We start from the raw sequence: 72,089 nt of genomic DNA, 5'->3' as shown, positions 1-72,089 counted from the left end.
TCATCCTTCCAACTCAAAAGATAGTGAAATAACAGTCCTTGCATTCAGGAGATCTCAAAGATCTATCTTAGCATCTTCCTTTCCACATAAATGTCCCTGCAAGAGACATCTTAGCCTCATCCCCTCCACAGAAATGCGCATTTATAGGCTATTTAAATAAGTGGGAGCTTTTCTACTTTCTGCAGTGATTTTTAAGTACACTCCCATTTATTTAGCCAGGAGGTACATATATACAACACCAAGAGCAGTGAACATCACACCTACTGTTCACTGAGAAAATTGAGGGGTTTTGCACTTACACCTAATCCTTCTTGTAAAGAGAGAGGGGAAGGATTAAATAGATTGTTCGCTAATTAGACAATCTCTTATTTTGAGGGCTCCAACTCACTGTATTGCTATACATCTTTACATTGAAAATGTCACATTTTTATCCAAGACTTTTAGAAGTTTTGATCAAACTTGGGTGTTCATTGAAACTTCATCTCTCTAGTAATTACACAAAAAAGGCACTTGAAGTTCATGTAATGTTTTTTACTGAGAAGGACCTCAGCTTAAAATTGCTTGAAACTTGCTTAAAATTGCTTTAACAATATTTTCAAACCCCTCCCCATTTCTGCTTAAGACCTTAATTTTTTTTCCTGGTCAGTCCTCTTTGTGTTACTATAGCTTATTAGCCTGATTTTCAAGTGGTTAAAGATGAAAGATTTGAACAAGAAGTTCAAATAAACACCCTTTCCTTTCATCTAATCTATAAAGTCAACACTGTTTGTACTGCCAAAATACTGAATCTCAGTTTCAACTACTCATCTTAAAATTAAAACATTACTTCTTCTATGGAATAATTTTTAGGTTTTTATAACTACATTTCAGTGTCTTTTTGGTTCACACAAAGGGAAAAAATGCAAATCTGAAGTTTGACAAATTTAAGTTATAAACAGCAGAACTTGATCTGCTTTAAAATCTTCTTCACTTTTAATTTTTTACTGCAATTTATCTCCTTGTTAGGTTCATACTGCTCTCAGGGCAGACAGTCCACCTGGCGGGTGAGATTTCTAAATACCACATCTAAGGAGATGAGACATTTTAGGAGGCAAGTATAGTCACATGCATAATGTGTTTCTAATAGTAATAGCATGAAAGTTATATAATAGACTACAATCTACTGTAGGAATGCCATGGGACTGCATCTGAAGCATCTACAAATCTTTATCTAAAGAGAAAGACAGGAAGAAAGTGAAAGAACTTGAAAGGGGAGATGAAGGCAGAAAGAGAGCAAGGAAGGAAGGGAGACAAAGAGAAAGACAGAAGGAGAAAGAGAAGGGAGGGGAGAGAGGAAGAGAAGGATAAGGAAAAGGAGAAATGGAGAAGGAGAAAGGGAAGGAGAAGGGGAAGGAGAAGGAGAAGGAGAAGGAGAAGGAGAAGGAGAAGGAGAAGGAGAAGGAGAAGGAGAAGGAGAAGGAGAAGGAGAAGGAGAAGGAGAAGGAGAAGGAGAAGGAGAAGGAGAAGGAGAAGGAGAAAGAAGGAGAAGGAGAAGGAGGAGAGAAAGAAAGAGGGAGAGGGTGGCAGAGGGCGAGAGGAAGAGAGAGAAGAAGAGAGTGAGACCAAGAGTGAAAGAAAGAAAGAAAGAAAAAAGAAAGGAAGAAAGAGGAAGGGAGGAAGGAAGGGAGGGAGGGAGGAAGGAAGGAAGGAAGGAAGGAAGGAGGGAGGGAGGGAGGCAGAGAGGAAAAAAGAAAGAGGAAAAGAAAGAAATAAGACACTGCAGTTTCTGGAAGATAGTAGAAACGCAACCTGGAAACATTACCATGTTTCAGTGTTAATGAAAAGTACTCGTAGGGAATGGACGGCTTAAAGGGCTAATAAAATACCACAGAGTTAATATCTGGATGCTCAGTGGTATTGGAGCAGTTACTGGCCGTAATTCAGTCTGACAACTTTTCAAGAGGCATGTATGAAATTCCCCTTTGTAGCTCAGGGTGTCCATCCTCATAGGAGCTAACATCCCCCTCGTCAGTGAGATCTGTACAGAGAAGCAGTAAATTGGTGTTACACAGCTCTTGCCCCTTCTTGTTAGTTACAGGAGGTGCTGCTGGGGAGCAGAGCTGTTAATTTTGCCTTCTAAGTACAAGCTATAATCAAATGGGGGTTGAGGGAGAGAGAAAGCGAACCAAAGAAATTCATTATTTTCCCTACATGATGCTTTCAGCCCCTCAGCTGGAGCAGAGCTGTACAAATATTTGATTTTAGTTTTGGGACAACAGAGGGGCATGAACGAATGCCTGCCTCCTGTGCAGATCTCCTGCTAAAGGCAAAAATGTCTTATGTTAGTGGTAGTTCTGCTTTAGGAAGATCCTTCCCCACCTCCTGCTGCTCTTTCTCTCCATTTCTTCACTTTCTCTCCCTCTTCTTCATCCCTACAGAGGGTCTGGCCCTTCAAAACATTTGGAAGTCTGAATCAGTTCTTCATCTGGCTGCGCTCTGTTGATGCTAAAGAAATGAATCAATTATCGCTCATGAAAATGATAGGGAAACTGGTCAACTTTACCAGTCCCACCAGCAACACACATTGGTGTCCAGCCCAGATACCAGTCCTCAGTCTCCTTTCTCCCACTGTCTTGTAAACTCCCCTTATTCCCCTCACAGTGCAAAGGATTTTGTTCAGGTGAACAAAGTGGTGTCTAATTACCTCTACTTGGGCTCTTATTACACTGGCAAATCCTGCAAAAGAAGGTAGAAAAGCCCACTGTTCACATTTTTTTTAACTGTTTTGCTCAAGGAAAAGCCTGCCTCTTGGTTGGTATTAGAAAGCACTTCAGAAGCTAGACGTCTTGGACAGGGCTCAGTTGCACAAACATAGCTGTCAAGAATCATTTTGGGCATTATAGGGGATCCTGCCGAGCCTCCAGCCACAGCAATGTTGGTCTTCCTTAATTGTATGCTGTAGATAGCAGTCTCATGGGGATGTCTCAGAGACCCTATAGTGTCTGAAGTTCACTCAGCACTTATGTCTATAGAATTTAATTAAGTGGGGCTTTTGCTGTGATATGAACATAACTGAGACCAGGTCTGGAAAATGAATGCAGCAGATGATTGGCCCAGGAAAGGCAGTTCCTCAAAGTGACAAGAATAGGAGGCAGTGAGACAGATGGTCTTAGGTCAGGCCTTGGAGTCACTGCAGTGTTTCAGAGGAAGAGAATCAAACATCATGTGTGTGCAAAGGGATAGGTGTCATGATCAGGCTGGCAAGCACACAGTAATTTGTATACTGGTACATGTATGTTGGAGGAACCTATGCATTACGTGCATGCAGGTGCATGTGTGCGTAAGTTTCAATGTCAAATCTTGAGTCATCTTGGGCTATGCCTAAACAGAGAAAACCTGAAGTCCTGGTTCTCTTGTGGCTGAATTTTCTGTGTCTTTCCTCTAGCTCACATGTTCAGGTTTTTCTTCTGTGAAAAAGAGCTATTATGTGTTATATGTCTTGTCCTTATATGGCTTTGGGAGGTAAACCCAGAGCAGATGGAATTGTCACACCAGCTTGCAGTCTGGTACCTACTCCAATTCTGTATTTGGTACAACCAGCACAGCTTATGTTCATTCAGTTACCACACCAGAAAACGTATTGTGAGGGTCAGAGCTCCACCACTTTTCAAGGATTCAGCCCAAAAATGCTCCACTGTTTTGTAGCTGCCTAGAATGCTGTCATGGTTATCTTCTTCAGTTCATAGTGAAAAAAGATGGTCCCCACCCTATAGAGTCACACTCTGTAAAATAAAAGGACACTCAGGATCGAAGTAAGTGAAGTACTGATAGTTTAAATAACTCTAGAATTATATGCTAGAAAAATATGGCTTCTAAACTTTTATATTAAATATGTGGTAGCTTTTTACTCTGATTTCATTGAAATTTTTTTCAAAATCCCAGAACACAAATGTTGTTTATGCCTGCCAACAGGACATGATTTTACAGAGCCACTACATTTCATGTCTCAATTGTAAAACAAATACATATAAAATAATAAATTATTTACATTCACTATAGTTCTGAACTATAATGTGCCAAAGCCATTTGGACTTGTGGGAGTATAGCATTTAAACAAGTTTCCTCTTGTTTTGAAAAGGCAATATGTAAATCTGTCTCTGTTGAAGCTACTAGTATTTCTGTTAATGGCTTCAAAAGTTTAGGGCTGGTTCTAGGGTAGTATAATTTATCCATGACAAAAATGGTTGTTGGCTATATACCAGTTACCAATAAGTTACATGAGGAATGACTAACTAAAGACCTGAAGACTGGATGTAATCTGCAAGGCACCTTTAGCATTTTGGCTGGTTAGCCAAACGGTACATCTTGTCCATCTGGATGACTACCTCTCAGAGTGCTGGTGCCATTTGGTGAGCAGCAAGCAAAAAATATAACCATAGAGGTAAGCGATACAGATCCAGCTCAGATCCACCAGATTTTATCAATGCATGTGCAGCACTGTCCAAATGTGTTTTCCTATGATTTGTGTTCAGAGTCATATTTATAGTCTTTAGCATTGTGCCTAAGGTCACAAGCCCTGAGTCAACTCAGTGACAAAGCACAAACTTGTGACTACTGAGGAAGATAGTATTACTCTGGGCCACTGTAGCACATCAGAGCCAGGTGGACTCAAGTAGATCCCCCATGTGCTCCTTCATCTTCCAGGCTACATCATTCAGCACAGCTCTGGTTCTGCTGAACCACGCTGGCTCCTTCTCAGAGCTTGGGCACTCTCTGTTACGCTCTACAGTGCACAGGTTATTTGCCTGAACTCTGTATAGAATGAAATTATCTCGAGTTTGGTGTTCTTCCTAAAGCAATAACCCTCACAGAATATGCAGCATAATTCAAAAGCATTTTCTACATTACCTTCCCCATGATTACAGGAACATGTGGCCATAGCATTTGGCTCCAGTCCACGGGGCTTATGAGATCTGATTCTGTGCCTTGCTGTAGTGCTTAACAGTACTTAACCTGAATTCACTCTGGAAGCATGCCACTTCATTTGCATTAATCAGCTTTGCCAGCCCAGACCTGTATCATCATTTTGCCTCTTCTTTCTTTTGTTATTGTGTCTCTCCACCTCTAGGTTTTCCACCTTTCCTTTCTCTACCTCACTTCCCCCACCCCCATGCCACCCCCTTTACCTCCCCCCTTTTCCTTTATATTATCCCTAAACTGTCTAGGAAGCAGGGACAGCCAGGCACTCTTGCTCTGACTGTGTTGTAGACACCTGAGTAGGTGTCACTACTGCCAGAGACAATAAGGCACCAGGTCAGGCATTTGGCTCTGTGCTTCCCAGGAAACAGAGGGGTGGAAGGGCCATTTGCATTATTTTCAGTGCTATCCATCCCTTTCCCCTCTCCTTCCTTTTCCTCGCTCTACCTTTAATCCTTCAAGAAAGCAGACTATGTAGCCACCCCATGGTACTGCTCTGGCCCCTGAACAAGTGACTGGTGAAAACCATAGCCCTGTAAGAGTAATTAAGATGTCATTTAGCATGGCACAAGTGTCAGCTCCATTACAGAGCAACTGGCTGGCTGACCCTCTTCTCGCTAGGCTTTTCTGCCCTTTCTAGTATCCTCGTATTACTCCTGATATTTCTGGTGATAATCAGTTTGCACAGCCCTGTAATTCAGCAAGTCTAATTCTATCCTTTTTCTCAATAGTTATGCACTATCATAAATCCAACTGTAGTTGTTGGATTATTTTCATTAAAGGAGTGCTGAAAGTAGCCTCAAGACTCCAGAGAGAACAGGTTACAGCATTTACAGCATTTCACAACTTCTAAGGATTTTTCTAAATGCATGGTATAAGGTTGTAATATTCCACCATTGATTTTTTAATAGATTCCCAATTGATCTCTCTAGGGAGGTGCTCTTGGGAAAAGAAAAAAAAAAAAAAAAAAAGGAAGCAGTTAGTTTGAGCTTGAAAATTCTTGGCAATAATGCAGTAGATCTTAAAGGTAACATTATGTGATCTCTGCATTGCATTGTGTTGTGTAAGATCTACAAACAGACTAATTCCCACTAGCTGTGCATCTGTAGTCGAGATGGTCTGGGGGTTGGGTATGCAAGAAGTAAACAGTTTAAAAGAATTGCAGTTTCACAACGTAGAATCATGTATAGTGTTGCTTCTGTTCCCAAAACTGATCTTAGTATCAAACATTTTCAATTTTCTGTCTCAGCACGAGGATTTCTAACTTCCAAGCTTTAATGGAACGCAGAAAACCTTGATATTAGCACCAATTTTCTGAAAGTATCTCTTGTAATTACATTGCTACACAGAACCTACCCAGAAGCGCAAAACAGGTCAGAAGTTCCACATTAACGTGCAGCATTTTCCACCTGTAGGCCAGCAGATCAAATAAGAAAAGGTCACTGTAATTTAAACTTGTGTTGTTACCACCTGTTCAGATGCCGGCACTTTGTTCAACTACATGCTACTGAGCATCAGTGGTGTCCTCTTTACTTAGTGGTGCTTTAAATCCAGTGTGTATTTACTATGCAAATGTGTAAGCAGTGATGCAAAACATAAAACAGTAGCGCTTCAGAGCCCTAGTTTCTGCCATGAATTCATGTTTGCTAATTTCTTCATAAGAAAACAGTCACCAGCCAGATCCTCAACCAGTGTTTTATATAAAATGAAGACATAATCCTTAGTGTGACAGAAAGTTATTTTTCCAGAGGATTTTTTTTTAATTATTTGGAGATGTTCCATGTGCTGCTCATGAAGATGAAACTGTGCTACCTACACCCCATTTTTCTTAGCTTTCTCTACCCCACCTCACCGATAAAAAAATCCTTTACATAAACAGTTTCAGTACTGTTTTATGTTTCAGAACCAATGCAATTTTGAAACTAATTATGACATTTGCTCTTTCAGGCTTGTCTGTTTTCCTTAAAAGCTGATCTTACAAATCACTTGGCCATTAGCCAAAAAATTTTGCAGCATTATGATTCTGTAGGTGTTTCACAAGCCTTTAAGTACATTTTTGAGGTTTGCTATTACGCTAATCTCTGAGTAAGAAGATGTGGAATATTAATGGAAGCATTTTGGAATTGTAAATAAACATGTTTGGAGCAATCTAGATGAAGAGCAGAATGATAAAAATGGTTATAAAAATCTAATTAACATTTTAACTGTAAAAAGCTTGCTGCTTTGATACCACAAGAGAATAGTCTCAGACAGTAGATAAAATTAAATATTCCCATGTGGGTTTCCAGCAGATGAAACACTGCTATCAATATTTAATGGAATGTGTCAGAATTTACCATCATTTGAAAGAATGCAAATAGAGGTTACCATAGAAATCACCTTGACAGAATACTGCACAAAATGCAACACAAACTACCTCTGAAGCATCCTCAAAGGAGTTCATAAGATCTTTGACTGCTACCCTTTCATGTGGTCTCTTGAAAGGAAGGAGAAAAGGCCTGCGTGTGTGTGAATGTGTGTAAATATACACTATGATAAGTTATTAACTAGTAATGTTAAATAAGAGAAACGAAATATATTACAAACACTTTCACATCACAGATACTTGGGATCAGTTCAGGGCAGCAGACCAAATAATAGCAGTGAATGGGTTGCTAAAATGTCTCCATATAGTTATTAAACACTTAATTGTGTAAGTCACATACCAAAATTCTCACGTCAATATTTATATCAGATGTTTGCAAATTTTTTCTCTCAAGAAAGAATTCCCCCTTACCACTTCCAACTAATCTTACATTGCCTAAATACATGTATGTCCACAAAATATAGAAATTTGGGTAGTTATCAAGATAAATTTGGTGGGTTTTGTGTTTTTCCTCTACAAGAACAATCCGTATATTCTTAAATGTCTATGTCCACAAAAAGCTATTTATAATCAACAAAATTTGGCAGGTCAAGAAGCAGCTATATGTCTAACTATCCTATCAATTTTACAATGCCTGTATCCAGAAGATACAATCCTTCCCAAACTACCACATTTTTCTTTTAAGACCTTTTCCTTGTAGCTCTTCCCAGGTAACTTGACCTGGAGCTACTGAGCATCTTTAGAATATGTATAGTTCCCCTCAGCTTCTTGGAAACAACAATATGTTGAAAGTAGTTAAGAAGTGTTCCTTGACTACTGAAGAACATATGTTGATCCAAACTTCTTTGTGGTCAAAAAACCCACATACATATAATTTCTTGTCTTTCAAGAGTGAGTGAGAGAGCCTGAAGGTAATTCGTGATAATAAAATCTGCCTCTTCTGTAACTTATTCTGAAATAATAGTTCAGAAAACACCAGTAACAGATGCAACTGGAATCTTATCTGCTATCACACCACAGAGCCTCATCTTGTATTCATTATTCACGTTTGAAGTAGACAGTGTATGTTACTACTCAGTACAGAGAGATATACAGATTTCGATTATGTGCAATATTCCTGCACTAAAACTGCCTGAAATCTGATGTTTTCTGCTCGCCTTTTGGAGGTTATATGTGAGTTCAGCTAATATAGTAAAGCACACTGTGTTATGGCATTACTTTTTTTTTAAAGGGATTTTTTAAGATGCAACAGTAACACATATGTAAAATTACATAATTTCTCTTCTATAAAAATGTCTGCACCAATATGTTGTTCACCTTTTCGTGATACCTCAGCCAAAGGAGAAGGTGGTTCAAACCTTCATATTGATGCCTTGAAGGATGTCCTTAGCACCAAGCTACACACTTGACTAAAGCAAGTGTGGACCATTGTGGCAAGGTCTGGAAATGTATGAAGCTAAGAAGAAAGGCAAGAAAAAGCCTGCATCTAAGAGGCATGAAACATTGGAAAGAGCCCCACTGAACCTTTGGTGTTTCAAAGCGTTCTCCAAGGCACAGACTACACTCACTTCAATTTCAACTGTGACAAGCATGATGCAAGTATCTAGGCAGAAGATTTTCCCATAAAAAATTTCTGAAAATATTCAGGATTCGTCCTTCAAGACAGTGGATCTTAGTGGAGCCTAATAGACTTTCTGCCTGAATATACTTCAGTGTTTTCTCCCCATATTCTGCTTCATAGCATGTGACACACTACAACAGGAGCCAAACAACTACTTCTTACTTTCCTCCTGCAGGTAGGAGGAAACCATACATGGTGTAAACTATACAACAGTATGTGGCAAGAATGGCAGTAGATCCTGGATTGTCACACATCTGAGCTTAATTATCTTATTGCTACTTTTGTTCTTCATGGCTCTCCTCTTTTTGAAGGAAAAAGGAATGTCTCCTCTTGACTTGACTGACTTAAATTGTCGGGCCTTGCTATATAAACTCTTCTAAAATCCTTGTGACTGGTTAAGAAGCATCCTGTGCCTACTACTGCACACCACTGAGGTACTCTGTGATGCTACTGACACAGTGTTATCTGAAAATACTGATGTTCTTTCAGTGTCAGAAATATGAGTCTTTTATAAAATACCTGACCAACATTAGAGTTTTGTGTAGCTCAGTTAAACAGAATTACTTGAATCTTTATACAGTCATGAAATCAGAATCCCTTCTGAACTTCCTAGAAGTTCACATACTGCTCCTCTGGTCACACTTGGTACTCAACCTGGCCTAAAGAGCAGAAGTGATGTATAAAACAAAACACCTTTCTTGCAGTGTCATTGCCCTGAGCAGGAAGCACTTGAAAATTCACAGGAAAGGTTATTCACAGGAGATCAGACCAATTTTGTACAATTAAGGGTGATTCAAAGACATTTCAGAATCTATTTTTTTTATGTGGGTGGTAGCTTTGAACTCAGGTTACGACAAGCAAATTTATCCTACCACGTAATGGACTGAATGCTTTGTACTTCTTCTAAGATGCCAAATGGATGAAAAGGTGTACATGAAAACTCTTATATCTGCTTTGGACTGGCATGTAGAACATATTGTCATACCAAGCTCTCTATACATTGTGAAAGAAAAACATTTTATTACATATTTTGCAATATTTTACCCATTGTTTTCTTTGTCTTGCTTAGGTAGATACTGCCACTCAGTAGTATTGCTACTTTTTTTAGCTGGAATGAAGGGCAAAAACCTCCAGGCTAGTTCTGCAATCAATGCTAATGCTGCTCTTTAGACAGCTTGAAATAAGACCAGTCTGCTCCTCTGGAGTCAAAGATCCTGGAGTCATAACACTAACATCTCCCAATACACATCACTCTGTTTTCTTAGCTAAACTTTTAGACTTGTAGAAAAAACTTTGGGGTTTTTTGGATAAATGTCCTTATATTTTCAGATGCAGTTACTTTCCAAGAAACACAGTTCAGCTGCAGCATGCTACAGCAGAGGCTGTATGTGTAGCTACCAAGCAAGTTATCTGGTGATTCAAGGAAGAAAATGTTTGCTTTGATTTTTGATCAAAATAAAAAAGAAAAACAGTAGTAAGTCTAGATTTTGTCCCTGGTGTCTGTTGCAGCTGAAGCAAAGCTGCAAACTCATCTAAACAAGAACAATCCAAAAGACATCTGGGGAGGTGGGAATGCAATCATTCTCTCCTCCTGTGGTAAACCCCACCAGCATATGGAACTAATGCAGACTTAAGGGCTAAATCCAAAGCATGTGGAAGTCGGAGTGCTCTTCAGTAATCTTCTCAGGAATACATCTATATTACAGCATAGAGACTTACCATCTACATACCAAAGAAACCCTTTCCATGACAAATATATGGCAAACACATGGCAAATATAGTCACAGTAACTGTTCATTATGTAATAATTTTATATCAATATTACATCAAAACAAGGTTGACAGATGTGGCTTAGGTTCCACGGGTGACCTGTGCACTTCTGGAGCAGAACCTAGACACCAGCAAGGGTTCTCAGGTGGGTATGGACACCTAATTTTAGGTAACTGAGTGAACTGGCTGTGACAGGTGGTCAGATACCTAACTCAAATGAGTAAATTCTTGTTCTAATCACTTAAGTTTAGGTGTCTCACTCTGTAGCTGCGACTGACCTTCATGTCTATGTAGCATTTTTTCAAACAGAAGCTTCCCTCCAACAGCAGGGAGCAGATGGCAAGTGCTGGAAATCCTGCCAGTTCCTTAAGCAACCAGAGCTCAGAGCAGAGCGGGTCCTTTCCTAATATTACTGTGTGATGGAAGACTGCACTCCCGTAAGGTGGATAAGGTTTCTGCCCCACTTGTTCAATCTTTGTCCTTTCAAATTTGCACAATAATTTGGTCTGGAAAGGACCACTAGTCCCAACAGCAGTCCCAACACCATACAGTCCCAACCACAGGACAAACACCATAATTAGAGCAGGTTCCTCAGGACAATATCCAGTCAAGCTGTGAACACCTCCATGGATGCAGATCTCAAAATCCCTCTGGGCAACCCATTCCAGTGCTTGAGCACACAAATGGTGATTTTATTTCTTCCACATATCTACTTGGAATTTCCTTTGCTGCAGCTTGTGACTTGCCTCTCACCATTTTGCTGGAAGAAAGGATCCTGGCTCTGTGCTCTGATCCCCTTTAGGTAGTCAAAGATGACAACCAGATCCTCCTTTAGCCTTCTCTTCTCCATGTTAAACAAATCTAGCTGTCTCAACTTCCCCTTAGACAACAGGAGATTTCATATTGTAAGAAACTTCTACTAAAACCTCCTCCCCTTCCTGAATACCTACTTCTCTGTGAGTGCTGCTGAACCTAAACAGCGATCGTATATAAACTATACATCAAAATGAGTGTGCAGTGACATGCAGGAAGTCAAAGAGCTGAATGTATGACATTCTTTTCTCAAGTAACAACGATCAGGATTTTCTGAGAGTCTTCATATTTTATGTTGCAAAGACAAAACTGTTCACTTCCATTTACTGAGAACAGCATTTTATAAGAATCAGTAAAACTAAAGTCTCTTCAAACTTCATAAAGCTTTGTATTTTAATAGTAAAAATTATCATTGCAAAAGCATTATTAAATGCATGCTTAGCAAAACAGCACTGTTATTTGTATGAAGTCAAACCCAATAACAGAGCTTCCTATATCTGCTGAAAGATTTATTTTCAGGCTCATTTACCCCTGGACTGATAGAAAAGCTTCACAGAATTCTCTGTCTAAAACAGCTTTGGAATATAAATGCAGACTCAAGGGAGTGAAGAAAGAAGAGCAAAAACAGGGCTGAACTGAACCTTCACTTGAGTAGGAGCAGACACCCGAATTAATGTCCTGCTGCTAAGCAAGACTATAAACTAAACTAATCAAGGAAGGATAAAAAGGTTGGGTTTGAAGTTGAACCTTAAATTCAGATTTAATCCAAACACTCTAAAGCCAAAGCAAAATGGATCACTTGAAATAAAACAGTGTTCTATGTGCACGAGTTATGAACTGCAGCTGGAAACAGTTGAAATTGCCTCCAAAACAGCATGAGAGAAGGGTAAGAAGAGAAAAATCATACTTAGGTATAAGAAGTAGTAAACAATCATATGCTGGGTCACCTAGTAATAAATGTCCCATGTCTGGCCAATATCATGAAGCAGGGTATATTTTTCTAAAAGTCTGGTCCATTGCTAGGTTTAATCTTCAAGCCCCTTCAAAGAGGATTACACTTCTGTATTTTTGGAGAAAGTTGTAGTGATTTTGGTCGTGATCAGAACTGCATGCCATTCTGCCTTGCAATCTGAACAGCTTCTGCTTTATCAGTCCTACTGACTGAACACAGAATACAGCTAAATAAAAGGAAGCCTGAAACCTAATCTGTATGGCAGGCTGCATCCATGTCTGGTTAAGGACATTTAGAGACAGAATTCTGCCCAGTTGCCATTACGTTTGCAATGCGGCTGACTTCTGGATTGCTGAATGGCACAACACCTTTGCTGGAAGAACAAATGTTTGATATCATCCATGTGGACACAGCTACTGCTTAACTCAGTTGTTAAAAGGACGTATTAGTATGTTTACACAAAAACAAGCTTGTGTTTGACACCAATAATGGAAGTGGATGTATAAATCATTGCTCTGATCTCCCATTGACTATGTTTAGTATTAGCCTCCCACATGCCTGTTTTTCATAGTCTTTACTAAAACTTTGCTCTGCTTGATAAGAACTGACGCACTATTGCCATAGGAAAGGACATTGTTTACATACAAAGAGGCGGCTCCTTGACCCTGCTACAATAACTTTCCATGCCACTGTCAAACTAAGCAGCAGAGTGAGAAGTCCCAGCATATAGGAATGGCTTGGGCAGCAGGCAGGCCATCATGGTCCCTGCCTTTGACACAACGAGCAGGGCCTGACCTCACCTCCAGGCTCTTGAGAGTCCAGCTTGCTGCATCAAGTCCTTTGTGCCTGTAATGACAGCACACCTGAAGCTGCCCAGTCCTCAGATAAGTCCTGTTAATGCAAAATAAATAATAGCACCTTTTGCTCCCTTGGAGTTCAGCAAAAAAGAGGTCCCACAGAGATTTTTCTCATGTGTTCTCTCCTCTAGGGTCTTTTTCTCTTATGCATTTTCTGATTGATGAGATTATCTTGTTGCACTTTGTAGGAAAGTTTCGGGGTTGCCCTGTATGAAATATTATTGCTAGAACAGTAGGGAATCTACCTTCCCAAAATTACCGTGATGAAAACTGAGTTTGATTGTTTCTGTTTTCCCAGGCACTCATCATGAATGGAAAAAAACTGCATTTTCTAATGCTAGAGGAAACTTATATTGAGTGTCATATGAGGATAAGATTGCCTTTATGACACTAAAACAGAAGGGGAGCATGAATCAGAAGAAAATTACTCCTTTTCTCAGCATGGCCCATGCTTGGTGCCAGTCCTTGTACCAAGTAGGGAGTACAGAAGCTGGCTTTGCCAGACAATGGTTGAAACCTTGGCTTTACCCCTACCTGGACTAAGCCGGTATCACTGGTGCAAGGAGAGGGGAAACAAAAAATAACAGAAAAAAATTAGGAAGTGGTCATATCTGCAGTCATAATTCAGTGCCTGGCTCATCCTGTGATACTACAGATGTGTCACTCTTCTTCCTAAGGGCTGTTGTCAAAGTAACTGAAAGAGTGAAAGCTGGTTGGGCTTCAGAGGGATCGGGTTTGATATGCAAACTAGAAAGGACCCCAAAAGAATCCAAGTGATTAGATCAGAAACTCTAAAGCTTCGCTCGGCATTTAAGCCTGGCTAAAAAGGACCTCTTTCCTGTAATTCTGTCTTTCTGCAGTACCGCTGAACGCTTATAAAAAAACTTTTGTAGAGTCACAGCCTACATCTCTGTTGGATTAAACTTTGAGAGCTGTGCTCTTCAAAACAGTAATTTCATGTGTTTTGACTCTTCTTTGTGTACAAATATTTTGTAACAAGAGCATTCACAGAACTTCCACATATCATATTTTTCTAAAATAGGCTAGAGACCACTGTTTAGCATCACTGTAAACAAATCTAGGATATAGAAACCATAATTCTGCCCCCATCTCCTCTCAGAATCTGTGGAAACACCCCATCAAGCTGACTCAAACATAAACAGTGAATGGAGGAGACTGGTCAACAACACCCACTTCAGAATATTATTTCAGTTTAGAAGTTTGTGTGCTATACATTTGCTTAATTATTAACTGCATGATGACTTACAACTTTTGGCAGATAAAAGAGTAAACAGTTCCAGCTTGTGGAGCCCGTGTCCTTCTGCCAAAGTCCCAGTGCTGCTGATTTATGTGGTTTAATGAAGTTCAGGCAGAACTTCTGAAAACCTTTTTTTTCTAATTTTGAAGCTTGAGTTCTAATTAATAAAAATATTTAAATAAACAGATGCATAGAGTAGGTGAATAGAAAGCCTCCATTTCATTAGGCTAAGCTTTTTTAATAGTGGAATCAGATAAAAAGCTAATGGACAAAAGCTATTATAGAAATCCCATTCTCAGGGGTTTAGCAAGATGAAATATGTTTTCAGGATTCAGTTCTTACAATGTAAACTATTACATGAATGCATTAAAAAACGTATGAGTTGATTTAAACACTAAGTAATCAATGAAGAGGTCTGTTTTTCTGTTCAAGCCAGTCTAGGAAGCTTTTAAACCCATTTCTCCTCCAACTACAGTCCAAATAAAAGCATTTTTCTTTATATATGTGTGCATTGGAAACAGAGAAGGGGTTTGTTCTTCTCATTTTCTTAGGAAGGAATATGAAAGCTGTTTAGTGTGAAAAGCACAGCTTTCCGCTCCAAATATGAAGTATTTGCCTATAAGAAAGTGTTGAACTTTTCAAACTAACTAGCATGATGTAAGATGCCCACAAATGTTTATATACCTGAAATAACATGATAACAAACTCATCAAAGGTCCCATCCTGCCTTAATTGTTCCCAGTTATGAACTTTTACCCCTTTGGAGATAAGCGTTTGCTAGTTTTCTCTCATGGTTTAGCCCCAGGTGGCAATCAAGCACCACACAGCTGCTCACTCACCCTCCCCCACAGTGGGATGGGGAAGAGAATGAAAATTTGAATTTCTTTTAATGAAAAATATATTCAGTCATGTACTGAAAACCCAAACCATTTCCTGCCTTTTGCAGAAAGCTTCTAACAATATTCATTTTTCAGAATTTTTTTTTCTACTCAGTTAGGGAAGGAGAGGAAGAAAAAAAAATTCCAGTGAGTTCTGAGGACATTCATTTCATATCTATCTAGTTTGTCATCAAATTTCTACGTACATTATGATGAGTCCTTGAAGGAAAATTATTTAATCCCACATGAAAAATGATGGGCATAGCAATTTTACACCTGGCAAGAGAGCCGGGAAGTAGATATCGTACTAAATAAAAAGGAAGTGTTGCAGGGAAAAGAGTCAGCATTGGTGACAGCTTCTTTATTTTATAACAATTAATTGCTGTTTGCATATAAATTTTTACTCACTCCTAGTCTGTTCCTACCCCAGCATAAAAACTAACCTAGAAGTAGATCATTGGTTAATTTGACATGTACTGAAAAACAGTTCAAACAAACTGAACATTGTTTTCCCTCAACATTTATGAAATTATTTTCTCATTTTTGCAGAGAATGTAAGTGTACAAAGCTACTGACTGAAAGAGCTTTGCCACATCACCTGGTCCACATGCAGGGGTACTGCAGAGAAGTCACTCTGTACAGGTGGAAACAGCAGTACTGGAAGGAGAGCTGTAATGATTAGTCCAGATGACTGACTGGAGCCACCATTTTGGAGGACAGAGGATTCCAGTTATTTTCCCATCAACCGTTGACAGTGGGCTATTATTCTCAACGTCTTATTGAAGAGATCTGTATCACTCACAGCACAGACTCTTAATTTCAGTGAGAATTGGTACAATAACATTATCTGAGCATATTTGAAGAAGAAACAGAAAAAGGCAAGGAAATGAAAGCAGCTCTACTTTTGGAAATGGTCTGCAATTAAAAACCATTAATGCAAAAGAAAAAGTCTAAGAACATTTATAATATTTATTAGGAAGAAAAGACCATTGTGGCTCTAGAAAACAGGTCTCGAGCCTTTGCATATATAAATCATTCTAAATGAAATTGTAGCTGCAAATGTGGGTCTGGTCTGCCAGTGAACTGTTAAGAAAATTTTTACTTCACTAGTTTTCTTCTATGCGAGAGAATACATCTTTGGACTCTGAGTTGAATAAAATATCAAATGGCTTTCAGAGAATGTTATACATTTCTGAAACAATTATGATTAACCATATTTAAAAAAAAAAAAAAAAAAAAAAAAAACTTCTTTTCCCTGGCTGGAGAATTAAGTTAATACTTCCAGAAACCAATAAAACAAAGTCTACTGCAGTCAGTGGGTGTCTTTCTGGGTGATTATAATGGGCTTTGTATCTTGTCTCTGGTTCAAAGATTCATATGCAGAAAGTTAGTATCGGAGACTGGCATATGTTTTCAATGAATGTTCATTGCAGGCAAATTGGCTGCATGACTGTTCATTGAAACTGAAGTCATGCAAGAGTCAAAATATATATATGTTCAAAATCTCAAATGCATATCAAAACTTTTTGACCTTCTGACCAGCTGCTGAAGGATAGAAAAACTTAGTTCTACAGTTTTAGAGAAAAAAGCAACTTTCCTTACTCAGTGCAGAAGATACTGTGTGTTTGCACTGATATTTCCTTACACTGAGGATAGATTAAATGAGCTCCAGAAGTTCTTTGCAACCTAAGCTTTTCTATGATTTTTAGGTAAATTTAGAATTCTTACCTCTGATAAATATGTGTAGATTTCGGATTCACACAGACATGACTGTAGGTCTGGAAGCAGCCTTTCACATGACAATACTGAAGCATACTGAATTCATATCAGCAAGATCTAACACCCAGATAAGTGAAGATACATGCAATTATTTTAAAATAAGTCTTAATTATAATTCAACAGATAAGAGAACATTACAGGCTGTTCTCAAATAAGTGATTATTAAAGATGAGCATAACTTAATCAAGTATTTATACAAGCTACTTACAGCCCACTTAAAGATACATTGTACCATGGACACTAGTGAGTACTTCTTTCCATCAATACTAGAAGTATGTCCCCTCAAGGAATTATAAAGAGCACGCAGAGAGATTTCTGTTCAACTAGATCTACTAGAAATAGATGTATCTGTTTAAATTTGTAGAGCTTCTGTAGGTCTGTACTGTATTAAGACTTAGCTCTTATTACTTATCTCAGAGTTGTGGAATTGCTCCAGCAACAGAGGTAAAAAACTTTGGTATCCTGAAAGGAGAAGACTGTGCAAGCCTGGCGAAAAGAGTGGGCACGGTGGCTGAGGGTGGGTCTTGCCTTTCAAATCTTCCAGCTAGTCATTGAATCTGAAGGAAGAGTGGCATTACGAGCATGCCCTCCCAAGTGGAGAATCTCTATTCAAGAGTAACAACTGCATTGTTTTTCATAAAAGGACAGGAGAATACATCTGGCCTTCAGAGTGCCATTAAATCAAATACATTTTGTTTTGTCTAGTAAGTCATTCTAGAGAAGGCAGCTAGCAGAAATTACTCTTTCATGAAGTTACTGTTTTGGTGAATAAATCAATGACTTTTTGAACAACACTTGGAACTGTCTTGGTGGCCTGACATCTTCCATTTAGAAGGAAGAACCTAGCTGCTAGTTAACTGTTTAAACACAGGGATCAATCTAACTCTGATGTCAGTCTCCATATAACAATGACAGCTATTGGTTAACAAAATAAGGCAGCGAAGTTCAGGATAGGTTTTGATAAAGTTTGATATGGCAACTTGTTGCCACAAATTGCAGACCAAAAAAATAGTTATAGGAATATTTAGGTTTTAAAAAATCAGAGCCATGTAAGCTTTTTTTAAAATGAAATGTTGTTTGTGCTGCTTTAGTATCAAACATTTGCTAGATGCAACTGGGACTGAAAAGTCAATAACTCATCAGAGAAAAAGTAAGAATAAAAATCTACTGGGACTTCAGATAGGACAACCAAGGCACTGTAATATATACAAATTATTGATTACAGTTTGCAGATTAGAAATCTTTCTTTTCTGAAGAGCCACTAAAGAACTTGCAGCAAGGATGTTATAAGTTGTCATACTTACACTCTTTTCCCTTTTCAGTACTTTACTTCTAGAGCATTTTTAGAAGAAATAGAAGTACTTTAGTACTAGAGCATTTTTAGAAGAAATATAAAAAAAATTTTAATTAAACTTCACAAAAATCTCTTTTCACTAAGGATGGACCATAAATGTGTGGCAAAAAAATACAGATATACAGATCTCTCCAGCTCTAATCTTCAGCTTCAACTACTAGACCATGCCTCCCACAGTCAGTCCAGTTTCAGCACTGTGAGATTCCAACAATGTCACAAATAGCGTGTCCTATTATTTTCCAGTCTGTTAAAGCTTATTTGTGAAGCCGAATGGGTAACATGCAAACTGCCCCAGCCTAGATAGAAAGAGCCAACATTAACAATGTGCACACTCCTAATATAAATGGAACTGTCTAGGGATTACATCAGCATTCAGATTCATGGCTTTAAAGTCTCCTAGATTTAGTGCAGCAAGACTAGTCAAGGATTAAACAATGTGTTACCAAGGAAATAGCCAACATATCCTGAAGAACCACTGAGAATCAGTGCAATCTGCATGTGGAGGAACTGGAAAGATAAATGGAAAGATTTGAAGCATAAACTGTACACAGAAAAACTAAATTAATACTAAAAACAAAAATGGAAAACATTCTGATGTTACTAAAATGCACATTAAAGACCTGAACATACAATTCTCTGCAATATTTGCTACAATGTTGTGCCTTGTCCCAGAGCACTAATAAAATCTTGAGTTAATTCACTAAAACGTAATACTGAGACAAAGGCTAGACTAGGAATCTTTTAAGGATAATTAACCTATTCAGAATAAGAACCAACACAAGCTTTCTCTGAAAATTTAAAATACACAGAAGCACTTCAAATGTTGTTATGAACAAAACCTGCAGATTAATAACCTTTTACTCTTTTTTTCCCCCCTTAACACAACCTTGTGCCAAAATAGAATAGAAGCAGAAAAGCTGCAACAGCAACTGAGAAATTAGCACCATATCCCCAGGACCAGGAAGCCAGCAAAGTTTCTAATAAGATGGCTTGGAAGTTTCAGCTCTGATCTGAAGTCCTGAGTACTACAAAACTTAAATTATTTATCTATTTGATAAATAGGTGTTCATATTTTGGGTATTAGTTTTAAAAGTCCCACTACTCTTTGCCCCCACTAAGTTAGCAGATGGCCAAAATGGTTCCAAATGTATTGAAAAAAAACCTTAAAATTATCTGACATCTACCAATTGTTAAGTAAATAAGTGACAGCTACCAAGCTAACCTGTCCAGGATCTAATACAATGGACTGTGATCTTTTTTGCTTCTTGTACCTTTGAAATACTCCTTATGTGAAGGAGTGGATAGGAGGTAAATCAGCTTTATTGCTATATCTCAGAAACCCTCAGCTGTGCCCTATAGAGTAGTTTTACAGCCACTTCATCCTGTAGGAAACATTTGAAGACTCTTCCTGATTTCTAAATTGTTTACTGGCAAAAACTTCAGAAATGTTATTTAAAAGGAAGTCACAGTGCTCATGTTTACTTTGAAGGGCGGAGAAAAACAAACATTACATTTCATGAGCAAGTGGAAGTATCTGGCATTGGCTTTGACAGAAAGAAATTAGTTCATCTGTAAGGGAAATGTAGGCAAGCCCACTTGATACAGAGCAATGGATGTGACATTTTGTGAGTAGATTCTCCCTGAGGTTATTTTGTCTTGATTGGGTTTGTCTTGATGTATTTGATATTACAGCTGTTTACAGTCCACTCATGGCACATGCCTAGAACATAGAAAAGCACAGAAAGTATTTACAGCAATTCAAAGAAGAAAAGAGTACTTCATTCATAGATTTCAGGTTAAAATATATTTAACAAACCTTTAAAAGTTACTCAAATTTTTTATTTAAAAAGATTGAGTTTTGAGGGAATAAGCTCCAGGTTTTTGTTTTGTACAAAACTGAGCAATATAATTTGGAGGAATAGATAAAAATGTAACAAAAATACTATCAAAAATATTTTTAGTTATCTCATAGGAGGCTTGAGTTCCAGTCTTTAGTCTGAATTTGCTGTAGGAAATCAGAACCTGCATCTTCACTGTCCCAGCTGAGATTTCAGAGATTTCAGAGATTGTATAAATTTCCTATTTCTGACTTCATTATGACTGTTTGAGAAAGAAATTAAGTTAGTTCTTCAGGGAAAATACTGTTTTCTTTCAACCTAAATGAATTTGTTTGCAATGATAGAAAACCCTGTAAATTTTTTACTTCAGATTAATCATACTTTTCTTGCTTCTCTACATTCTTCCTAAGGCATTCCTCAAATTTGGCATTTGATGGGTGGTTCAGAAACTTTCCATGTTCCTATAATGTAAGGTTGATGGCCTCTTACCCAGCTCTGCTTAATTGCTCTGAGGACCATCCTGTGGAGGAGACCCCCCATCTGCATCTTTAGTTCTTGTCCCTAAACCATTTTCAAACTATCTTTGCCCACTTTGCAGAGTATGAGCCCTCTTATTTACCAGCCAACATTAAAGCAGGACAGCTTGTGAGGAGTTTCTGGCAATGTCTTGTCATGCTGCTGCAGGAAACAGTGCCCTAATGCTCTTCCCAGGAAGACAACATAATTCAGGCTGTACAACTTCCACTGCCAACCCCCCACACCAGCATGTCTACAACACCACCAAGACCAGCAGAAACATAGCCAGGTATTGAAGGTCACCTTGACTGACCTCAGGCCTACAGTAGTCCGACAGCTACATTGCAAAACTGATTTTTTTCTGTATTGCTGAGAAACCTTGAGCTGACTTGTCCTTGTTGGTTTGCTCAAAACTTCTTTGTTTTTAAGTGGCTGGTATCAGATCTAACCAACATTATTTTAAAGTAACAGGATTTTACTTCTTTTATCCAACCAAAAAGTGATGAATGAAAAAGAACAACTTTTATAAAGCACAAGATGAAAATATAAGAATTTCACCAAACCAACCCTACTCTAGAGGCACTCCTCTGACAGCTGCCAATACAAGTTTTTCTAGAGGATGGTAGAAGAAACTCCACTAGGTTAGCATGGGATGAGGTGAGAAGTCAAATGAGGAAATTGACATAAAAGTCTTTTTATCATAAAATTTTCACAGCTTTAAACATCTAGTAATAAATCAGTTTGGGGAGGTCAGAAGAACAGGGCTTTTTTTGAGATTCCATCAACATAGTGTCTCATTGCCTTCAAACAGTCATCAAAGAACAGCAAAAACCTGGCAATAGCTCATGGCCAATGAAAAGATCTAAAAAATCCTGTTTGCTGCACTTGGCATTCATAATTATTCTGGGATAACTTATAGTATTCAAAACTGAACTTAAAATTCCTGTAAGATGGGGATCTTCAGCTTTTTTGGCTTTCAAGGGGTTAACTTATCTCAAGAAACCAAGCAGACACTGTGGTGCTAATGTTTACTGCCAAAGGTGGTTCAAGAGGACCACTGATTGCATATCCTTTTGCAAATCCCCCAAGTCAGTATCTCTGAAGTCTAAAGTGGAAACTATTTTTGTGCAGCTGATGGATTTAACTTCAATTTTTTCTTAGCATCCCTTTTCATGTGGGTAGTAGAAAACACATCAGACTCATTTGTCATCTGGATGAGACCTGTTTCTTCTTTTAGTTGAGACAATTGAGATTGAAAGTTGCTTTATAAGAGACAACAAACATCTTTTTTTTCTTTTTTTTTTTTTAATTTGAGAAGCTATTTCTACACATTAACACTTGACTAGAATAATCTTTGACAAAGAAACTATTCCAGATCCTAACAAACTCTCGTACAGAAAGCAAATATATGAGGAAATTAAATTGTCAACAAATGCAAAACCAAGGCAGAACATTTTTTTGTTTATTGGAGAAAAATATTGCCAAAAAATACGATAAAAACAAGCAACAGATTTAAGAGTTGTCAGCACAGCAATGTGTAAAAATTTTTATGCAAAAGACTCAAATTTCACATTTGATTACTGTAGTCAGATAAGACAAATATTGAGCTACAATGTATTTTCCCTTATTCCATGGTTAGTTCTCGGTGACTATACTTATAAACCTGTGCCGAGAAGTGAAACTCCTCATAGCTTCAGTGCCAGGTCTGTATGGAGCTATTCTGCTTACTGAAGAAGTAGCAAAGAGGTCCTGGGTTCCAGCCCTGTGCTTGCTGGCTAGTGTTGCCTGAGGGCTGGAACGGTATTTTTTAATTGGTAAAAAAGTAGTAACTGGGAAATTTTGACTTGTGCCTATATCACAACTCCTGATTTTTCACCCAGGGTGAGCTGTCAGGCATACGTACGCTCTCCTCTGGAGTAGGCTTACAGTGATATCTTAGAGCAACTAGCTACTGTCCTTATGTCCGCAGAAAAATTGTCCACATACCTTTGATGCCTCTGAATTTCTAAAGAATTTTCTCAGCTTTGCGGCAGATCTTTTCAGTTTGTTCACTGCCTGGAGGCAAACATACTTTGAGCTTTTATACCTCAGTCATTGTTAAGACAGAGAAGAGAGAGGGGATGAAGAAATTTTTCCAACCTGCGAAGAAGTTTATCAGCAGTTTTTGTACAGGACCGTCAAGAACCACAGATGCAGCTGCAATTCACTCACTCTTTGTTCCATTTATGTTTCAACAGTATTTTTAAAGTGAAGAAGATGGCTTTGACCACGTATCCTTTTTGAAGGTGGTGATAATTTTTCTACACAGAACAAAATAAAATAAAAGCAAACCATTGGAGGTAAAGGCTGAACTTCACCTATTTCTTTGCTAGATGTATTGGGTTTACGTGGCAAGGTTTTGGTAGTGGGGAAACTGCAGGGATGGATTCTCTTGAAAAGACACCAGGAGCTGCTTCTGTGTTGGGCAGAGACAGTTTTAGCTAGCTCCAAAATGACCTGCTAATGTCCAAACATACGCTGAGCCCATCAGCAACATTAGTGGTGCCTCTGTGAAAACATATTTAAGAAATGGTAAAAAACGCTGCACAGCAGCTGTGAGAGAGGAGTGAGAATATTTGAGAAACAACCCATGCTGGAGCAGTTCTTGAAGAACTGCAGCGCATGGGAAGGAGAAGTTCATGAAGGACTGTCTCCCGTGGGAGGGACACTACACTGGAGCAGGAGAAGAGTGTGAGGAGAAAGGAGCAGCAGAGACAAAGCATTATGGACAGACCACAAGCCCCATTCTTCGTCCACTTGCGCTGCTCAGAGGGAGGAGGTAGAAGAGTTGGGAGTGAAGTTGAGCCTGGGAAGAAGGGGAGGGAGAGGAGTAAGGTGGTTTTAGTTTTGTTTTTATTTCTCACTATCCTACTCTGTTATTAATTGGCAATAAATTAATTAAATTTGCCCATAACAGTAATTGGTGAGTGATCTTCCTGTCTCACCTTGACTCATGAGCTTTTTTCATTGTATTTTCTCCCCCTGTCCCGCTGAGGAGGGGGAATGATAGAGCAGCTTGAGGGCCACCTGGCAGCTAGTCAGGGTTAACCCACCACACCATGATACAATCATAAAGTATTTCTTTTTATACTCCTTTGACAATACATTTGTCAAATGCAAATACATTGCGCCTTCCTTCAGAAAGATATGCAATTGTTACATCAGTACCACTTTCAAACTATACTAAATCATGGCAGCATAACCATGTTCACATACTGAGTTAGAAGCTGAGAAACCCAGCTCCTATTTTGGTCTCTACTACTGCATCCTCATAAGATACATTATTCCTCTGGACTCCAAATTTCACATCTTCAAAAAGGAGCCAATGGCACCCACTTTATGGTAGTTCCCTGATAAGAAATCATTTAGAGGTGCCAAATATTTATTACTAGACATACAGCATCAATACTGAAGAAACTGCTAGTGTAAAGCAACATCCATGAAAATTTCTCACAACTTCACATTTTTTAAATAATGTCATATTAGGAATGACACTAAGATAATGGCGATTGAATAGGCACAAACCATAGTCAGACCAAAGCTGATAATCTTTAAACCTTCTTACAATAGAGTTCAGAGAGAGTACCATGACACCAGTAATTACTAAATTTGCACTAGCTGAGGACACCACTAACTGCAGTCTGTCATTGTATTCTGTCATTTATTATTTTGAAGAACCTTATAAACACTTCAACAAAGGTAACTTTATTTCTGATCTTTTCTCTAAGACATTGTGTTTCAGCTGTCACTTCATCCTGTGTGAGATGACATAACTCTTGCATGGTAAAAGGCAGCCCAAGGGTACATCCACCTGGGTAATAACCACAATTGCACATGCAGGTACATTGTAGGTCCCTACTGCCATCTCTTTTCTTGTAAAATCATAGCCAATGATTAATGTAAGAAACAAGCAGTCTCAACTGCTCATTATATTAAACTTCTTATTTTTAAAGGATTTCAGAGATAAAAAGTTACTTGGTTTTAGTACAGACTGGTATCTGCCAGTTTACCAATAAGTAACTTGGGGAATTTAAGTTTCTTCTGGACCCAGTGTCTGAAGGACTGGATAGTATAACCTCTCCCTTCGCTTCCCAGAAACACCTGCATCCTTTAAAAATCACTCAGTCTTTTTGGCCGATTAAGGTTAAAAGCACAACAAATTCTGTGACCACATGCTTTTCATTCCTCTCACGGGCCCAGTTGTAGCTATGTCTCAAAGTATTCATTATGTGCTTTAAACATCTACTGGTGGCTCAAGATGCAGCATGGCCACCTCTGCCAGATCTGCTGTGCCCAAAGAGCTGCGCTCAGCAAGAGCTGAGCTGCGCTGATGGGCTGAACGCGCTTGGCTGCCCCACGCCTTGATGTGGAGTTGGCTTGTTTGTGGGTGTGTGTTTGCACATGATTACTGGGCCTGGCAGACCCATTTGGGTTTGAGAGTGAGCTCAGCTCTCCACAAATATAGGAGTGTACACATATTTGTTGGCCACAACCCTGGTGCACATGATAATGTCACTTTTCAGCGTCCACAGACATATTTTACTCTGACAATAAAATAAGGCTTGCAGCATACTGGAGACTGGACCTAGGATGCTCAAAATTTGTTTTCCCTTCCATCTTACAGGGGTGCATTGGGATTTTCTTAGTTGGAAACTATTTGCTTTTTCCTAGTGATGATCTCCACTGAACCAGTACAATGTTACCTTTGAATAACTATTCCATTACCTGTTGCGTAGTTACAATCATCTGTCTTGAGAGACAGTAAGTGACATACAAATTTCACAGAACTACCACTGAGCAGGTAGGTTTGTCCAAAAAAATCACTGCCTAAACCTCAGGGGAAAGCCAGTTGTTCTGAACACAATTGCTCCTATAGAGGTTGCATATTTCCTAAATCAAACTTTCTACAAGAATTTTCAGTATTTTCCAGAAGTCTAAATAAATATGTTTTTAATCAAATCATGTCATTTTCAGAAAGTGTTCTGCTGTGGGAAGAAAATTCCGGACAGGATTTGCCTTGGAATAATTTGTATAGATGTAGTTGCCCTATGCGTATACAGATAACTCAGTTATACACTCTTTCAGAAAGATTCGGATCTGTCTTTGTTTAAGGTTTGTGTAGGCGAAGTATGAGGAATTGTGAAGACTATTTACTCTTCAACACAGCCAAGCCTGGGCAGATCCAAATTCATCTGGTGGCTATGCTCTGAGTGTGTAAGAGCTGGATGGAGATGGACTTCGTACTAAAGTATGAAGCAAACCACAGGTTTAAAAACTGAACCTGTCTCCATTTCTCCTTGATGTTAGGCCACTGTGCAGCCAAGAATCAGATGGCAATAGGGACAGCAACCTGACACCTGATGGTTAGAGACCGCAGTTAGAACTGGAGAAACATGAACCTTGCCACAACTCTCAAATTTCCCTCAGCAAATACCTCCAGTTCAGATGTGCTTTACTGTGCCAGAGAAAAACTGTAACTGACAAACCTGTGCTTTTAAAGAAAACAACAAAATATGAACAATTTATTAAAAAATAAAAAATATACTTAGGAAATGAGTGAAATGATCCCATTTTCATAAGAAAAAAGTATAAAAATACTTCATAGAATATTGTTTGCAAAATAATCTGTGCAAGTAGATCAGAAAAAAAAAGTACTAACTGCATATGGTAATTCCCATATTTTCGCAATTACCAGGGAAACAAATAAGTAAAGAAACAAGACAGATTAATTACGTAATTGATCTAATGCAACCTTCCATGGAATAATTGATATGCTATCATTACCACAACAACTAATTCACATGATAAAACTGATACACGACACCTTAGAAGCTGGTTAAAAATCATTACTAATCATGTCATTCTGCATTATGGCAATTAGAATGAATAAAAGCCTATTTGTAAAACATTTAGTATCATCATTTTTCATAGTTCTCTGAATGAAATACTAATGGTCATCACAGTTAAGAGTGAAATGTCTCTGAAAAAAAGAAAGAACTATGGACTCCTAACATAATACAAGATTCATAACTGTGAAAAATACAGGGTCTACAGTTACACCAGCATGATAGATTATTTTTTTTTTCTAAACTGGAAAGAGATTCATAATACCCATTAAAACTGGATACCAACAGGATTGCCATGCCATGGACGGACATTAGCCTGTTTTAAATGTGCATTTGAATAATTCTGTTTTCAGTGCTTTACATTTTCATATTTTGAGGTGATTAAACGCACTAAATTAATTCATTTAAGTGGGGCAAAAATATCATTCACTTCCCAGGAGGGAAGCTGCTTTTGCAATGTATTTTTTCCTTTTCACAATCATCCTGAGAAGTTCCTACAGCCATGGAAAGGGCAATAGCTTTTAAGAAGTCAGGACACAGAAAAATGCATTAGTTAGTTATCCTTAAGAGGGGGTAAAGAATGACATTTTAAAAGGTTAAATTTGGCAAATTAATTGGCAGCACCAGATGGAGAAATCAGTCCAATTGAACAGATAGCAACTTTTTCATACAGTTCCAATGCATTTTGTAACACTTTTCAATTGACCCTGGTAGCTGCTCCCAGGCTTAGAAGCCTCTCTTCTGTCAGGTGAGGAAAAAGGACATTTATATATTCAAATGAGATATGTCAAAATTATATCAACTTCTTAGTGTGTAGGAATGTCTGGAGGAACAAGGATGAGGACAGCCAACCTTTTTTTGAACAGAAGTTATAAGAGCTTTAGGATATTCAGAACAAAGTGTTGTGGGCTTTCATAAGATGACAGAAACAATTTTAAAATCTAATTTTGGCACAGCATGACTCAATGATATGCGTCCTGGGTTTTACACCATCATCTCCACTAAGCCCATTTTCTCTGCTTCTTATATTTTTTCAAGCAATTTGCCAGCCCTCTTTTTCCCTAGATGAAAGGCAACAAAGGGTAAAATTTTTATCCTGATATGCCAGAATGTATATATGTAATAGATTTAGTTTCTAAACTGTGTTTGAGCCTGAGACTCTGAACATGCAACTCACTTATTTTAAGGGAAAAGTTCCTACACTCATACTGTATGTTGTTTAGGTAACTAGAACTCCACTGACTTCAATGAAATTTTTCTAGGATAATAAAAATTCTACCCCTAATGCTGAGAAGAAAGCCTTTTTCCCCTTTTGAACAGTTTTATATGACAGACATAGGAAAAAGAAATTACCATGTACTATGATTATTCGTTTTTAGTATTAAGGGTTGTTCAGTTCAACAGTTCTCCAGAGAAAAGTAAAAAAAAAAGTCCTTACAAATATGCAACACTTAAAGAATATTGTAGTTTCCAGGCCAGATGGCAAGATCTGTCTCTCCCTCAAAGAAATTTCCACAGCAAAGAATTATATATGCTGTCACTGGAATCATCTAGGAAAAAATGCAACTTTGGGGAAAACCTAGAGAGCTGCAGAAAATGTCTTTAGAAATTCAGCCTTTCTCAGTGAGCCAATACTCACCCATCCCATGACCTGGTGCTTCTCAGAAGTAAAGCATTCCTGTCATAAGGATGTTAACGGCACAAAGAATTGCTTTGCTGGAATATTACATGAGTAAAAAATTATGGTATCCACTCACATGTGACTGCCACTGCTGACTTGTACATAAATGGCTGAAAGCATTCTCTGATGGTTCTGAATAAGAAAGATATATCAGTCATTATAAGAGCCGTGTAGAGATTACAGCTAGGAAAGATGCTGATACCCACCCTCAGCAGACTTCATTGCACTGAGTCCAGACCCCCTACAGCTGATTGGCAGGAAACCCCTCCACCATGTTGCAGTTCAAATGGGGTCAGTCACAGTGCAGCAAGTTTGATTTCTACACACGGTAAATAATCAAAAATTTTGGTTTTAAGTTTTTAAATTGGCAAAGGGCTAGGGGAGGAAGAGTCGGCTTCGTTGTCTGAAGTTTTTATACTGCCAAGTTTCAGTACTTTAGCAGAAAGGTTCAGCCAAGAGAGAGAAGGAGAAAACTCCAGGAAAAAGTAGTATGAGCTTTTAGATAGAGGGTCCACAGATATGTCACGAGGAAATACAGTAGAAGACTTCTGTGTAACTCTGAAAGGGATCTGAAAACTATATAAATGCATTCAGGCACAGTTACCACATTTTCCATTTCTTTCCGTACTTTATTTCACTTACGACAAACAACTTATGAAAACAAGTTTGGTTATTGTAATTCTATGTCCAAGCATTTTCATTGACATGCTATTGTATTCAGTGTTAAATAACTTTGATTTATGATGCTAGAGGGAGGTACCACCCTGAAGTCTAATTATCCCCCCCCTCCTTGCACTTTGTCTGCAAGCCAAAAATCTGCAATAAAACATGTGTGGCTTTCATTTGTTTGCAATGAGCAGGAGACACAGACGAAGCAGAGCTACATGGAAGCAGAAGTACTGTTTTGCTCGCCTTGTAGAAGCTGGTAGAAAGGTAGGACTGCCAACAGCCCTGAGTACCAGCCTGCTGAGGCCCCAGGAGAGCAACCTGGGAATCCAAATGGCTTCTTTTCCACAGTCCATTTCCAAAAGGAAAAATGCCTTCCCACCCAGCTTTTGCATGGCTAAGTGAGCCATGGGGAACTAACCAGAATTTTTATTTCAGTGGGAGCTGGATGGCAATTTAGTGGAGCTTCGGCAAGCAACTTTCTGTTTTGGATGCTTTAGCAAAGTGAACTTCTGATTCATCAGCAGTAAACTGAGGCTGAGCCCAAAGCTAAATCTAACCAACGTCATGCTGGAACACCGAATTTCACAGTTTCATGCATATCTGAGACACACAATAGGGCATCTGCAGGCAAATTGAGTTTGCAGGGGAATGAGGTATTGCAGCTGTTTGAAGTTACCCCAGAACTTTCAGGCAGCTTCAGAGTCTGCTCAGGCTGCTTTGTCAATGATTCAGTCTTTATTGTTATGTCTTGACAGATTTATATTCCTAGATTGGACAGAAAACTCACTTTGTTTGTGTAAACTAAGAATTAGCAAAATCAAGTAGTGCCAGTATTCAGACTCATGCATGCCTTAAAGGGGCTTTTCTAGACTTCAGCTTTAACCTAAAAAAATATGGAGAGTGACAGGTTCAGCTAATTCTCTGAGCTATCCAGAGGTTTCCGAACCTCCCTAAGCTAAAGATAGCCTTTGTGACTATAACACTACACTCGACTATATCATTGTGTCCTAAGTATAATTAGAATACGAATACATAGAAACACCGATTCGTTCATTATACTATAAACACAGGAACCAAGGTTTGCATAACCAAACAATTAGTTTACAGTAATCTTCACCATGTACTCCTGTTAGCAGAGATCTAGTAGCAGAATGCTGTGGTAGCATTTCAATTTAACCTATCCTATTCCCTTTAAAATATACATTGTCTTGGAAGTAGCATTAAGCTGTGAATACTTTCCAAAGGTAATAATCAATGGAGATCACTGAGAGTATTAAAATGAGACTAGTCAAAAAAACATCTGGGCAAAATCAAGGACAGTAAATTAAATGACCTTGTGCTCCATTTTCACTTCTGTGTCTTTGACCTCCAGTTCTTGGGCCCAGCTGTGAGCCAGACAACGTGTGACCTAAGAAAAAAGAAGAATCACTATATTGCCAAATGTTGCTACTTCAAATTACAATGAAATCATATTTGTCAAAATAAAGCATGTTATGCAAAGTTATTTATTTTTATGACCCATCAGTTATTGTTAGTATCAGGAATTTGTTCACTCATTTGCTGATTCAGAGTCCAGTAACTTTGCCTCTCACAAACAGCATGATGAACTGAGAATTATCTGTCATGAGAAGATTAAAAGTAGAGGTGCATCTTGGAAACAGAGTTTAAAAAATCCTTTAGATGTCTTTGAGCCACTCAGTAACCATCCACACTCTGCAAGGGAGCCCAATGGTCAGAGGTGTAGGTATACACGCTGTAGGTAAGAGATGAGAAACTCTGGAAGCTATCGAACAGTGAATTTTCACAGCAGATCAGCACAAACATATTTAGCACAGGGTTTTCTGTCACTATGAAGAGTCAAAAGAAATTTGAGAACGTTCAACAGTTTTCCTGCTCTGCGGTTTGCTTGTGCTCCTTTCTTCCCCTTAGTTTCTCTTTACTGATTTCTGACCTGCTGCATGGCATGAAAAGTACCCTTTTATTATACTGCAAGGAATTATCTAAAAGGACTTGACCAAAGAAGTTTTGCTGGCTGTAGTCTTTTACTCCCGTAGCCTTATAAAGAAGTGATTCAGAATAGCAGCACGAAAGAAGTAATGAATAAAATTTCCATTTAGGTAGCTAATCCCCCATGGAGCAGTGTGTCAGACTATAATGTATAAAGGGGTCATTGACCTATATCTTCAGCTATATTTCTCAGGATGATAAACACTACAGGAGAGTCAAAACAACAAAGTGTAATTAAACAAAATGCCTTATAACCAGCTGTTTTCTGAAGAGTCAGTACATATATGCCATTGAAAGTTCAGCATCAACCAAAAATTACAGCCCAGTGGTACATAACATATGGGCATAGTTTATTTTCTGGGTTAAGAGAAAAGCTTAAAAACACCTGTGATAACAGGTAGTAAATGTTGGCTTTACTATGATATCCACTAAAACTCCCATCATTTCTTTCTCGGGGTCCTGTAATAGTTGTTTTGGATTCATTCCCAGCAATATCAGCTATTGGGGAAGTCAATAAAATATCCAAAATACATTAAGTTTGGAACTGCTTTCACTTAACATTTTCTTATTATATAAAAGCAGATTAACAACTAAGACACCAGTCTTGCAAATGCACATCTGCCTAAAAAAAAAAAAAATGTTGCCTTTTTCTCTATAGGCATTGCATAAACCCCTATCCTTTAACCATCAAACAATAGAGTCTGGTCTTGCACCACTGATGTCAGTGGGAACATGGACAGGCAAATAGAAGGAAACCTATGAAGAACATTCATATACAATGCAGATGGTGATAGTCTATCAAAGACACTCTTAGAATGCTGCTAATTAATCAAGAATGAGAAATGCTGGTTTGGAAAGTGAAAAGAAACAAATCTAATTTAAAAATATCAAATCTTGAGCTTTTAAAATTGTGTTGCAATTATTTGACAGAGCTTTCATTTTTTTAAAAAAAGTGTCACAAAGACGTGTCTGTGATAAAAGCACACAGAGATAGTAATCATGTCTTTTGTCCGTGCTAATATGAAAGAGCACGGAAAATGAAAGACTTGTGTCTTTCTTGTCTAGTACTTGTCTAGTGCTGGATCTGGCTAGCTCTTTTTCATTTTGGAAGCCTTGTTTCTATTTTTGTTTTGTTTTCCCCATTTTGAAATTATTCATTGTGTTGTTCCTCACATGCTTAAAGCATGTCTGGACTGTTCCCAAACTAGCATTTAATGAAAGCAGGTTATTCTGACTGAAGGACAGTTAGCTGCTTCATCCTGCGGTTTGGGGCTTGCCTCCCTGACAGTTGTATTAAGGCATCTATTTTAGCCCTTTCATGAGGCCTTTGACATCATCTGGTATGGGACTGAGAATCAAACAGGCACTCTCTTCTCCAGGGTAAGGAAAAGCAAAGGGGCAATATCAGAAAAATCAGAGCAGAGGTAGGAGGCATGATTTATTCTGTCTCAGTGTGAGACTACCACAAAAGAATGTATATTTTATAATATGTCACAACTAGGTTTGTAACAACATAAACAAAATACACAGCAGCTGTGCCAGCAATGATCATAAATACATGTTTAGCATAGCAGCTATAATAACTTGCACATCATCATACAAGAACAAATTCTTGTCACACTCTTGTAGGTGGAAAAAAATATGCTCTCTAAAATGTTTCAAATGAAAATTCAATGCTCCCATTACCAGAGAGTGCAGTTCTCACAGGACAAATAAGACTGCAGCCTGAAAACTATTTTAATAAATCAAAACTAAATACACTGCTGTCTATATTCTCTTTAAAGGCTTATTTTAACTCTGGCTCAGGGTTTTGTAGAGCAGATGTGGCAGTGAACGTGTGCACACATTCTCTCTTCTTTCTCTTCCTGTCTTTTTAAACACAATAGAGAAAAAACCAAGTAGCACTTGCTCACAGCAGTCCCCAGTCCCAGAGGATCCTCAAAGCTCCTTCTAATCCTACGTTTGCTAATAAATGTAATATGAAGAATAACCAAGTGGAAAACCCATCCTTTAAAACAAGCAGTGGATATAATGTGAGCTGGGCTCTATTCCCACTTCTGTCCCAATGTTTTCTGGGACTACAAGCACAGAAGTCCTTTTGACTCTTTTAGACTCTATTTTCTTGTTTGTCTTCTGTCTTATCCTCTCATTTTAGACCACAATCTCTACAGCGCAGTGATTTTTGCACTATAAAGGTAACTTTAGGGAAGTCAAACTGGTGGAATCATACCTGTTCCAAATATTTGCCCTTTTACATCATTACATATATCAGACAGTTGTGCTTTCACCCTCAGCTTTCTTTTCTGCATACCCACACCTCTTGTGCTTAAGACTATCCCTTCTCACTCCGTCTGCCAGGAACTAGCGATTAAGAACAGTTATTTTAATTGCAGCCTCTGAATTTGGGATGCTCAAAAATGTACACCACTCCACCCTAGAAAAACTTGATCCAAAAATGGCTGTTTCAATAGCCCATATGCTTCATCATTTGATGACCTTTTGAGGTATCCATGGCAGAGCCCCATGAGATCCACCATTGCTGCCCTTAAGGCTGGAGCCTCAAACTCGGTCCTACTGAGGAGAATGCAACTTATTCTCCATGTGAGTAGTTTCTCCTTTCTCCTTACTAGTCTTAATCAGTAATTGCTTTCTATGGAAAGGTGTTTAAAATATTCCTAGCTACATGTCTTTATTGTTCCAACGTTACTTTCACATCTCACTTCTATTGAACATATATCTTACTTTTATAAAACTGTCTTTTAAGGAATTTTACTTTCCTAATATGGTTGGAATCAAGTAGGGAAATGTACTGTTCTTCTCTGTTTTCTTATACTGTCAGCATTTCAAATATTAAGCATTTATTCAACCTTGTATTTCTGATTGTTCACTCCAATCTATTTAGTCCTTCTCTTTTCTCTTGGTATCCAGGGAGTCAGGGCTACAGGCTTCTGAAGTCAGTTCAGATGGTTATCTGCAATTTCTCTTTGTAGTGCTCTTCGAGGTCAAATCCATTACAGCATGTGCTCAGACTGACTTTCCACACTTAACTCTGCCGGGCTTGCTGTGGCACACTCAGCAGTTCACCTCAGAACCTGTTATCCATAGATACAGCAGATGTTAAATTTGATATAGAAAAAGAACCTGTTTCCTGCCTCCTCTTCACCTTAAAAAGTCTTGTGAACAGAGTGACATTTTTGATGAAAAAGATAAACATCATACTAGATGCTAATTAGTACCACCACATCCAAAATTAAATATACCCACAAAAATTACATTTACATAATATACAGTACAGCCACAGTTGCAGTTTAATCACACTGACTGTAGTAAAGAGCTTAGAGATTGTGTTTTCTTTCTGTCATATCATATCAACTGGGAAAGAAATGTGCATCAGCAAATAAAGCTCCTTAAATATTTGCAGCTGATTTATAATGGAAATTACAGAGCCAGGATAACATTATTTTCTTATGTCCCACGGTCTTGGGCAAACTGGTATATATAAAGCTTTTTCAAAATACAGGAATAGATTTAAAATCCATCACAGACACAGTAATGCTGAAGCAGCCAGTCTCAGATACCCACAATTCACACTCCAGTTGCAGATTGATACATCAGCCTTTTGCGTCTGGAGGTGGGGGGCTCTTCATCCTCGATTTTCAGAGGGTTTTTTTTTCCTAATCTAATTAAAATGGAGATGATTGTAGTCATTAGGACAAAGACACCAATACGAAAGGAGTGAAGGAACATCAGTCCTTCAAGTGAAGTTAATGTTCTGAATTTGTTCGACATTTCCAGATTCCAGAGCCTAGCAGTGACCAGGATGGTTCTTTCCCAGTTTTTTATGGCAAGGAGACTGAGACAGCCCTTATAAGCAGAGATCGAAAATGGCTTATCCTTAGTTAAACTATTCCAGTATTCATCTGTCCCAAAAAATACAAAAGCAGAAACAGGGGAAAAAGGGAAAAAAAAAAAAAAAAAAAAAAAAAGCCTGATACACTCCATACCAATCAGGGGTATCTTGCCATGACTGTTTTGGAAACATCTAATTTAGAAACAGAACTGGCTACCCAAGACTTCCAATGACAGTTTTTGAATCATTATTCTCCAGGTATAGATCCTAAAACGGGGTTAAGGCTGCTTATCCTAAAGACATCCTGTGTCTCCCTGCTCCTCTAGACAAAGCTGTGATCATCACCCATAAGAGGTACAAATTTCGATACCCGCTCAGCATTCATCAGCCTGGTAATCCCTTTGATCTTAAAATGGAGGTTCCCTACCATTAGTCCAACAGATACTTTGTTAACGGTAAGGATGGATGGAAAAAGGGAGAGTTTGGGCTTACAGATAAGCTTATTTTTATCTCTTTCATTCATTTCACATCACAAGATTATCATTCAGAGCTGAGGTGGCCAGATGTGCCTCAGCTGGGCATGCTAAAAGTTTCCATACTAACTCTGCAGCTATTTTGCCAAAAGCCAGTAGACACATCCCAGAACATTTTGTGACAATAATAAGAGTACAAAAGCAGCTCTAAATGTTAGAAAAGCAAAAAGAAAAATATGTGGCCATATCATCACAGAACCATAAAGTTCTTCTCTTAACTATTCAGGAAAGTGCCTTTGATTTTCAGTAAAAGGTACTTTGTATCTCAGAGGTGCAGTACAGTAGCTTGATTGCTATCGTGTAGTGTGGCATTTGCTAAGATAATGACTTTTTTTTGTGAATGGTTGAGTCAATAAGCACATAAAATCCCTGTGTTTTGTCAGTGTCTGTGCTATTGCTGCCCTTTGGCTGAAGTAATTATACCTTTTTCCTTTTCAGAAAACTTACCCAGGGTTTTCTTTCTCTTTATTACAACTGCTCTACTTATATTTAATTACTAGAGGTTTGGTGATCTGCTTCTTATTGTTTGCACTCCCATGCTATGAAATGAGCTGCAATAGACTGGCTAATGTGCTTCGTTAGAAACACTGTATCAGGTACAATTACCTGAATGAATAAGCCAAAAAAATAATATTTCACTTTTTCTTTGAAATTCAAGTAGTACTATGCAAAAATACTTATTTCACAAGCATATTATACTCAAGTTTCTAAATAAATGTTAGGCCAGGAAGAAGATATATTCCCTGATCCTCAATAGATGAAGTATTAGCTAACTCTAACTCTGCTGTCCCTTCCACTTACTTAGGTGTTAGCAGAAGGTCTAAAGGAGGAGATAGGAGGGTTGGAATTTCTACAGGATATATACTAGAGGATTAAAATATAGAAAGCAGGACCTGGAAGACCAGGATCTGTTTCCTGGCTTTGCCACATACTACTTGTGTGGCCCTAAATAAGCCATTGGGTCCTTCAGCCTCAGTTTCCCACACTGATAAATGGGGGTAGTGTTACTAACTTACTCCCACCCTTGCTTTCTCTATTTACCTTTTACACTTTTCTAGGCACTGTGTTTGAAAACTGCATAGAGGCCACAATTCCAGACTCTAAAAATTAATAAAAAAAAGAATTTATTTTAGCTCATAAAAGAAAGTCTCAACTGAGCAAGCTACTGATACATATATAACTGAAGTCAATGGGGTTACTTAAAGTTAGGGATGGTCTTAAACACTTTACTGATTCAGGGCCTTAACCTCTCAGGAACATATTGATTCATAGCTTGAGGTAGTGGTTATTTTTCTCTTTCTTTCAATGCATGCTTATTTACAAAGATTTTCCTTCCTGAGCAGACCTTATGGCCTTTGCTGTGCTGGGTTTCCGCTCAGTAATCCCACCAGTTTATAAAGATTTCTAAATATGTAATTAAAAACTTTTACATCTGGAAATTGGACCTGTCAAGGGATTGAAATGGGAGGAACACAAATCTTTTTGCTGAGAGCTTAATGGCCTGAAGTACAGCTGCAATGTTTGGGAGAACCTGTTTGAGTGCCATTTATGAATCCTAGCGTAAATGTGGGGAGTGATTGCCTTCTTCCCGGTCTTTTGCTTCCACACTCAGATAAAAGGAGTAAGAAAAGTGAGAAGAAAAGGTTTCAGGTGGCATAGAAGGAACAGGAGCATAAGGAACAGAGCCTCCTTAAATGGAGCATCCCTCGTCATGGGGACAGCTCAAGTAAAACAGGTTTTCAGCTCTGCCCTTCAAGACTTTGAGGAACAAACCATCTGCTGTCATGTTCTAACAGTTCAGCAGACCTAATTAGACACTCACTTGACAAAGGGGTATGATATTTATATAAGATAGCAGTATCTCCCTGGCTGTATGAAAGCAAGAAGAGAAAAGGCCAGGAGGAGAAACAAGAAACATACTGCACTATATGGAGGGAGGAGACTTCTCAGTTTGGAGTAAAGGTCCATACATGTGGGCTGTTTTATTGTTTCAGGTAGATGTGCATTCTTCTTGCACAAGGCATAAGACATTTACATATCTCAACCTGACGCAACCTGCAAGTTTCTCCTGTTCCTAACTACCACGTTTGCCTCAAGAGGTGGTCTGAAAACTCAAAACAGGAGCCCTGTGGGGCTGAGTCTGATCTGCATTGGCTTGGAGACAGAGGACAGTGGGATGTAGGATGCTATGGCTGTGAATGACGAAGGGGGTTGGCAACAGGACGAGACGGGAGCATAAGGGAAGGGAAGAGTGCTGTGGCCTCCTCATGCGGCGTGGAGCATCTGGAGCAGCTGTGCTGGAACCCAAGCACAGGGACCCCGGGGTGCCCAGCAAGCAGGCAGCCAGCAGGCTGCCAGGGCTGCACAGCACAGGCCCCTTGGCCCTCTTTCACAAATGCCTAGCATTTTCTCATGAGATGAGAGCATTAACACCTTTGCAATATCCATGCTGAGGAGAATGGAAATGGACCCTGAGGTGCCTGTTATTCTTGCTTCCATCTAAAGAGAGTTGAGAAATATCTGTGTGGGTGCTGTGAGCATTGCCATTAGTCTCAAGCTGGCACCTTCTACAAGCATAAGCATCCTAGTTTAAAACAATGTTCATTCACCTGCTTTCAGAGCGTGCCAAACTGGTACATTACAGAGATGAGAGACACTGCATGCCTTTCCAAATGCAACTCCTGCCATCTGGGAGCAGAGCAATGGCTTTCAGCTTTCAGCAGGCCAGCAGGTTCATAAAGCAGCCCAGGAGTATGACAAGGTATTTCTACCTTCAGGAGCAACAGAATTTTGCTGGTCAGCTTTGAATGATCTTCTGCTGCTTTGTAACGCACCTGTCAAGAGGTTTAACTGATGTTATGTTTTCTGAGCACACTTGTATTGACTTTTCTGATAACCTTTACCTAGCAAATCATGCATGAAAACTCTCTGAACAGATGCTGAACTTTTTCCTAATAGCCATTCTGCTCCATTTCCTATATCCTACACATTGACGTTTGTTGCATATTTAGCAAAAATCTTTATAGCTGCACAGCAGATTTTGATAAATCCCCAGTGTCAGCATGAAACCCAAGTAAAAAAAGACCTAGTGTGGGGGTTGTCTGTGGGCTGAGGCACATGATATGATAACAGTGGCTTAACAAGTTACTGCGCATCAGTCTGAGGCATCCATTTGTGTGCACGCCTTTAACACAAGCATATATAAGATGATGAGGATGAGATCAGCACAGGGGTATCAAGAACTGCTCAGTTGACATGCCGCAGTTTGTTAAGCTGCCAAAGCCTGATTTTATGTCTGAGTCTGGCTGCATAACCTGTGCTAGGTTAATATCCAGAGGTTTTCCATTACCCATCTGTTTATATGGGTGTAAGGTAATGTTTTCAGGTACTAAACATCAGTCAGCAGCTCTAAGAGTCTTTTTATCAATTCTTCATATCACAGCTGCATGTAGGGACTCCATTTGCAATGATGACTTTGCCGTGTTAGACATACAGTAATGCCCATGGTGGTAGAAGACAGTCCTCGGCTTAAGGGCTGACAATTTTAACAAAAGAGGCAGATGCAGAAGGTAGAATTCCCTCACCTAAATTCAACCTTTTAAAAATCAGGTTGGAGCCTGAGCTAGTTACTTAGACTCCCTTCAAAGTAAGAGAAAAAGCCATGTACACAGAGGGGGCAATTTTCCCAGCTGTCTTAGACGCTTCTTCTACCTGAGATTAATCTCTCCCCCCTCCTATAAATATAGGGAGAGCCCAGATGATTAGCTAGATACCCAGCCCTTGCAGTACTAAGGGTTACGTGAGATACATCTCCCAACAAGAACATGAAACAGAGACATTACACCCATGCAGCTGATCAAGAGCTGGGGCACAGGGATGTTGCTGTTGGCTTCTCAGGAGCTATGTGCTAGTCCCAGATCTGAGCCCAGCTCCTTTCAGCAACAAAGACACAGGCCCTTCTTCTAGCTGTTACAGCACTGGATAAGAGGGCGGCTCCACAAAGCTGCAGGACAGGGCCCCCTCTCGCCGTGATATTTCATCTGCCATTCAGTCCCAAAGTGGAGTCACGAGAGTCCCTGCTGTGCCTGCAGTTCTCCGTGAAGGATTTCCTGTTTCACACACCAAACGCGTGATTGGTTCCCCACGAAGCAGAATAATTCATTATGTTTAGTAAACCAGGAGCTCAGATGCATAATGCTAACCACTATTAACCATGGATCAGTTGCTAAAAAACAAGAGTTGATTTTAAGGAAAGCAAAGAATAATGAGTGACTGCAACATTACCTACAATTAATTACTGTGATGGTCATTTACAAACAACTTCAAGCCATTTTTTGGTTTTAAGGCCATTGCTGATACTCACCTTCTGGCTAGCTGTGCTGGAATCTCCCTGAGCAGTGTGCTGCCTCATTCATTGCTTTGTGGGCTCACATTCAGAGAGCATTTGGCCTGCAAACTTGCTGGATTATCTGTAAACACAGTGAATGGAGACAGTTATTGCACGAAACCCAGAGAGTGCACCTGCATGCTAATGAGTTAAATGTCATGACAGAAACACAAGACCAATGCTCCATGCTGCCCTTCAGAAAGAAAGCGATTTACTTCTGCAACATTTCAAACAGAAAATTACTGTGTAACTTCTTGTGTCAATACATAATTTATTTTGTAATAAATAATTAAATGCTTATTTATTGCAACCCTAATTTAATCCACTGTTGTGCTTTTCGCAGATTCTTGCTGACTTAGAGGTACTGTTCAGATTCGTTATAATATTTTCTGTCTGAGGCTGCTGTACACTTAAATCTCTATTACAATGCAGGTGTTCAGACCAAGAAACAGCTTGCATTCCCCTCCAAATGCACCCGAGTTATTTATTTTGCTATTTTTGTTTTATTTTACCTTAAACTGAAGGGGTTTCTAGTGCCAATAAAGAACAAACTGAAGACAGCATTAACTATAAAGCGTATAGCTGGTTTGTGCTGTTGTTTGTTTTTTTTTTAAATCTGCATTGCAACTGTGATAAAAATCAACAATGCCAGTAAAGTCAGGGCTAAGGCTGCAGTCAAACTTTGATACTCCCAGTGTAGTTAGGAATTACAGCAGCACACAGCACACACATCAGTATAAACAGCTGTGGATTACAGCACATGACAATGCAGCGTATTTGCAAGCTGATTTCAGACTTCTGCAATGCAGACCCAAAGAAACTGAAGAGAAACTTCCTTTTTCTCCTATGGCTTGAGGCTGATTCACTTTGGCAGTGATTGAGAGTTATCATAAGATGGCTGTTTGACCATCCGTGTAAAATGAGATGGATTTACTTTATTTACATGGTGGGCCTATCCTTCTTCATAACTGACGAGTGCCTGCAGCACAGAATAACTTCTCACAGATGATACAAACCAGTAGTGATGGGTGAATTTCTAAGTTCTAATTTTTAGTTTTTCAAATACTATAAAAGACAGGACTGTGCTCCTCTAGCTCCATTCATGCATAGCCTCAGAGAACTTTAGTTACATCTTACCAGCAAATGCCATGGATGCATTACTGTGCCTATGAGAGTAACCTGTCCCACCAAGGCCACACACAAACTGGGGAGGGCAGAGCAGTGAAGAGGAACTATCTAATCTCCCAGCCAGCTTTGTGCTTAAGCCACCAAGCCATTCTTCAAACACAAAAATAAATGTAAGATCTTACCATAAATTATGCAGTTGAATTTCTAGCACTGGTAATGTTGAAAAACCACCTCCAGAATTAGGGGTTGACAAAAAGAGTATCCCATTTTAATGTAAATTATATATTACCTGTGCTGCATGTCTGCATGGCATCTGTCTCCTAATACAGGTTTCAGAAGGGCATATCCAAGTCAGACCTCATGGAGGCAGCAGAATCAGGGGACCTGAGCAGGTTTTTTTTTCTGCCCTTCAAACACCTTACGCTCTCTCCAACTCACCATTTGTCCTCCAGGACCACACCAAGCCCTGGATCTTACACAGAAGTGCAGATTTGCTAGATAGCTGAAGGGTCTTTATCCTATCCCATCTCCTCATTTTATACGGGACAAGACAAGGCACCCAGTGAGACCACCTTGCAGCCCTGCAGAGGCAGTGAGCCCGAAGTGCAGCCCAGGCAGAGCCAGAGCAGGGCCCATGCCAGCCCCATACGAGCACCATTTCAGAGGGCAGCACAGGGTTCCTGCAGCCCCCGTGGCCTGCCCCGCTCTGCTGCTGCTCTTGAGATGCTTGTGGGCAGAGGAGCCTCATGACCACTGGCCCAACAACAGCTGCTCCACAAGAGGTAGAGCCTCCAGAACAGGCCACTGTGCCTTTGTCTTGCAGACCCAACCATGCTGCTTCCCTTCCCTCCCTGCACAACAGGGGAAGGGGGGGGAGGGGGGGGGGGAATCTAAAAGTATTTTTTGTAAGTCATTTCACAGTACCTTCCATATGACTAATCCATGACACCCCCTACCCATCCTATGCCTCCATGCTGTCTGGAAAGAGAAAAGAAGGGGGAAAATTCTCCGATATTTCTGAGGTGCAGAGAGAACATGTGTCAGCACTTTTTCTGCTGCATTCATATTTCAGGGCACAAAGCATTTCCACCAACAGGGTCCCAGTTTTGCTCCCACTGCTCTGAGGGGGAAATTCTTGATGGAAACAAAACTGCGTCTCTGCTCCTGCAGTAAAGCTGAGAGGGTACTGACCTCCTCCTGGTGAGCAGTGCACATTTACAGGCCCTTTACAATGCAAACTGTCATACATAAATATGCACTGAAGGCTTTTAAGAGTGAACGTTATTGAACCACCAGGCTGATAACTCAAAGCAGCAATATTCTGTTGTGTAAACACATGCACAGGGACTGTTCCAGGTCCTCCTCCTTCAGCACTCTCAGCATGCAAAGAGACTGCTTCAGCACCCAGCATGAGATGATCATTTCTGATTCTTCCGTTTAGAGAATTCCCCAAAGGTGGCCCTGGGCCATCTATTTTTTGGAACAATGTCAGCAATATGCACATTATGTCTGTAAAGAATGATGCTGCTACTGAATCACAGAAACAAGAAAGCCATCTAACACACTCAGCCCAAAACTATTTTTACCAGCCAGAAATAAATCTCAAACACAGTAGCTTTATATATCTACTGAAAATGCAGACATTGTCTTTGATATGTAATAGCTGTGCAGATGGAGAATTCTCCGTAGTGGTTTTTACTGCTTCTCTGGAAAATGGGGCATGACTCTCCCTCAGCTGGGTGTGCTCGCAGGCAGCCCTTGCCTCCCTTCTCTCCCTCCTCTTGCGCACTGTAGTGGCTGGCAGCAGGCTCAGGAGGCACATGTTCTGCCGCTCCACTGCATTACCTAAACAAATCCTGGTACAAAAGCCCTGCAAGGAGCTGAGAACCTCAGTATTCCTCTTTGCCTCTGTTAACACCCCAAAAACAAGCATGCTAATTAGGCTTTGGGAAGGAGAATAATGCAAGCTGCACAGGATTGTAGCCCTAGACAGCTCTTATACTCCTGCTTCCTCACTGCCTAAAAGGATAGCCTAATTAATTGACGTTATTGAATCTCTTCCTGGGTGCAGGGTGTTGATGCATCAGCTAATAAAAACAGAAACGAAGCTAGCACTTACACAAAATGACAATATCAGGAGTAGGCAGGGTGCTTTGTGTTATGTGTCACAGTTCATAACGGAGTGCAGTGGTTGACATCTTTATTAGCTCCTAACTTGGTATATGGTCCTCTGAGTGTGTGCATGTGTGCACGTCTGCCTGCGTCGCAAGGAAAAGAAAGAAAAAGCAGATGTGTAGAAGGTAACTTTAACACCTCTATATAGTATGCAGTATTTCTGTGTACTATAGATTGAAAAACTACTGTAAAACAGGTATGGACAGTTTTAAAATATTTTACTATACATGGACAGAGGCAGTAAAAGGCCTTAAAAAGAATTATATTTTAACGCTGTTTTACTGAAATTCTTTTAAAAATTACATATTTGAAAGTGCTTGGCTTTAAAAAAGTTTTTACAGAGTCTGATGATATAATGAGGTCAAGGAGCAATCTTGCAGAGGAGTACAGTATAAATGAACTAAGGAAAACTAATTTCAATCATTTCCTGTAGAGCATAACTGGTAGAATACATCAATTCCAAATGCAAAAACAAAATGATCAGCAAAGACTTTATTCATTTAAGACCCACCACAGAGCTAAAGACAAGGGTACATGCTGCTTTTTTAAAATGTTAGAAATCCATTTCACAGTGTTAATGCTCTCTCAATGCCCACTTCATATTTAATCAGTGAGCTACTAACATTTTCTCAAAAAAATAACCTGTCTTTGATGTTGATCATATCCGTATGTTGTTCAGTTGGGTGAATCAAGTATAAATGAGAAAATTTTGAAAATCTAAACAATGTGACTACTCAAAGCTAAGCATACACAGAACTGTTCAGCAGGGGCAAAGCAAAACTGAGTATTCACTCCAGGGAGATTCTAGCCGTGTCATCTGCTCTGCTGCCATTTTAGCCTGTTATCCTGCAAAAATCTTCTACACATATATCTCCTCCCATTCTGAATTATCTTACTAAGGACCTTGGTCCTAACCTTCACTGATTCCCATAAGAGCAAATGGTCTACTTTTCAAAGGTTTTTCCTTCTGTTTTATCAATCTATTTGTTTCTGCAAGTGAAATATTGCAAGCCTAGACTAAAACCACACCTGCTTCAGCAGACACTGTGCAAGCATCTTCTTACAGCTCTGCAGATTTATTTCCATATTGACCTAATTAGCATTTCTTCTATTTAACTTCTAAGTGCCCGTAAACCAAGATGAAGTTAGCTAAATACCATGAAGCATCGATGGTATTTCAGCCAAGACCAGCAAACTCATTTAACCACTGACCTCAAGCAGCCATGAGCCCCAGATTTTAGAACAGAAAGACTTAAAGAATTTATGCTCTGCTTTTTTAAAGGCTGTGAGTTTACTTAACAGAAAGCAATTCAAGAATTAAATAAGACAGTCTTATAAAACCTAAGGTTCCTGATAAAATAGCATTCTTATTCATATTCTGTTCCCAGAAATGCAGTAGCTCTGATACTGTAAGTTTTAATAGCAGTTCATGATGCTTTTTTTCTCCTCTCTTTTTTTTTTTTTTTTTGGAACCTGTTTCAAAAGCTTAAGATTTAATCTGTGAATTATTTTTAAAAAGAATTGTGGTGATTGATGCAAATATTAGGGACTGCATGTTTTTTAGAGTTCTTCTTTTGTTAGACGTTGTCTTAGAGCAACATCTAGTGGCACACTAGTTGTGCATCCTCCCTCAAAATCACTTGTGATGCAAGAGAAGAGTTACGGTAATAACAATGACAGGTTTACATGCACACACATACACATACACTCTCAGTCAGTCAGTCAGTCGGTCACTCACTCACTCACTCACTCACTCACTTTCTGCAGGAGGCATCATCCCCAGCCAGTCTGGGGAACTCCTTACACACCTTTACAGCATTTTCTTTATACTCAGAGTGTAATCATTAAAAAGTCTGAACTTAGACACTCAAATTGATAAGAAGAACTGTTGAGTACCTTACCTTGTTTTTCACAGCTGCATCCACATTTAAAACTCTACTTTTTTGTCTTAGTTCATCCAAAAGAAGTGTATTTTCTGTACAAATTTCTGCATTCAAAAAGGAAAAATATACATGAACATTCTTTCCTGATACACTCAATTTCTCTATTTGTATGGCTAGGAACTATTTGCACAAGATTTGGCACCCTGACTCAAGCAGTTAATTCTTACTCTTTTCTGTAATCTCCTTGATTTCAATAGGAATCAATCCTATTCAACTGATTTCACATTAAATCAATTTCAATTATGTGCTTGAGGAATTGTGTTTGTACCTTAGACTATTGTGGCAAAATTGCTTTCGTCTCTTTGAGTTGCTTTTTGAACATCCTCTGCACAAAACCTACCTTGTAAGTTATTCAGGTTTGGTCTATACTCTCTGAAGAAGAATAAGAAGAAAATTATTATGATTTTAGACACATTCAGGTACTACTCAGGAACTAAAATCTGAGAGAATGTTATTTAAATAAAAGGATTGAAATAGCTAAAAAAGTAAATAAAGATTTCAGAAGTTAAATTTGCTATAATGAGTAAGGTTAGTCCTCTTACGATGTCGTAAAAACATTTTTACTTAGTTAAAAACAACATGCAAGTAGAACATTTTTGTAACTAAGCTTTTATGATAACTAAAACCAGCAAACTGATGGGGAACATCAGGTGAGATCATGTGTAAATCTCTGACCGACTTGTTACACTATTTTAGCAGTACTTTTTCAAGTGCTGAAAGATTTTTTCCCCCTTCATTCTGGTTTAGCAGTTTTGTACAGTATTTAGTTCATTCAAAGTATAAAAACTGAGTGGGATTAAAAGATGATAGTTTGTCTTCCTCATCCAATCTACAAACAAAAACAAGCCATGAAAGACTAAAAACTAATTATTTTAATGTCTTGGGGAAATTGTAACCATAAGCAACTTGTTTAATTCACTAGCGACAATAAATACTTTCTCATTAATAAATCAGTTAGCTCAAACTACAAAAAGTTTTAATTTAAAAATATGTCACCGGTCTGTTTAAAGTAATTTTATTTCATTAATAAAAGGTTTTAAAAGATGCATTTTCTGCAATTAAATAGAACTGCAATTTAATAAAATTTCCATTTCCATCCACAGTAGTTTGACACAAAGAATAAGTAAAAGTATCAGACAATAAACAAGAAATGTCATTTGACATTTTAATGATAAAACGTTAAATTAAGGAGTAGCAGTGTGTCGGTTTAATGTGTAGTTTACATTTAGTTGCAAATCAACATGTCTCTATAGTTAACAGCAAATAACAACTAAGTATTTCTGAAGAAAATAATTTGAAAATAAAACAATGATGCAAGACTAAAACCAGTAATTAGTTCAATCAAGATTTCTTGCCTTGTGATAGAAATCATGGCTGAAAACACTTGGTGTATTAATTCTTGCCTTCAAGTGCTATATAGACTATTTTTAAGCAACAGTATTGCATTTTTGTTGCTTTTCAAGTTTCTTCAGCTCAAATTGAGCCTACAAAGTCTTAACATTATGTCCATGTGTTTGCTGCAAACTAAATAACCCCTGACAAACATCACACCAACTCATTGGCTGAGAAACACTGGACAGTGTCTAATGGGAAAAAAAGTGAAAAATAGGTACCAAAACTACAGAAACCCTCAAAATAAAAAGAAGGCTCTAGAACTACTCCTCCACCATAGGATGTCAAGTGAGCAATGCAACCATAGGCGATATGATGAGGGAAGGAGAGTTGAGCTCCTTAGCTTCACTGGCAAGCCCAGCTCTGATGGGCACACCTCAACAATAAAGACATATTTACTCAGTAAATGTATCAGAACAGCTAACTAAACAACATTTTTAAACCATAATATATTGTTGAATCCAGTACAGTCTAAATGGGTCCTCCACATCATTCTGGCATGCTACATGGTTTCGGTGAAACCTTGGGAAAGGATGACCAGTTCCAGTTCATGCACATATTAGGGCACACTTTTAAAGACTGACAATATCTCTTCCCTGTGATGAAAGAGGGTATTCATACCGCACGGCTTTAGCCATCTAATTTAAACAACTATTCTCTCTAGGTTCTTGCCAATAGCCAGTGGAGAGAGACACAGGATTTTCCCAGAGGTGATTCAGACCATGTAAATCTCTCTGGAGAGACTGACAATAGGAAGAGTTGGGTAATAGGTTGATCATATCCACTGCCTAAGACTAGATGATGTGAACACTTCCTTAAATCTTTTCAGATTGATTCGGCTGCTCATTATGAGCTATTGTACTTGAACAATTTGAAGTTTAAAACTTGGTTTGGTTTGAAACATTTCCCTTTCCTCCTATCTGGACAAAAAAGTAGGATTTACTTCATATATTTAAATAGGATTCTTTTATAACCCAAAGGCAGCTGAAAGGATTCTGCTGAATCCAAATACTCTCTCAAGCATGGAAAGCTATGTCGTAAAGGTGAATGTTACAGGAATTAATGAAAGTATAAAAACAGAATTTTATAACAGAAACTGATCTGAAACCTCCTAATGACCTCTCCATAAGCATTAGGTTGAAGCCCTTTTCAGATATACCTCTATTTAAACACATACTGAGTGTAAGTATCTTTGGGAGTTGAATTATTGGGTCTGACAAATTTGTAGGAGATTATAAGCATATGGATAAAGACAACCTGAGAATATGTAACTCCTACAGCTAAGTGCATTCAGAAGTCTTTCTGCCAAGTATTATATTACAATCCCTTCACCTTTTCAATAACTTATTGTAAGAAAGAGGAAACAGTAATCATCTGCAGTGTTCAGTATCTGAGAGAATTTGCTAAATTGCAACCTTAACATTATAAATTCAGAATTGCACCGTTCTTCTCAAGATCATTGTCACTAGCTCAGTTTTGTCTATGCTATTTTCTGTCCTTCTCACAGTGCCACAAGAAAGAGATCAAAATGTCTGATGTCCACTAGACCCTGTGGAAGAGTTAACTTCTCCTCTATCTTATCCAGTGTCACTAAGGTAAGTGACCTGACAATACTATTTTTCACATTTGAAGCCTCAGCAATAGACATATTTTCTTAAAGAGTTTTACCCAACGGAATAAATAAATCATAAAAACAGTAAATTGTTGATTTTCAGAGTAGGATTCTGATGGTTCGCAAAAGAAATATATGAAAACCAGAAGAAACAGCAGTCTGAACTTTGCCGTTAGAAATAATCTAGGAATGCTGCTACATATTTACTGAAAATAATCATGTAGCAAAGCATTCTTGGAGATCAAAAATAGCCCTGATTTACTGAGTTGGTTAAGACCCAGTGCTGGCAGGTATTGAGTTACTCCTGATGGGTGCCAACTTCCCTTTACACTACGAAAAAGCACCTATCAATAATCTTGTAAATTCTGCATAACGTGGCAAAACACTGTAATTCTTTGTGTTTCTGTTAGTATTTATCTTTCTTCATAAAAATCCAATAAAATTGTAAATAAAAGATAAACAAAAAAAGAAATTCTAAACTAAACCATGACAAGACCAAGGAGCTCCCATGACTTTGGTTGCAAGTCATTGTAAGATCAGCTAATCTGAATTTCAGATTCTAATCAGACATGGAAAAAAGGACAGCAGAAGTTCTTAGTGACTGAAGGGCTAATGGAGAAAAAATAAAATCTGAACCTTTAGAGTACATGAGATGCACTTTCAGATGGTAGAGCTATTTGCAGAATGAAACTAAGCAGACCTCAAAGTCATATGGAATTTATAATTCACTACATCCTCCAATTTGAAAGAAACTATTCTATTTGGGAAACTGAAAATCTGTAAACTTTCAAGTGTTGTCCTAAAACTAAAGCAATCGCTCTCTCAAAAAGGATTGTTGCTTTATTTATGCTCTGCAGGAATACAAAGGAAAAGTCTCTTGGTTTCTCTCCCTCAATCCTTCTCAAAAACATTTGAGATTTGAGAATACAGTCACCCGGCATGGCATTTTTCTCTTATGACTCTCAGAAATACAAAATCAACACATATGCCAGTTGGAAGGACAGAAATAGGACAGGGGCAGGAGGGATGACACCACCTGACACCAGCCAGTAAAGGTAGAGAAAGGGAGGATAAGAAGTCATCCAAAAATACTAAAACCAAATAATAAATCTCAGGTGCTTGTTAGGATAAATGAAACAGACAAAGAACAGAGAAAAGGATCACTGATAGGGGGATGTAGATATTTTGTGCTGAAATTTTAATTCCCTCTAATTCAAAATGACACAGATTTCCAGGATTATTTATTTCCTCTTCATCTCAAACCCCATCACATGGTTCAATCCAGAATCATTTCAAATAAAGTTCAGAAGGTTTAGGACAGCTTTTCCAAATGCACAGATCTTCTCAAGGAAGCAATTCCAGAGGTGAGGGGCTCAGCTCTGCTGCTCATTGTACACTCAAAAGATCCTCAGTCCACAGCTGACCAAAATGTTTGGCCAACTGTATACAGAAAGAGAACTGTGCAAACGCTCGAACTACGGTTTTCAGAAGTAAATAATGATATACAGGGTGCTTTCCATGCACAACTTGGGATAACTTGAAAATATCCAATTTTCAGAAAATCTTATTTTTCTGCTTTGTTGGATGCACCACAACTACACGCCTAAAATTATGAAGCATTTTTGATATCTTGTTCTACGTAGCCCCAATCAAATAGGCTATTGTGAGATTGCATCACATCCTACATCTTGAAGCTTCAGGAAGCACTCACTGCAAAGTATGGAGTCCTCCTGAAGCAAAACTTCACTTGCCACTTTATCAGTGTCTTAAGGATCAGTATTGAAAAAATAACCCAGTTACCTTCTTTGCAAAACATGATCATAAGTTGCTTCACTAAGCATGGAGGTTTTAGTATTAATGACAGACAGGTGATTAAATTGTCATGTACTAAAACAATGTTATAAATATATGTCACCATCTGATGCTATTATCTGGAAAAATCTAATAAAATAATATGGTTGTCAGTCATCTAACTGTAAATAATTATGGATCATGTGACCTCATTCAATACTACTCACTATATAAAATCTGCTTATGCCCGGTAGTATACATATATATATATATATATAGTCACCTGATAGCTCTAAAATGCAAAGTGTGTTTGCATGTATATTTATACACAAGGAGGTGAGAGAGACCAGAAAAAGTATGTCACATAGCTATATCATTTTAAAAAGGATGTCTTGTTATTTGGCTTGACCTGGTTATTTGTGTTTAACAGACTCAGATAGGCTAGTATTCTGCCTTTATAGAAATCCTAGTAAAGTAGTGTAAAGTCTAGTTGCCATTACTGAAACTTGGTGGGACAAATTCCATGACTGGAGTGCTGCTGTCAATGGCTACAAGCTGTTCAGAAGAGACAGGCGAGGAAGGAGGGGCAGAGGGGTTGCCCTCTACATCAAGAAATGGATAGAGTGTGAAGAGCTGTCTCTGAAGAATAGCCACGAGCAGATTAAAAGTTTATGGGTAACAGACACCAAGGCAACAAAGGGAACCTTGTGGTTGGTGTTTACTACAGGCCACCCAGTCTAGGGGAGCCTATTGATGAAGCCTTCTTACTCCAGCTACAGGAGGCATCATGCTTGCAGGCTGTCGTCCTGCTGGGGGACTTCAACCACCCCGACATCTGCTGGAAAAGTAGCACAGCAAGCTGTAGGCAGTCCAGGAGACTCCTGGAGTGCATCGAGGATAACTTCTTAAGCCAGGTAATAGACAGCCCTACCAGAGGGGATGCGATACTGTACCTGATGGTCACTGACACAAGTGGGCTAATCAGTGATGTCAAGATTGGAGGCAGCCTGGGCTGCAGTGGTCATGCACTGGTGGAGTTCGTTGTCCTGAGGGATATGGGTCAGGCAAAGAGTAAAGTCAGGACCCTGAATTTTAGGAAAGCAAACTTCTAGCTGTTCAAGGAATTAGTCAATAGGACCCCCTGGGAAACTGCCCTCAGGGACAAAGGAGAAGAACACAGCTGGCAGATCTTTAAGGATGCTTTCCACAGAGCACAAGATCTCTCAGTCCCCAGGTGTAAGAAGTCAGGCAAAGAAGGCAAGAGACTGGCATGGCTGAGTCAAGACCTGCTGGTCAAACTAAAGGGCAAGAAGAAAATGCACAGGCAGTGGAAGCAGGGACAGGTATCCTGGGAAGAGTATAGGGATGCTGCCCAGTTGTGTAGGGATGGGGTCAGGAAGGCCAAGGAGCTGAACTTAGCAAGGGGTGCAGAGAATAATAATAAGGGCTTCTACACTTATGTCAGCCAGAAAAGGAAGATCAAAGAAAGTGTACCCCCCCAGATAAGCAAGACTGCCAAACTGGTAACAACGGACAAGGAGAAGGCTGTGGTACTCAACAACTTTTTTGCCTCAGTCTTCACTGGCAACCTTTCTTCTCACACCTCTCAAGTGGATGGACCGCAAGGCAGGGACTGGGGGAGCAAAGTCCCTCCCACTGTAAAAGAAGATCAGGTTCGTGACCACCTGAGGAACCTGAACATACATAAGTCTATGGGACCTGACAAGATGCATCACAGAGTCCTGAGGCAATTGGCTGATGTAGTTGCCAAGCCACTCTCCATAATATTTGAAAAATCATGGCAGTCAGGTGAAGTCCCTGGGGACTAGAAAAAGGAAAACATTGCATCGATTTTTAAAAAGGGTACAAAGAAGGGCCCTGGGAACTCCCAACCTGTCAACCTCACCTCTGTGCCTGGAAAGATCATGGAACAGATCCTCCTAGAAGCTATGCTAAGGCACATGGAGGACAGGGAGGTGATTCAAGACAGCCAGCATGGCTTCACCAAGGGCAAGTCCTGCCTGACCAACCTAGTGGCCTTCTATGATGGAGTGACTGCATCAGTGGACAAGGAAAGAGCTACAGATGTCATCTGTCTGGACTTCTATAAGGCCTTTGACAAGGTTCCCCACAACATCCTTCTCTCTAAATTGAAGAGATATGGATTTGATGGGTGGACTGTTCAGTGGATGAGGAATTGGTTAAATGGTTGCATCCAGAGAGTAGTGGTCAATGGCTCATTGTCCAGATGGAGGTCGGTGACAAGTGGTGTCCCTCAGGGGTCTGTACTGGAACCAGTAATCTTTAGTATCTTCATCAATGACATGGGACAGTGGGATCAAGTGCACCCTCAGCAAGTTTGCAGACAACACCAGCTTGAGTGGTTGACACGCCTGAGGGCTGGGATGCCATCCAGAGGGTCCTGGACAAGCTTGAGAAGTGGGCATGTGTGAACCTCATGAGGTTCAACAAGGACAAGTGCAAGGTCCTGCACTTGGGTTGGGGCAACCCCTGGTATCAGTACAGGCTGGGGGATGAAGGGATTAAGAGCAGCCCTGCAGGGAACTTGGGGGTACTGGTGGATGAAAAGCTGGATGTGAGCCAGTAATGTGCACTTGCAGCCCAGAAGGCAAACCATATCTGGGCTGCATGAAAAGAAGCGTGGCCAGCAGGTCAAGGGAGGTGATTCTACCCCTCTGCTCTTGTGAAACCCCACCTGGAGTACTGTGTTCAGCTCTGGAGCCCTCAGCACAGGAAAGACATGGACCTGTTGGAGAGGGTCCAGAGGAGCGCCACAAAAATGATCAGAGGGCTGGAACACCTCTCCTATGAAGAAAGGCTGAGAGAGTTGGGGTTGTTCAGCCTAGAGAAGAGAAGGCTCCAGGGAGACCTTATTGCAGCCTTTCAATACTTAAAGGGTGCTTATAAGAAAGATGGGGACAAACATTTTAGCAGGGCCTGTTATGACAGGACAAGGGCTAATGGTTTTAAACTGAAAGAAGGTAGATTCAGACTAGATATAAGGAAGAAATTTTTTACAATGAGGGTGGTGAAACACTGCAACAGGTTGCCCAGAGAGGTGGTAGATGCCCCATCCCTGGAAACATCCAAGGCCAGGCTGGACGGGGCTCTGAGCAACCTGATCTAGTTGAAGATGTCCCTGCTCATTGCAGGGGGGTTGGACTGGGTAACCTTTAAAGGTCCCTTCCAACCCAAACTATTCTAGCATTCTGTGATTCTGTGATTCTATGAAAATGACATTGAATAGGCCAGAAAGCCATCTACTCAGTTCATACTCTCATGGCAACGCTTCATAAAATGTCATTTCTTCAGCTCCTGAATTGAAAAGATTGATTTACTTGTCATGTTGAATAATGCCTAAAGAAGTTTAAGGAACAATTGAACCTGAGCAAAGCTGCAGCAAAGTTTTCTGGGCATCAAGCAGAAAGCAGCTCAAGATTTCCAAGATAACTCAAATTGTCTCAGTTATAAAAAACAGGAACGTAGCTCACTGTGGACTGAAACCATGCCACATTGTCAGTACGGTCAGAGGGACCAAATGTGACATGTTGGACAGCAAAGTGGTCAGCCATTGGCATACTGGGCTGAGTAATAAGTTGTTGAATGATAGGCTTGGTCCCCACCAAAAGGAGCTATTACCTCTCTGGGGCAGGTAACGCAAATGAATGCCTTACAAAAACTTTAATGTTTGACATAGCAGCATCTGCTCAGAATAGGCCTAAGATAAAAGCATGCAATTCTTTACATGTACCTAGTTTGTAATATTCTGTGTTTAATACTGAAAATGAATCAGTGAAAAAAAAATACCAGGGGTACAACAAGATGGATGCAAAAACCTCACCACTGAGTTGAGGCACTGAATGAAGAATAGACAGTCAACCTGAAATTTGAAAACATGTCCATTTCTGTGAGGTTTTCAACAAGAGTAAAGTCAAATGAAAATCATACTGATAAAGACTGAATCATGCTGAAATGTTAAGTTGTTTTGATAAATTCAGACTTTTAGACAATCTCAAAATAATATCAGTATAACAATTTTTTGCTAAAACAAAAGCAAACTTGTGCTTATATTACATGTTATATATGTATACATAAAAATGTATATAAAAACAGTCGTTATGTATGTTCTGGTTATTTTTTATGTAGGTTATACTTTTATGTGAATCATGGGATTATTTTCATTTTAAGCATTTCATAATGTGACATCATATCAATATATTTCATTTTATACAACAAAACATTATGATAGTCCCAATACAGATCTTTTTTTCATGAAGGGCAGAATACTCTTGAAACCAGCTGAATTGCCCACAGACTTGAAATTCCACCTTCTGGTGGTTTCAGATAAGGGTGAAAATCACTGGCTAAAGAAATGCCATTTGATTACTATTGCATTTATTGCTTCTCAAAAGGAACCAGGTTGTTTAGATCTGATGGATCAGTGAAACAGAGCAAGCTGAGGAGCACTGCCTGAGCTATATAAGGCAGTAGCTCCTGCAAGCCAGGGTCTGCTGCACATGGGTTACTAAGAAGTATGAAATGCCAATTGCAGCTGCTGACTGACATCATGGTTGCCCATCACAAACTGCCTAGACCACTTTAACTGCTCATTAAGTCCGTTAAACTCCAGAGGTGAGGTGACGGTTATGTGTACCCAGCATCAGTGTAAATACAACATGCAAGTCACATGCTTTTATTTTCGGGCCATTATTTCAAATTTGGTTAATGAAGAATGAGTGCTTTTACATCAGCGCATTCCAAGGTTGAGCTGCTTTATAGCATGCAAACCCAATCACCTCTATTGGCTGTGTTCCCACTGGCAAGGCGAAAAACTGGCCATTAAATTGCTATATAAAGTGATAGTGTGACCGTTGGCAATGTTCAAGTTAAGGTTGTGTCAGCAATAGCCTTTCCATTACAAACCCCCATTTTTCAGGGGGGGTTATGCCTTGAGATAAAATCCCATTGTAATTCTTCATTCAGTGCCTCAACTCGGCCATGAGGTTTTTGTATGCATCATGTTGCACCTCTGGTATTTTTTTCTCACTGATTCATTTTCAGTATTGAACATAAAATATTACAAAATGGACACATGTAAAGAATTGCAGCAAGCAGAACAAGCAGTGCTTCTGCCATTTTTCTGAAAAAGAAATGGGAAAGAGGCCTCAAACTCCCTGCCAGCAAAACTTCCCTTTTCACCTCAGGGTATCTACCATGCATCAGGTATTCTAAGCTAAAAATACAGCAGAGACAAAATCTGCACCCTTGTGCAAAGTTACCTTCTGCATTGCCTTCACTTGTATTTTTACCTCAGGCTACCTGAAACACATAGTACCCTGAGGTAAAACACAGATTTTGTGGTAGTAAAGACAAGCCCTAACAAGGATCCTGATCCTGCCAACAGTTAGAAATAAGTTTATTCTCAAAGAGGTATTAATACCTCGACATCAGGAGCCATGCATGCAAAAAACATCACAGTTCTTGTTAGAATGAATGGATGTACTGTACATTTTTCCTTACACCCAACATTAGAGACAGTTCGGGCCTCTTAGAATGCAGAGCAGCTGTCTGTAAAAAGCTGGCCGGTGCGAGGGGCCACCTGGAACAGCACAATTTTGTTTTCTTGTTTCAACTTAGATGACCCTTTATCTTGTCTGAGCAGGCGTTGTAATGTTCTTAGATGGTGGTTAATTAGAAGTCAGTGCTGGAGTTGATAACTAAGATGTCTTTTATGTAAGAACAAGTAAACTGAAAAAAAAAAAAAAACAACTTAGGTGAAAAGGGCTGATGAGAGGAAAGAAAAATCTCTGTCTCTCCCATTACCTGCCACTACCTTCTTCTGTCCAGCTGGCTTAACTGCAGCACCCACAATGCTTCCAGGACTGCTGCGCTTCAGCACAAAGCTGACAGGACCAGATACAGTTATAAAAGCCACATGGGTTTCCTTTGTCACCTTGCACCTATAGCTGAGTTAATTGGTCTTCTGTACCCCTAAAGAGAGTCCTCCAAAAGCAGGCTGCTCATACAGCAAGGCGAAGGCACGGTGTATGCACTGTGCTTCCAATGCACCACAAACACAAATGGTTGTGCAGGTGGGAGGGCAACAAAATCAGAGGAATCATTTTTCTATCTGAAGTTCTAACCCTTTCAATAGTTTACAGTTTGCCTATTCAAACCACTTTGTCAAATTTACAAAGACAACTAACTACTCAAGAAATTTTTTGTCTGCATGTTTTTAATGAGAAAATATGGTCAGTGAAAAATATTTCCTGTAACTGATATTTTAAATTTGACAATGCTAGGGTTGTTTTTTTTTCTTCCCATAAAAAAACCGAAACCCAATATTTTGCTTTGGGTTCAAATGACTCCAATAAAAACACTTAATTTCTGGTTTAAAGCGGAGGCTTGACATCTATATACAGCTTTATATAGACAAGTTCTGCCACAGTGTATATTCTGGTGTGGGTCTCAGTTTCTCTTGTTAAAACCTTTTCATTTCCTAGAAATAAATATTTCTGGAGCAAAGACTTGAAAGTCTGGCCCAGTGAGTGTAAAGAAATTATTCAGAGAGAAACGAGTCCAACAGACAAGAAAGAGATCGAATCTGTAGCCGAGAGGTTTGCACTGAGAAGGAATTGAAAAGAAGAAAGCAGAGCCCTAGCAGATCAGTTCAACGGTTTTCTGCGCAGACTGTTGCTGAACTTTGACAGCACAGTTAGCATTGCCCAGAGAAGAGAGACACCCTCAAGTCACTTATAAATTAAAGACTTGACCTTTCGAGCATATATTCCTGTGTACTGTATACACCGGGCGCCTTAAGTCCTCAAGTGCTATGTTCTGAATGATGTTATGCAGCGCTGCTTCCCACTTTAATTATTTCAATTATTTTAGGGTAGCATCAGCAACATTCAAGACACGTTTAAATAGACTTCTCATTGTGAACAGAACTAAGTGTTTAATGGGAACGCCATCAGCATGGCAGACAAATACCCTGACCTTGAAAATTTTCAAAGCCAATGGATACAAGACTGAATACAAATATTTATTTAGATGAAAATTTACTGCACTTGGCTTTATCATTCCGAGTTACTCACGTTTCAATTTTCCTAAATATGCTCAGAAACCATGGTTTGTGACAGAAAGGAGAAGAGTGGATATTGTTGCCATGGAAACAAAAACATTTTTCTTCTGCTCCAAAAATGTAGTCTATTAGAGACCAGTGAGGGAAAAAAATAGCATGTGTATATAATTAATTTTACTCTCTGTCATGTTTTTCAGATTTCAAAAGATTGTTTCTGTTAGGGTTTTCAGAAACAGAGACACTTAACCACAGTAGGAATCTTTACAGGCAATGGGGTGCACCTTTGCTAATGTAATGTAGTGAAGGTGCATTTCTCCTTTCTATCCCCCTGCTTCAGTGGGAATTTTATTTCCTCACTTGCTGTTGTATTGGATAGGACATTCAGACAGGCGCTAGATCTGCGTTTTACATTTGGGACTTAGAGCTATTGCCTCCTGATGTATTGCTCTTAACCGGCCAAATAAAAATGAGAGAGATTTTTTATGAGCAGAGAGTTTGTTAAAATGCAGGTGATCATTGCTTATTCCATAAAAGCTTTTCCAGCTTATTTTTTCTCAGACTGATCTCCTTCCTTTGTTCTACATACTCATGACCCTGGACTTTAATCCCAGTGGTAAAGCTAATTTTCTTCGAAACTGCTCTGAGTTCTGGCATTCAACAAAATTAGTGTTTTGCCATCAGTCTGGACAGAACTACAATCCCCCTCAAATACCTCTACATGCAAAAAGCACTTAAGCACCATCTCCATTTGGATGCCAGTTTGGTCAGCTTGATTTTTGTGCAAGAGAAGAATTAAAATGATATTTTTTTTAAGTAACAAATATGCATATTCTTATTAAACTTTCTACTTTGTCCTCACACCCATGTAGATGATGTACTTCATTGCTGATGGGGAAGCACACGGAAATATTCAAGTATCTTTCACTGTTTCAGTTCCCTCTGTTTTGGAAGTATAGATACTTTGTGCTCCTCTTGTCTTTCAAGTGTGCATCATAGGTAATTATGTGATTTCTTATTAGCTTTATGTTGATTTGAGCTTATTTGGTGCAGTCACTTGTGATTCTGCAACACATGCTCCATCATCTCTTTGATTGTTTCCTAATTAATTGAAGAGTCTGATCATCCACTTCCAACTAGTTTTTAAGTACCCTCAATCATTTTTTGTTTGGGAATTGATTTAGAGCTGAAACATGTCTCAACTAATTGCAAGACATAATACCACAAAACTGTATGAATTAACAAATATTAATGCATACTCAACATCTATCCTAGATACCAATATTTATACACACACACAGAGGGTGCTACTACAGGCTGAAATTAGAAGACAGCAAGAATGCAGTTTATCCAAAGTCCGTATTTCTCTAGTAAATTCAAATCAGCGTGAGGAGTATATCACTTTCATACTAAGTTAAGCATCTTCTATGGTAACAGGAGTTTCTAGATGACCCTTATTCTAACAGAGGTTGTGCTTCTAGCTGGTATTAGTCAGCATTCGGTGTGAGGTATTTATCCAAATGCTTTGACTGCTGTATCCACCTTAAAAAAAAAAAAAAAAAAAAAAAAAGACCGCATACTTTTAATTTCTCCGGTTTGTCATCCAAATGATGCGTTATAAATTTGCCAACTCATGTTCCGGGCACACCGTAAATTTTCACAAGAAAATAGGTGTTTAGAAACACTTTAGAGCTGTTCAAATGTTAAGTGGTGCTGTTTTTCAGTATCTTCCATCCATGAAGTTTAGCTACCTCGTAGTATTAAAAATGCAGCTGTACAGGCATCAGAAAACAAAACCAAACAAAAAAGCGGGGTGGAGGAGAAGTGGACAAAAGAAATCCATGTGTGACCTTTGGTCATTTTAAGACTTACTCAGAATATTGTAACTTCATCAATGACTAAAAGTCTCTCCCTCTTAAAATGTATCAAGCTCTCATTTTTATGTGGATGGATGTTACCACACCAGAAATTCAACCTTTCACTGAGAAAAACGGTGATAATAAGAATGGGGAAACCATTCAAACAAGTAAAAGTAATGCAGATTCAAACCTTTTGCCAACTCCTTGAAAGGGATTGACAATCTGAAGAAGTGTAAACACTTGGGGCCTACATTTCCCAAAATAACAAGTGCTGGCAGATGCTCAGCTGGCACTGACACATCAGGTAGCCATCACTCTGGAAGGATAGGTGCACTCTGAAAACTGGGCGCTTTTAAAAAGATTCAAAAGAAAGCACTCAAACACGAAGGTGCCCAAATGATTAATTTGTTTTACAAATACACATTTTACCTCTTTCTCAAGTCTCTCATTCTTTCCTCTTTGCATGTGTCTTTTCTTCCTTGCTTTGTCCGACACCAGAAAAAAGGGGAAAAAACACTACGGGACTAGAATAAAGGGTAGATATACACATATTAATTGGACACATCTGTATCAGTGAGCAGGCTAATTTTTAGATGGGTTTTTTGTTGGTTTTGGTTGAGAATATTCAGGAGGTGTTTAGAATATACATTTACACATAGAAGAGACATTGTGAATGGAAAATACAACTTTGATTCTGCCCTATTTAAATGAGTCCTGGCCGCATACCAAAAGACTTCATTTTGGACCAGTGAGAGAGACAGGAGTGAAATGAAGAGCAAACATGCTTTTCAATGAAGAAAGCTATAACTCTGTTTCTGGTCCACAACTTTAAACATCAGATCTCTTTATTTTTTGGCTCCAGGAAGGCTGAAGGGGGAGCATAGGAGGTCTGAGAGCTCTGGGTCAATGGATGGGCATTAATGGCCAAGATCATTCTCGAAGAGTGAAAGAGATTTTGCATCATGCTGTTTGCAGCTTTTGCCTTGCTCTATACTTTCAGCAGCAGAGATTGAGTCTTATGCAGACAGTTCATTGAAAACCTATGATGATTTGCCTTAACTGTCATAGTCTCCAAAAATTCAAACTGTAAATTAGACAGAAAGTAGGATGCAACTAAGGTATCAAGAGCTTGTATGGGCCTGTGTTGGAAAGCACGTTAAAGCAGCTGGGTCTTGCATTGCGGAAAGGGATCTTTGACAGCATTTCCATACTGTAAAAAGGTGCATCACTGAGTCATCTAGAGCAGCCTTTGGCCATTTTGAGCCTGCTCGCACCAGGGAGTTCCTGAGTGCTCAGGACTGGACTGATGCATCAGCCTGGTGCCTCACACAGGCAGGGCACTTAGCCCGGGCAGTAACAACCGCCAGAGGGATTGCTGTTACCAGAGCTTAGCTCTGTCTCACAGAAGTTTAGATTTCAGAGCATTTTTTTTTTTTTCATAGAAACACTTTGCATAGGAATGTTTAGGATCTTGGCTGACTGCCTCCTAGCCATGACCACGCTGGCTTCAGGGAAGCTGTGAAAACAAGGAAAGCTCCTTACTGGGTGAGCTGGTGATACTAACCATGTGCATGCACTGCTTCTGTGTAGTTTAAGCACTTTCTAATCTTACTGCAGTGAAGAGCAGGGTTTGCATGTGGTTTTATTCACAGGGACAATATTATCAGTCTATGGGAATGCACTGGAGACTGAAAACTACAATGGGCTGTAGAGATTTCTGAGCTAAGTTTAAACAAGCAGTTTGGGTATCAGAAGCAGCCTGGTGTGGCAGCTCAGACCTCAGTGCAGCCTAATTTAATCTGTTTAATTGTGTGTAGCTGGCATGGAGAGCAAAGATAGATTTTATCAGATATATCTAAATGCTTCTTAATAACCTGTGCTTTCATCAGTGTTTTCTCTACTCCTTTTTCTTTGTGAGCAGTACTTAGTCCTTCAGAGAGAGGGCTGACTGAAGCTGTGAAGTAATCATAGAGAGCAGCAACTCAGATTTCTTCCTTTTTAGATATTCAGGCTCAAATGCCACACATTCATGACAGAAGTGACTTATACTCAGGTACTACATGATGGGAAAAATCAGTCTAATTATCATACTTTAAAGAATAAAAGGAAACTTGTCCAACGGCCTCCATCTTATCAAGATGCTGAAGACATGCAAGGCTGACTGGCTTGAGACAGTTATCACATCTGTACTTGTACCACAGGGGCTGTGCCAGTACTGCTCCCATAGCGTAGGCTCTGGCGCGTCACTGTGTACCAAACTCTGCACCCTAGCAACGGCTCTACACCTGGATGCCTATAGCCAGCCTGCTCTCTGTCCAACGGCGTCATCACCTGCTAGAAACACAGTGCCCTGCACCTTTCCAAGGGCTCATTTTAGGCTGTGCACGCAGGTTCCAAGCAGGCACCAGAGAGGAGCCGAGGTCAGAGGGGAGCTGCCGGCACACTGGCAAGAAACACTTCAGAGGAAGCAGAAGGTCCATTGTGTTTTCCTCATGAGCACGCCTGGTGTCAAAAGAAGGCTTTATACCTTCCCCTACTCCCTATGTGGCATCAACACAAAATTACATTTGCCAGCCTCCATTCGCTGTCACTGAAGACATAGGGGCATATAGCTGGAACCGGCCTGCCCAGAAATTAAAGTGAAAGTCAAATATACCAAAGAGAGAATGGGGCAGGAGATTATGTCCTCTGCAGATGTCCCCTGCAGATGTCCCCTGCTTGGTGCTCTCTGGAAAGAAGCATCAGGTATTTTGCAGGAGATGGAACAAATCTGGAAGAACTCATGGGGTTAGTTTCTAAGCTGCAGGTCCAAGCATAGGAAAGAAAATGGTAATTGTAATCAAAGAGAAAAAAAAATCAAAAGAAAATAGAAAATTCTTAAATATATGTGCTAGCCAAAGAAAATATGTGGCTATGCACTGTGGACAATGGAAAATGTGGACATCCATAACAAAAATCCAAGTTTCATGGGACCTGTTGGACCTGAGGCTATAAAGGCAATAGCTGTGTTATACCCGCTGCAGGCACATCTGAAAACAAATCTGGGAAAACACTGAAACATGCACAAAACAGCATAAAGTCTTCCTAACCTCCTTCCCAGTTCGTGCATTTGATCATGTTATTACAACTCATCTTTTCTGCTAATACACAACTTGATCTAGACACAGAAATTCCACTGACATTAGGGTAAAACATGGCCAGTCATTTGCTACTGCAAATTGCAGAGTACTAATGGTTGAAGATACCATGTTATTCCATCTGTAATTACTGTATAATTTGCAGCATTACAAGAAGATTGTAGTGTAGAAGACAGAAATTAGTGTCTCGTGGCTGTTCTGTAATAACATAACATGGAATTTACTGCGTGGATTCTTGGTCAAATTTTAGCCTATAATTATACAGCATTTTACATAGTAGCTTGTCTGCATCCTGTAACATAAAGAAGAAACCAATAGCAAGGACTGATACAGATATACTTGAAGCACAAGCTTCTTGAAATCTCTTCTCTAACACTTTATGGTAAATTTCTAATACTTTTCAAACTATTTGTTACATTTTGCATATTTTAAAAATAATCACATAATGTCTGAAGATTTAGAGGGGATTGACCTAGATGGACCTCATCCTCTTTCTGTTCTAAAGTTTCTTAAAAGGATAATAGTGCTATTCTGAGAGCAGGAAAATGTATCGGTCTCATAGCCTGTGAAGAAAAATGCCTAAACTAAGTATCTTGTCTACTTTTATTTCCTTGTTTTCTCAATACATCTTATCAGGAAGACTGCTTCAAAACAGGCACTGTAAATTCTGTGGATGCCAGAATAAAACACTCTGGGTCCATAGTTCACTCTCAGAAGATGAAAGAGCCCGGAGAAAGGAGAGTCCACGCTGTGTTTTCTATAGGCACCTCAGGAACAAAAGCAGCTCCATTCTGAAATGTGCCAACCCTGCCCACACACTGTAGATTTATGGTATTTTTCCACAGCGAAATTTACTGATCATGAATATCTGAAGCCCTCAGCTCACCTTAAGGCACTCAACGGACCTGAGTACCACGAAGGCAGCAAGAAAAATTGCCAGGGAGGGCACAGACATCTGGAAGGGATGAAGGAGAGGTGGCGAAATGAAAGAAAACCATTCTGTAGGGAGCAACTGTGGGATGGCAAATGACAAGGGGCTGGTCTTCATCCTGCACTGAATTTAACAATATCACTTCCACTGGCTTCTTCCCTCAATATGGGTGGCACCTTGGGTGCAGAAGTGGTACCCAAACCTCCCAGAGGACAGATGACATCTCTATGCATCTCAAACTGCAGATGGGGGAACATGCTGAAGCCACAGCAGCAACCTCTACTATTATGTATTAATTATTTTACCAGTAGAGGGGGAAGTTGAGTATAAATAATAAACTGGGATTTGTGGTAGAAATCTAAAGACTTTCATGTGGTTTATAACCACACTTAAAATGTTATTGTCCCTCCACAAACTCTTGCAAAGGTTTGTCTTTAAAAAAAAGATTTGTCAAAAAAAAAAAAAACCTTACTATAATTTTAGAGCAATGTAAAATAGTATTGATCTGCTTCCTATAAAACACTCTCCCAGTAGATCACAATGCATCTTGAAAAGGGGATGAGCATCACTGTTCCCACTTTAAAGAAACAGTCTAGTATTTTCCCCCATACAGAAAGCTTAGAGAGAGAGAGAGAAATAGAGAAATAAACTGCCAAATGGTTATTTTTCATTTTACTCAAAGATATTAAAGTCAGGTGAAATGAGACAAGGTTTTCCACTCCATTTTCTCAACCTCAAAAAAAGATATAGCCCAGCACTAAATTTGTCTTCCAACAGCCTGGTTGTCTGAAGCTAGATGAATACATTAAGGAAGGGATTACCAGACATGTGCTTTGGTCTCATGCTTTCCCCTAATTGCCTGTTAGTGGTTTCTATGTGACCAGTAGACTGGGATCCAGATTCTCATGTTTTTTATGGCATACTTCTTCCCCATTTGGGAGCTCAGAGATGAGGTGATACCCCCCAGGTGTACCCCCAGGTACAGAGCCTCACAGAGCTGTACACTGACTTTTTGCCATATCAGGCCATAAGGGGTAGACAGAAGTGACTGACACAGCTGCTGTCTTCCATTCCAGATCCTTTGCAGGTGAGAAGGGTGACTGAGTGAGCTGTTTCTTTGCTGTTCCCAGCCAGATCCCCTGTTGTAGCAAATACACTGTGGTATCTGTCTGGTATTTGGGGGTGTTGCGATGGTCAGAGGAAAGTGCAGGACACCTCAGCTCCCAGGTACCTGCAGCTGTGCCAAGGTTTCAGGATAACTTCAGCCTTTCCTCATATGCATTTGTAAACAGCCAAATTTACCTTCCCAAAGTGATGGTGGGAGAGGTATGATCTAACTGAATCTTTGGTGAAGACTTCTTTCTTACAGCAGTAGGGATTTTTTGCCTCTGATGTCCTCCAGCTACTCAGACAAGATACTAAAGGCCAAGTGTTCAGTTCTGTAGCTGACACAAAATTATCTAGAAACTTTATGTTATTTGCCTCATGAAAAGCATATAGCTCTGATCGAGTTACCAGTCATCTTGGAAATATGCTGCATCACACTAATGCAGAAAAGCTGTTTGAAAAGCAAGAAAACAACATGATGTGGCATGATTTCAGCTGCTTGTAAGTTTAATTTGTTTTTCAAACACACATATGAGTGGTTTAAAGCATAAATGAATGAGGAAGCTCTTTGGATGCATGGGGGTAGGACGCCAGTGAAGCAGAGAGCAACGATGTGGTCTTTGTTCCAGCAGGGAGGCAATCCGTCCTGTCGCCTCACCTGGCATGACATCCATCCCGATGCACGCAGTCGCAGCCACTTGTACCAGCAGGCAAAGACTGGGTCCTGCTCATGCGCATTATGCACATGCTACCTCACCCTTGGGCTCAGGCTTCCTTGGCAAAGAAATCCAGATGAGGTTCAGGAGATGATAGTTTTTTCTGGGGACTAATTTCTACACAGAATGCACACAACTGTACCTCATGCTGCCTCCCAGCTCTGTCTGATCCTGGTCACAAACTTCCCCACTCTCCTTATACCACTGCTGAGAGTGCACAATATATGTTTGGGAAATGACACTAGAGAAACACCATTCTGGCATGCTGCAACACAGCCCTCTCACTGAACCTACGTACAACAGAAAACAATAAAAAACAACAACAACAACAATAATAATAATACATCTTAAAGACCAAAAGGCTGCATGACCGAAGTCCAGATGCTAGGTGGTATTGAGATAACCCATTCACTGTAGAGAAGAATCGTTTTGATTGATGTGGACATGACCCCTTCAGTATCACTTGGCATGAGACTGGTCACTAGGATGGAAGCCATCAGCACAACCATAGATTCGATGTCAATGCGACCATAGTCTGCACTTCATGTACCTCTAATCCTTTCCATGAACAAGCACCACCTCAGATAGACTAGCCTGACACTGGATGTAATCTCAGTCTAAAAGTTGTTCAGCTAAACAGGAGGTGGAACAATGCTATATTACTTAGTCACCTACATATAGACTTTCCGACATCATTTCCCATAGGAAACTTAGCCATGCAGCCACATTACAGTTTGGACCTGGTCACAGTTCGGTTTTGGTATGAAAAGAAGTAGCGAGCAACAGTCAGTTTAGAGGGCACTATCTCCTCAAGACAAATTTATGGCAATGCCATAAAGGGAAGGACTCGGGAAATGAAGGGTAGCTGTTTCTTCAGGGACAGCCACAAAGCCAGCAGCCTGGTTTTTACGCTATGCAACTGTTGCAGTGTAGCTCTGTAGCTACAGTATTTGACAGGGAGAGCTGAAAGGAGTTCTCGAGATAGACCAAATACACAAAACTACATGCCGTGTGTGCAAATAAACGTAAAACTGGCTGAAGGCTCAAAGGGATAACCCATGGTCAAATTAGCAAAATTTTGAAGGTCATTTAATTTCATTAACTCATATGCAGCAGCTTCAAGTAATTTTTAAGCGTGTTTTGCCTATAAAATGTATGTTTTCATTAAACGCATCATTACTTTTATGGCCTCTGCAATCAATCTCTCTTTTCCTCCTTTTTAAACATGAGAAACCAATCAGACATAGACACAAACATTTATATTGATGGGTTTCTTTGTAAATGCGTGTGATAGCTTAGAGGCAAGAGAATGAGCTATCATTCATGACATATGGTAAAAGAGATGGTTTTAACTACCAGAGGAGAAACACACTTTAGAAAACAAGGCCTGACACCAGAGATGGGTAAAACATCCATGGATGATGGGAAGATACAAAACTATTTTTCTTATTCATGTATTTCTTTTTCTTTTAGTACGTATCACTTAGTATAGAACTCAGTACCTACAAATACTTCTCTTTTTCTATAGTACTTAGACAAAATATGCAGCCCTGAGTACAATGCACAGGCCTGACATTTCAATTCCTCTCTTCTGTTTCTACCCAAAACCTTGAAACACACCATCATTTTATCTCCAACCGTGTCACCACCATTTCATCAAACTTCTTCAATCAGCGCCAGCAGTGACCTGTTCTAAGGACTTTCTTCAAAGAAATACAATCAGGAAAATGCTCGGTATCAATATAAGATGCCAATTTCCCCTAGCCTAACTCTGTGAAACAGAGAAATAATTTTTGGTCAACCTTTCAAAAAATTCACTCTATGACACAGAAGCAGTAGGGAAATTTTCCACAGAATAAGAAAACTATTTCCTGTTCAGACCTATAGCATACCCTACATTATCAGAGAGGACAGATAGTTGGAATATTCTGGGAAATGGAGAAAAAAGTAGAAATTGTAGGTTCAAGGGGAGCTCTGAAGAATACAGTGCAGCAACAGCTCAGGGTCTCTCATGTCCAGCAGAATTTATTAGCAGCAACCCAGTTCCGGCTGATTTCTTCTTCTTACGCTGACAGACTCTGTAGGTTATCTATATAAAGTGTTTCCAGAGTTGTGAGGTAGGGAAATGATTCAGCAGCCTGTGTGCTATCAAGGAAGAGCTTGCTTGGTGCACACAGTCACCAGTTCAGCAGGCAGGCTGGGGAAGGGCTGCCACCAGAGCCTGCTGTCACATCAGGAGCCCCTCGGTCGCCTGTACCTGTGGCCTTGGCACAACAACCCTCACTCTGCTCCTTAGCCAGACTTGTACGTAGCTTGGCCACATTGGTGCAGCATCACACCTGTGTTGTTTAAAATAAAAACCCCTAGGCTACGGGTGGTTCCACACACAGCTAGCCGGCATGTTGACCCATGTGTGATACAGTAAATCCACAAACCAAATAAATCCTGTATGGATAATTGTGTTGACTGTATTTGTAACAAAAAGTGGTAATCAGCAGCTTGTAATGTAAACATTTAATAAAAACTGCAGCCAATTAAAAAAAAAAACCTATGTCATGTACAATTATGTGAGGATAGTGCATACATGTATGATTTTTGCCAAAGAATAGATGTTAACTTTACCATTACTGACCTATGTAGAAGCTAAACTGCAGTAACTGTCTCTTATTGTGTTTGCAGTATCTGACACAGTGGGGCTCTGCTCTCAGCAATATAAATAACAATAATTAAATGAATGGCTGAAATCACAGCCCCCATCACTGCATTCTTTTTTCCCCTTTTCTCATCCCTGTGCTAAAAACTGTAAGCTTAAGCTTAGAAATAAATTATTCAGAACCAGTTTATCACAAACGAACACTATCTCATTGCTTACAGTGGAAATATTTGCTTGCGCATTTTTGTCTAGACACTCTATACTTCAGGAATTCAGTGTTCCTTCTGGCCTCTGAGTGACTCATTAAACAGCACAAGCAACCAAAGGGAGGCAATGAAAATAATTAGCCAGTCCTGTGGTTCTAGAAAGCTCAAATAGTAATTAAAGTAGACAGCTCTGCAGAATAAATCATTTTAAAAGAGTAAATTAGCAAGCGCATTCCTGCTGGTTTGGAAAGTAAATGCACTGGTGCAGTGGTGAGTGCTTGGGCTGGATTGTTCCCTCTCCCTAGAGGTGAAGAAGGGGGGGGCGGAAAACCATTAGACCATTCATGACCCACCACAGTTGTCCACTGGGCCCAAAAAAGCTCTAAGGTCACATGCTCCAGCTCCTGGGAATAGTGGGCTAGGGTTAAGGGGAGTGTTGTAGCTCAAATAGAATCCAATACATGGCATTAAGAGCAAGGCATATTGAAGCCTTAGACTGCAAGCTGTGAACTTTCACCTAGATACGCTGACCATATGCAGAATTCCTATATAGCTATATGAAGGAAGGCCCTGAAACCCGTGCAAACCAGAAAGGTAAGGTAGGCACAACCATCAGCAGAAGTTGCAACTATTAAGATAAGAAAAGGAATGTCCTGCCTGGAGACAGGGAAAGGATCCAATAAGGAACAAGAAGACCCCAGACCCAAATATTACTATTGGACCAAACCGTTGCATGAGGGGAGGGGAACTTAAACTGTAAGGGTATAATTGCCCAGGGGTTTCTTTGTTCGGGGTCCCTCTCTGGAGGCACCCAGCTTGAGCTGCTCTTCACTGCTGTACCACTCCATAAATTCACCCGGCATACGTCGTGTTGGAGACTCTGCTTCAGGGAAACCTAGGGTCGAGCCTGAGGGGAGAGAAAGTGTGAGCAAGGAGTTGAAAAGGGGCACCCATGAGCTCAATGGAGTTGCCCACTGTGAAGGGACTTCGGTCCTCATCCTCGCAGTTAAAGTCTCAGGTGGTATGTGTGCAACTCCCTGAATGGTGAGTGAGTGCTTGGGCAGCTGCTGCTCCTTTCACAGGGGGACCTGAGAACGTTTCACACCTCAGCCAGCCATTAAGCCCCCTGAATCCAAGCCCCTCCCTCATGTCAGCTTGCTCAGTCTTTGAATTTGTGGTCTTTTCAACGGAATAAGGAAAACTATATTGCATTTACTTACAGTGGACATTTTTCTGCTTCCATAACCCGTAAAATCTCAAAAAGCATTTTCTTTTATGTAATGTATTCAGAATAGAGTGCTTCAGTCTTTAAAATTCCAGCTCCCAACACTTTCTTAATGTAAGTCTGCTACTTTCTGTTTGAAAGGGAATCAGGAACATGGAGGTAATTGCTGAATGAATGAGACACTTACAAACTTACTCATTTTGTAATAGCATCTTGTAATACAAACTTGGAAGTCAAAAGATGATTCAAAACACTAAAATCATGTCTGTGGCCATCTCCAGTTCATCAGGGCATCACAACCAATCAAAGATTTAAGCTGACATTTTCGTTGTAAACAAGAAATGAGAGAGAGATGAGAAAGGGTCTTGAAAATAAAGACAAGTGACTCATGTTTGATTGAGAGAAAAGGGGTGGCAGCTGAGGAACCCAAAGAGATAGCTGAGTTCAAATTCATAGAGTAGAGAAATTATCTTTGCAGCAACACTGTGAACAGATGTGAGCACGACAAGAAGGCAGATGTCAAAGGAGGAGATTCCAGGAATAAAGACGTGAGCAGAACCTGCACTAGCAATGTATATGCATGGATGGATAGGAAAGGCTTTCTGTCTCAGAGGCTTTGTATGGAACAAATCTATAAGATGCAAACATAACTTAAACCTGAGGACTTCAAGAAAAATCTCAGCAGGTTACAGGAAAAAAATGAGTGAGAGTTTCTGTTCAGCAAAAGCACCCAAAGGGAGGGAGAGTGCGTAAGGACATATTCTGTCTGCACACACAGCCTGTGCATTTTCCATTGCACGGTCACTGCCACTGACATGAACTGTGTTTGTCTCCTCTGCTGCTTGTCACTCACAAGCTACTTGTGCCCAGACAGACAGGATTGTGTGGCTCTTGGTACAACCTGTGTCAGATTTAGCAACTACTTCTATAATAAACTAAGAAGACCTGAGCTGGAACTGATTAATGTGAATACACATAAGCCGTGTTTAACTAAGTTACAAATAAGCTACAAATTAAGAAATCTCTCCATCCGTGCCATGAAAGGTTAAATCTTTCAGATAACTTTTATATATAATCAAACACAGCACATCTTAAAGCAGAATTGTCTTTGTGTGAACAGAGCCCTATTTGATATAAATATCCTCAGACAGTATTTAAATGGTCTCACTGCAAAGCCAAGTACGATACCAGAATTTGGGCTTGTGCTAATGCAGCTACCCTGTGAGGTGGGTGAGTTTGAAAGTCAGCTTAGTATCAAAAAATAGTTGAAAGATTTTGTTAACATTCCTGCTTCAAAAAAATATTCCTTGCTGAGTTTATGTGTCTAATAATTTGTTTTGTTTAATTGAGTTGATCTTTTTTTGCTGCAAAAAAGCTTTGAGTCTTTGTGACAATCTGCTTGAGAAATTAATACAGATTGGAGTTTTCCATGACAAATTTTAGCTTTTAACTTTCTGTCATTTCAGCTCAAGGGTGCCTGGAAGATGTTGCGAGCATATTACTTCTAATTAAAGAAATGTGGTTATTATTTTGATTCTCTTGCAGAACATTTTTTCTTCAAACTGAAGACCAAAGCAGGAAAACTTTTACAGGTAAGATGAACTCCTGTTTACTCAAAAATAGGAACTACAGCAGGAACCAGTATATAGTCTAAGTTACAGCAGTAATCAAACAGGAGCGCTAGAATACTCAACAGACATTTGATTTTGCAGCTTTTGCTGGCTTAGCCATCAGCAACCAGAGTCAGGCTGTGTTTGAGAATCTGCCTAAATGTGAAGTTTCATAATAACCTCTTGCTATTGTTAATACAGTGTAACATCAACTGCAAGATTTTATAATAAAATTTTACTCAGGGTATTTCTCTTTAACAAATCTGTGTGAAGAAGAATTCAATTTTATTTCAATATTCCTTTTTTTAATTCCATGGAACTATGTGCTATACAGACCAGTGAAAAATTTTATCTAAAGGCAATCCATGCCATGCTTTTAGGACAACCAAAGGAATAAAAACAGCATGTATGCACACACTTCTAAGTTAGTATAAAATACTAAATGGAGAATCTGCATTTTACCAGGGCCAGATCAAAACCATATTTCAAAATCTGTGAATTTTGGTCTAACTCTAGGATTTCTCATTAGGGAAGGGACTCTAATTTTGGCACAATCATTTCTGCTTGCAGCGTCTGTCATACAAGCTTCTGCAAAAGCAGCCACCCAGCCACTTTGTGGGAGGAGGGCACACATCCTCATCCCCAGAAGCACCCAGAAGCTTCAACATCAGCTGCATCAGCTTTCCATGGCATACACTGGACAATCTTCATTAAGCCATCCCAAAGAATAGCTTTTCAACTATTAAAATAGTTCAGTGGAGGAAGAGAGAGTGAATGCTCTGAAACTTCACCCTGGGAGCAAACAATTTCATCCTTAGTGCATAAGAAAAAAGGTTGGAGATCTTAGGCTGGCCCCAACAGCAAAGTAGCCTCCCCATAACCATCTGTGTCCAGGTGAGGGGGACGAGTCTAATGTTAATGTGATGTTCCTACCCAGCCTCTGAAATGCAAATGATTGCATTTGCCTGGTCTTGGAAAAAATTGCTGCAAGTTAATGTTTGTTAGTGTTTAAAAAACAATGGGAATTAATTTATAAGGATTAATTACAGAGAATACTTTCGGGTCTTTGCAGCATTCTTTGGGTGACCCAAAGGCCTAGCCAAGGGCATTTGTAAGCTCTCACAATTACTTGGATGATGTATCTCTGTGAGGCAGATGCAGCTCTTAACAGGTCACAAGCTGCCAGAGAAGCAGCATCTCCAGTCTTGTTCCTCTTGACAGCATACAACTCTGTTTATGAACTCAGAAAGAGCTACCCAATTTGCTGGGAAGCATTTGCTGGTCATGTAACCCCTGTGGTTAGTTCAGGAATGAGATGGAAACATCTCATGACCTTGGAGAAACAATCAATACAGCCTTGGTGCAAGCCAGCAGTCTACCTGGCTTCCTCCACTCTACTTCTAGTACTAATGGTACAGTTTTGATAGACTGTTTATCAAAACTGTTACAAGCAGGAGAACCTAGAGGAGTAGCACCAATCAGCAGCTTCCAAGCAGATAATCCTACAGCTCATCCATGGCCTGCAGTGTTGCTTTA

General features: G+C 39.5%; 1 long non-coding RNA gene across 1 annotated transcript; it reads right to left on the bottom strand.

The window, feature by feature from the left end:
* Positions 1-30,551: 30,551 nt before the first annotated feature.
* Positions 30,552-40,053, bottom strand: LOC148053394 (uncharacterized). Its single transcript, XR_015708045.1, has 3 exons — positions 39,946-40,053; positions 34,067-34,291; positions 30,552-30,600 (listed from the first exon to the last, which is right to left on the bottom strand). It is a non-coding gene; the product is annotated as an uncharacterized LOC148053394 (long non-coding RNA).
* Between the last annotated feature and the right edge of the window lie 32,036 nt (positions 40,054-72,089).

This window comes from Nipponia nippon, unplaced genomic scaffold (assembly GCF_047370975.1).
Source record: "Nipponia nippon isolate SJK-2023a ecotype South Korea unplaced genomic scaffold, ASM4737097v1 scaffold_4, whole genome shotgun sequence".
In the NCBI taxonomy this organism is placed as follows: Eukaryota; Metazoa; Chordata; class Aves; order Pelecaniformes; family Threskiornithidae; genus Nipponia; species Nipponia nippon.
The sequence above is the reverse complement of the archived record's forward strand: the minus strand, read 5'-3'. Positions and strand labels throughout refer to the sequence as shown.